The 72,089-nt window shown below is 35.3% G+C and overlaps 1 protein-coding gene across 2 annotated transcripts; it reads right to left on the bottom strand.

The window, feature by feature from the left end:
* Positions 1-29,790: 29,790 nt before the first annotated feature.
* Positions 29,791-61,238, bottom strand: LOC129256879 (cytoplasmic aconitate hydratase-like). 2 transcript variants are annotated; one of them, XM_064097498.1, is made up of 19 exons: positions 61,135-61,238; positions 53,955-54,050; positions 53,446-53,614; positions 52,905-53,042; positions 50,612-50,776; positions 46,599-46,668; positions 46,045-46,228; positions 45,155-45,294; positions 44,692-44,863; positions 44,240-44,340; positions 43,101-43,377; positions 41,871-42,006; positions 40,372-40,456; positions 38,882-39,038; positions 36,879-37,003; positions 36,114-36,218; positions 35,413-35,826; positions 34,703-34,888; positions 29,791-32,014 (listed from the first exon to the last, which is right to left on the bottom strand). In XM_064097498.1, exons 1-19 carry the CDS (start codon positions 61,211-61,213, stop codon positions 31,898-31,900), a joined length of 2,916 nt encoding a protein of 971 aa, XP_063953568.1. In that variant the 5' UTR covers positions 61,214-61,238; the 3' UTR covers positions 29,791-31,897. The 2 variants fall into 2 exon arrangements, with proteins under 2 accessions (XP_063953568.1, XP_063953569.1); XM_064097499.1 differs by lacking the exon at positions 50,612-50,776 and having other exon boundaries at positions 61,135-61,222.
* Between the last annotated feature and the right edge of the window lie 10,851 nt (positions 61,239-72,089).

The raw sequence follows: 72,089 nt of genomic DNA, 5'->3' as shown, positions 1-72,089 counted from the left end.
TATTTTGTCTCCACCCAAATTGTACATGTATATTACACAATAAGTGCATATGGTGGCCATTTTCAATTTAAAAATGCGGCATTTATCACCTTAATTACACATTATTATGATATATCTCGTTAGAAACCATTATTTTACAATAATTCACCCTTACATCACAATTCACAATTATTTGCAATATTAAGAGTCAGGCAAAGCCGAATTCTGTCAAAATTATATGTCCCATGTTACAATGTACATAATACTTTTAGGACCTATGGCAGCCATTTTGGATTTCAAAGTACAGCATTTATTACCTCCACCATGTCCACACCCAAAATATGTGATGCATGTAGATAGAAATAATGTTTAAGACAATATTTTTACCCGTATATCACAGTTATATGCATTTTATGAGTCTCACTCTTGTGAAAATTAGTTTCCCTGTTTGCATGTTACATAACTTAGTTAGGGCTTGTAGAGGTTATTTTGAATGTCAAAATACATTATTTATCACCAATATGGAAGAAGGAATGCGATAATTTAGAAAAAAAAACGTTTTCAAATAACGATTTACTCATACAACAGGATTATAATTATGGATGTCATAGTCAAGCAAATCAAAATTCTTACAAAATATGTCCCAATTTACATTGTAAATAATACTGTTAGGGCCTTTAGGGGCCATTTTGAATTTCATAATACAGTATTTATCTCATGCATGACAAAAAAATGATATGTCTTGCTATAAAACATGTTGTCAGACAACATTTTACTCGTAGATCACGATTACATGCATTTTATGTTTCTTACTCGTGTGAAAATTAGTTTCTCCATTTGCATTGTACATGATGGCGGCCATTTTGAATTTCAAAATACAGCATTTATCACATCAATGTCATATTAACAATTATGTTTTTAGTCAGTATTCGACTCGTTTATCTTAATGATATGCATTTTAGTGCTAAATTTTGTCATTTTTGGTCCCGGCCACTGCCATTGTACGTAATACTCTTTGGGCCAGTGGCGGCTATTTTAAGATATAAAAATACAGCAATGTTGCCATATATGATATAATAAATGATATTATCTCGATTTGCATGCATTACTTCGTTCATACCTCGCGATTTTTGCAGTTTAGTGCTCATTTTTTTGAAAATTAGTTTTCCCTATTCATATTGTACACAACAGTGTATACAATGGCCTATGGCGGCCATTTTGAATATCAGGAAAATAAATATTTTGTCAAAAATTATTTTTTAAGATTGTATTTCACTCCTGCCACACAATTTTATGCATTTCACAGCCAATGTGCGGACAATTTTATGATTTTCATGGGTAATTTGCATATTTGGGCGGCCATATTGGATTTTGCCAATTTGCGGAAAATGCTCAAGGTTACACGAGTGGCATCATCCAGATTCGTGATCAGCACCCTCGAATTGACAAGAAACCATTAAAAAATATTGTATATATAAAAAAACAAGGTTTGGTCAATTTTCTATGGGGCCTATCCTGGACTATAACGCCCACAAATGTAATAACACTTTACCCACAAATGTAATAACACTTTACCCACAAATGTAATAACACTTTACCCACAAATGTAATAATTTCACCCACAAATGTAATAATGCACTTTACCCACAAATGTAATAAATTTGAAGGGATTTTTGGCGAATCCGTTCTAAGCTAAAATCCTATAGTAATACGTTCATATAGCGCAAAAGTGCAAAGTCTTTTTCCAGACCCGGTTAATTCAAAAATTATAACATAAGTCCAAAGTCTTTTTTCCAGACCCGGTTGTTTCAAAAATTATAATACAAGTCCAAAGTTTTTTCTCCAGACCCAGTTAATTAAAACTGGTGGAATTAATGTCTTTGTTGTTGTTTTAACTTATACGGCGCGTTTTGTGAATATATGCGCTAAGAGTAAATTGAGAATCAAGCATAGTCTTTTCTCCAGATGCGGTAACTAAAAACTAAAACCCTATAGTAATGCATTCATATAGCACAAAAGTGCAAAGTCTTTTTCCAGACCCGGTTATTTCAAAAATTATAATATAAGTCCAAACAAAGATATGATAATGATATTCGAGTGGAATAAAAATAAGAATCGAGCTTAGTCTTTTCTCCAGACCCAGTTAATTAAAACTGGTGGAATAAATGTCTTTGTTGTTGTTTTAACTTATACGACGCGCATTGTGAATATATGCGCTAAGAGTCAATTGAGAATCAAACATAGTCTTTTCTCCAGACCCGGTAACTAAAATTAAAAAACACTATAGTAATCCGTTCATATAGCACAAAAGTGCAAAGTCTTTTTTCCTGACCCGGTTAATTAAAAAATTATGATATAAATCCAAAGTCTTTTTTCCAGACCCGGTTATATCAAAAATTATAAATATAAGTCCAAACTAAGATACGATAATGATATTCCAGTGGAAAAAAAATAAGAATCAAGCTTAGTCTTATATCCAGACCCAGTTAATTAAAACTGGTGGAATAAATGTCTTTGTTGTTGTTTTAACCTATACGGCGCGTATTGTGAATATATGCACTAAGAGTAAATTGAGAATCAAACAGTCTTTTCTCCAGACCCGGTAACTAAAAACTAAAACACTATAGTAATCCCTTCATATAGCACAAAAGTGCAAAGTCTTTTTTCCAGACCCGGTTGTTTCAAAAATTATAATATAATCCAGTCTTTTTTCCAGACCCAGTTATCAAAAAAATTATAATGTACACTGTAAGTCCAAACTATGATACGATCATGATATTCCAGTGGAATAAAAATAAGAATCGAGCTAAGTCTTTTCTCCAGACACAGTTAATTAAAACTGGTGGAATAAATGTCTTTGTTGTTGTTTTAACGTATACGGCGCGTATTGTGAATATATGCGCTAAGAGTAAATTGAGATTCAAGCGTAGTCTTTTCTCCAGACCCGGTTGCTTAAAACTAAAAACTGAAACCCTTTACCCACAAATGTAATAATTGCACCCAAAAATGTAATAATGCACTTTACCCACAAATGTAATAATTTTTTATTGCCCACAAATGTAATAATGACTTTACCCACAAATGTTATTAATTTGAAGGGATTTTTGGCGAATCTGTTCTGAACTAAAACAATTAATTCTTCTTAATGTTGAATAACATAACATAGAAGTTTAGCGTAGTCTTTCCTCCAGACCTAAATATTTCAAATAGCAAATAAAAAATAATGAATAATAATTATAAAAAAACAAAGACCCCACGATCTTATTAATGTTGAACAAAATGTAAATATAGCATAGTCTTTCCTCCAGACCCAGTTATAAAAAAAATCATTCAAAAACAAAACAACAACAACAACCAAAAACAGACCCCGCATGCAATATTTTCAACATTGAATAGCTGTTGTTGTTGTTGTTTTAGCTTATACGGCGCGTATCATTCAGTAGTGTATTAGCGGTGTGTGTGTGTGTGTATTTGAGTTTGTCAGACGTGTATCAATCAGATATGATTAATTACGTCTGGGACCGCCCTTTAACGTCACCATCCGAAAGACGTGACCAGGGCTCGAACCTCGAACCTCTGCATCAATTTGTAACTTCCCCACAGCTTGGATTACAGGCGCACGCCACAGCGCCCAGCCACAGCGCCCAGCATCAAAATATGGTGTAGTCTTTGCTCCAGACCCAGTTATTTTAAAATAGGAAATTATAAGAAACAATAAAAACAAACAAACAATATTAACAAAGACCCCACAATATCATTGATGTAGAATAACGTTGTTGTTGTTATCTTGGGTTTTAAGGCGCGTATCATTCAGATATGAATATTTACGCCTATGATTAATTTGTCGTTTTTGTGGTATGCGTTATCACAGGGTTTTTATAGTTTGGAAGATGCTGGGGTCTAAGTTTTAAGATTAATGTTTCGCTTAATTTCTATTTTTAAGAGAACTGAGTGTGGGGTAAAGACAACACTCTAAAACCAAGCATTTTAACTGGGTTTAATTTTGAAGATTAGTCTTAGCTTTAACTTTTTTCAATATTTGTTTATCTTTTAAATAACCGGGTCTAGTCGAAAGACAAAGCATAATACTCGTGTTATTCCACAGGAATAAGAATATGACAAAGTCTTATGTTTTTAAGATTGTTTAAATTATTTTTTAAATGACTGGGTCTGGAATGAAGACAACGCTCTAAACATGTGCTTTTCTACATGGTCTTAATTTGGAGGATTGTTGGTTCTTAGATTCGTTGTTGGGGGTTGGGTTTTATTGCTTTTTTATTTTTGAAATAACTGTGTCTGGATGAAAGTCTACAATCGATCTTCATGTTATTCCACAGTAATTAGATTATTGGGTATTCGTTTTAGAAATATTTGTAAAAACTATTTAATTTTTTTCAAATAATAACCAAGTCTGGAGAAATGATGTTTGCTTTACCCAGTCATTATTACAATGTTTTGTAAGGGTCTTAGTATTATTAAAGCTCCTGGGTGTGGCGTAAAGACATATTTTTTTATTGGGTGTAACTTTTGAAGATTGGTCTTAGATTTGAAGTTTTTTTAATTCATTTCTTAAATAGCCGGGTCTGGAGGAAAGAGTACGTTTTAAAACTCGTGTTATTCCACAAGAATAAGAATATGATAGGGTCTTACGTCAGAAGATTTTTTTTCGGAATCGTTTTAATGATTAGGTCTGGAATAAAGACAACGCTCTAAACCTCTTTTTAAAACAGGTACTAGGTTGGAGGATTGTTTGGTCTTAGATTTTGAGGTTTTTTTATTATTACTAGTAGCGTTATTTTGAAGAAAAAAATAACTGGGTCTGGCTCAAAGACTACGCTATTTGTCCATGTTATCCTGCATTAATAAGATTATGGGGTCTTTATACTGTTTTTGTTGTTGTTGTATTGTTACTTATAATTTTGGAATAACAGGGTTTGGAGAAAAGATTAAGCTCGATTTTCATTTTCATTCCACTGAAATATCATTATGGTATCCTAGTTTGGACTTATATTATAATTTTTGTAATAACTGGGTCTGGAAAAAAGACTTTGCATTTGTGTGCTATATGAACGCATTACTATAGGGTTTTAGTTTTTAGTTTTATGTAACCGGGTCTGGAGAAAAGACTACGCTTGATTCTCAATTTACTCTTAGTGCATATATTCACAATACGCGCCGTATAAGTTAAAACAACAACAAAGACATTAATTCCACCAGTTTTAAATTACTGGGTCTGGAGAAAAAACTAAGCTCGATTCTCATTTTTATTCCACTGGAATACCATTATCGTATCTTAGTTTGGACTTATATTATAATTTTTGAAATAATCGGGTCTGGAAAAAAGACTTTGGACTTATATTATAATTTTTTAATTAACCAGGTCTGGAAAAAAGACTTTGGACTTATATTATAATTTTTGAATTAACCGGGTCTGAAAAAAAGCTATATGAACGCATTACTATAGGATTTTAGTTTAGAACAGATTCGCGAAAAATCCCTTCAAATTTATTACATTTGTGGGTAAAGTCATTATTACATTTATGGGTGATCAAAAATTATTACATTTGTGGGTAAAGTGCATTATTACATTTGTGGGTGAAATTATTACATTTGTGGGTAAAGTGTTATTACATTTGTGGGCGTTATTACATTTGTGGGTAAAGTGTTATTACATTTGTGGGCGTTATTACATTTGTGGGTGCAACAGGGGGGCACAGGGAAAAAAGGGCACTATCTTAAACATGGATGTATGCAGAAATTTTTCGCTGGGGGGCACCACGCGTAAACTTTTTGAAGAAAAAAAATCGAAAGTGAGGGAGCGAAGCAACCGAGCTTATCATTGAAGCGCTTTTGCATTTTGTTAAGTGAAAATGATGGATTTTGAGCATACTTTTGGTGAATTTTGTGAGGAGGGGGTATGCCCCTCGCTGCATACGGCCATGACCTTTAAACAAAGAAAAATGACTTATCTACCCCACTCACATAACTCATGAAAACTAAGGCACATAGGGTTATTTTCAGATGGAAGCAGAACCGTACTGAATAAAGAAACCGGGCGCTCCTTGGGCACAAAGAAAGTGGTTTTTCAGGACAACTTATCTGATATGAAGAACATGCACCTACGAGAAGGCAAGGGAGCACTCGTTAACACATAAAACAGGTCCTTCTCCGGTGAAAGGGGCACGAACCCGTTCGTGGGGGCACTTTTCTTTGGTAAAAAGGGGCACTGATACGAGAAAGGGTACCTATAAGAAGGCAAGGGAGCACTTGTTCAGACATAAAACGGGTCCTTCTCAGGTAAAAGGGGCACATAACACGTTCGTGAGAGGCACTTTTCTTGGGTAAAAAGGGGCACTGATACGAGAAAGGGCACCTAAAAGATGACAAAAGGGCACTTGCCAACGGCATAAAACGGATCCTTCTCAGGTGAAAGGGGCACATGCAGTGGCGTAACAGGCGGGGGGCAGGGGGGGGGGGGGGGCAAGCTGCCCCCCTGGCAGATTTCACCGGGAAAATAAAAAAAACGGGAAAAAGAGAAAAGGGAGGGAGAAAGAAGGGGAAAAAGGAAGGAAAGGGGAAAAGGAAAGGAGAAAAAGGAAAGGGAAAAGTGAAAAGAAAACGAAGAAAATATATTTTCTTTTAATGAAAAAGGAAGGAATTGAGCGGGGAAAAGGAACAAAATAAGAACATTTGAGTAAGAACAAATCATTCCGAAATAGGCCTATGTAATGCAATAGCATAATGGGAAATAAATCAAAAGATGACAAAGTGGCAAACAATAGCGGGAAACGAATGTAGAATGGAATTAGTCAACAGATAAATTGGAAAACAAAGAAATGGGACAAAAAAAAAATAGGCACTTTTTTGCAGCTCGCTTTGCTCGCTGACGACTTGTTACAAATTTTCCCACATCGCTTTGTTTTGCCCCCCCCCCAAATATTTGGTTGATTACGCAACTGGGTTGAATAAATGTGTTGTGTAAAAGCTATATTCTGTACATACCCGCGATTTGATTAAATATAGCGGCAATCTGTGAGGTTTAAATGGCTTTGATATCAAGACCCCAACCGCATTGCACTCCCGTATATGAGTATGAAAGGGTTGGGCCATGGCCCCAAAAAATTTTACAACCAAGAGCAAAAAAAAAAGGAGGAAAGAAAAGTAAAGGAAAAGTGAAGGATATGATTTTATTTACTGAATATAATGTCAAAAAATATCTCAAAGTTAGATTCTCATGAAATGGTGATTTTTCTCGGTCGCTTCGCTCACTCGGGACTTATATTAAGCAGCTTTTTAGCACATGCGCCATACTGTGCACCTTGTTTTTTTAACTCTTCACGCTACTGCCGCAAAGAATCCTGTTCACAGTGGGGGTACAGACCAAAAAAAAAGGAATGGAAAGAGAGAAGAATTAAATATATTATTCTCTGGATATCATGTCAAAATCTATCACAAAATTGGATTTTTGTATTAAAAATGTCGAAAATTTTTGCTCGCTCGCTTCGCTCGCTCGCAACTTTTTTGCATCACCGACCCCTGTTACGCCGCTGGGCACATGACATGTTCATAAGGGACACTTTTCTCGGATAAAAGGGGGCACGGATTCGAGAAAGGGCACTTATAAGAAGGCAAGGGAGCACTTGCTCAGACATAAAACAGGTCCTTTTCAGGTGAAAGGGGCACAGAACACGTTCGTGGGGGTGATTTTCTTGTTAAAACTTGGCACTTATACGAGATATGGCACTTGCTAACACATAAAACGGATCCTTCTCAGGTGAAAAGGACACAGAACACGTCCGTGAGGGGCATTTTTGGGGAAAAAATTGGCACTTATTAGGCGTATACGAGAAAGGGCACTTGGTAACACCTAAAACGGGTCCTCTTCCGATGAAAGTGGCACAGTACACTTTCGTGAGGGGCATTTTCTTGCTTAAAAAGGGTACCTTTTCAGGGGTGGTATTCTGAGATCCATTTTATCTCAGATAAAATAAAATATTTTATCTCCGTTAAAATCAGTGAGATAAAATACCCTTAAAATCTCTCCGAATTGGTATTCTGAGAACAGTTTTATCTTCATTTTATCTCTGTAAGACACACCTATTTTTTAATCAATATCCAATTAGAAATGCGCTTTTATAGCTCTCTCATATCACTCAACCAATGAAAATCCATTCCGCCAGGAGGTGTGGCAAAGGAGTGAGATTGCGTCAATCTATTGACTTCAAATACGCTTGCAATATACGCTTGCGCGTCTTTACAGAGATTTCTTTTTAAAAAAATGACAATACTCTCATCTTTTTTCGAAGTCTATATTTCCTCTTTTCAAGCATCATTTCAAAGACAATATTAGTCAAGAAAAGTCTCATGAAATACTTCCTGATTGTACAGGAATAACGTTAAGGTATTATTCTCAATAAATATATAATTTTTCTTCATTTTCATGTCAACATTTGTAGTTAATTCACCAAGAAATAATGAAGAAATCAACGTCGCGGAGATAAAATAGCCCCTACCCTCTTTTAAGTTTATTTTATTTTTCTTCAAAGTAACATGAGCGCAAGCACATCATCCGCGTTGCAATGGCCAGATACGCGAAGGGTATGTCTACGCAGGCACTCCCCTGTTGCGTATTATCTGTAGATACGCAAGATAAAATTTCTACGCAAGATAAAATTTAAAATTTTATCTGAAAGATAAAATGTCATCTCAGAATACCAATTTCATTTTAAGAGATAAAATAAAATATTTTAAAGATAAAATGACCTCAGAATACCGCCCCTGTACTTTAAAAAGTGGGCGGGGGGCACTGTTCCCCCCCCCCCAACCAGGATCGCCGCCGTTGAAACATTGTATTATCATCCTTTGATATGCGTTTCCATTGGACTTCTTTTCGAAACGAACTGTCATAACCCCCGAGACGTCGATAATAATGCAAGCTTCTTTCAGAATTTACCATGTCATTTCTGATTTGTCTATGTCATATCATTTTAAATCATCCACGCTGTCTTAAACTCGCGGCTTAAAATTAATTTTAATTTTCCTTTCAGTTCATGATCTTATTCATTATGAAGTAATTTTCTGATATTAATACGTTATTTCGTTATTAAAAATAGGGTTCTCTCTCTACCCTCGAATATATTTCACGATTTCGCAAAGGTGGGAAATGATTGTTTAATGAATAAGAATGTAAACATCTCACATACACATCTATATTTGTCTTGAATACTGGAAATTAAATTGAACTAATATAATTTATATATTATAATTTCATTCTTTTTTTATATAATGCACAGCGTATTTTGGGGCAATAAACAACTTTAATGACCTTATTCCTATAAAAGACAATACAAATATGAATGAGAATGATGAACTCTCAAAAATAAATCCAACTTTGCTTTTCCATCATTTTAATTGGGAATGTGAACAGAACTAAAATGCATGTTTTCTGAACTTTTCAACACCTGCCCCTATATGAGCGGCTTCATAAAAGGCTGATGGTCAGGGCAAAGTCCCGTGTCTAGCCTAGTAACGGGATGATAAGAGGGGCATTTTAAGCCTTTGGTATGATAATCGTCTAATTCGACCAGTGGCTCTTCTAAAACTAATAACTTAAAGGGAAATATGTCATCTTAAAAAGATAACACGACTTTCAAGCTATTGTTTCGATTTAAAATTGGTTATTATATATTCGGAAATACGATGTGCGTAAATACTGAGTAAATAAAAGAGGCGACAAAATATACACCCACCCACACAAGCTTCTATACATCGTGATTTTCTTAACGAAATTCTCTTTGTCCTATTTTTAATAATAATAAGGAACTTTGCCATTATTAATGTTCTTGTTGCAATTATGTGAGGGTGTTTATGCGTAAGGGGATGCATGGGACTGTGGGTGTGGAGGTGCAATGACTGAGTGGATGTTGGGTGTTACAACGGTAGGTTAATGTGTGTGGCCAGGGGGTGCATGTTAAGGGTGTTAGTCTTTGAGAAAAATGATAGTAAGAAAGTGTGTAGAATTGAAATTGGAATATATATTACGTTACCTTGGTGAAAATTATCTCCGTAATTTTGTTTTCTCTACAATGCCGGAGAGTGAATAGAAAGAAATATCAATGCTGAAAATTTTCTTTTTTTTTGATAAACTAATTATTCAAAAGAAAATTGATTTCTATTGTCCAAATTTATAAGAAAAAATAAGTTTAATGAAAGTAAAATTTCCTCAGAATAAGCCAATATCTTCGTCTGTCAGATATGACAAGTCACCCCGACTTTGTAAGGCATTTGGCATTTGACACAGTGATCATAGTATCTACGTTTGACATTCATACATTGAAATCGAATTAAATTGATTAGAGATCTATAGAAATTTGAATGTGAATGCTACAGGATTATTGATCAGTAGCTTCTAGGTCTTGTATTATTACTACATTAACCTAGTAGGGATGTGGTATGAAAAGCTCAAGAGAGGGAGAGAGAGGGGGATAAAAATGTATTCTAGGACACATAACAAGAAGTTCGCCGCCGGCTAATAACAACTTTCCTATTACAGACAACATAATTTCTTATGTCAACCGTCGGGTACAGTTTCTTGCATGTTTGATACCCTTTTCCCCGAGTTCAGTGCCCCGATGTCTACCAGATTGACTTATTTTCAACCTTATAGCTTGATTATTTTTCATATATTCACTTATTTTCACCCCTCCTGTTTCTTTCTGTCTCCAATATTTTATGTTTCTCTTCTTAGAATTGTCCTCTGATTGATTTATGCAAATTATTTCGGTCAATCAGGGATGTTATGATGAAAGTCAATGCCACGTCTGTCCATATGTACTCTAGACACAAACAAGTAAGATTTATCTAGCTTGGGTAGACAGTATGCCCAATAAATGCCACTTCAATATTGGAAAGGAAAAATATTTGAAGAAATGTCGAGCGCAGATCGTTATGAAATATGTTTGCTGTAGCTATCTCTAAATCTTATGTCATATTGGCCGTCAAAGCAAGATCAATTAAACAATTTGATTAACAGTCAGTCACCGATAGGCAAGGTGACGATAGCATGGTCCTATTTCAATGTTTTAATAGCAGGCAATGTAACATAGGATATGCAAACACTAGATAATTTTATGTTATAAAGTTATATTCGTTTACATTAATTCAATTTGTGTGAACCTCCCTTATCACGACATCAACTTGAATTAGTTTATAAAGTTTATTGTCTCTCATATCATATAACGCTTTTCTTATTTCCGAATAATTTAGCTGCGACTAACTATTCACGCAATTTATCAATATTTGTTTGAGATGATATTTTATGTACATGTTTGTTTTCGGTATTCATGGAAAAACTATGGCAGCAAAATAAATAATGACCTTCATAGCACTAACAAATAACAACATAGATAATTCTACACATAATTATGGAAATGCAGAAAATAACGATAGAAATAGTTAATGTAGATGAGATTTTAGGAATTTCTTAGGTTCATATGTGATTCTTTTTCCTTGATCAAGAAAGAGTTCTTCAATTCAATCGAAATGAGTAAAATATCAAAACGTTCTCAAAATGACTCTCTCAGTATTACTATGTTTCTTTAACGCTTGGTGGCGTTATCAAATATATTCCTCCTGAACAATGACATGTTTAACAAAAAAACACCTCACCTATAGCTATGCACAATAGAAACAAAAACAAAGAATATCACTTCAGTGTTAGATAGCAAGTAACTTTCATCTTATCAAGACCCTGTTATGTTCGTTCTACCTACTGAAGATATTGAGTAATGTTATAATAGTCTTGTGCATTTCATCTTGGGCAGAAAACCTGATGTTCAATTATGATAAAATGAACTTTCATAAAGATTCTTGCGATGACTCTCATCCATGTACTGTTGGTAAAATATAAAGATTTCCATTGACGGAGCTATCTGTGGTGGGGAAAAACTCTACAAGCATTTTACTGAAATTAATAATATCATTAGCATTCGACCTCCATTGGTTCACTTTTATCATGTAGTCATAGAAGTAGAAATTTTGGCTTTGGTCGTTGATCAGACACGAGGTGGATGTTGATGATTGAGACCACTTGGGTTGGTCGGTCATTTTCATCAAGGCAACACGGTGTACATGTGAAACCTGAATCCTATGGATTAAGGTCTGTAAGTGGTTTACTGGGTTCTGATTCATCTAGATACATTGGTATATCATGATCAATCCTAATCAATTAGAATAACACGAGGCAATCACAAATGCCATTAACCTCACTCAGTTTGTCTTATTCACCGTTTCTGTGCACATTTTTTGATGCTACGCCAGTTGCGGTTGTCGCACAAATGTAATCTTATCAATATAAAATACAAATCTTCAGATTTACATTAAAACTGTAATTGGAATCGGATCTGTACATATTGTAATTATGTTTTAACATGTTTGGAATTATTAATGTTCATCTTGTGTATAAAATACTAACTAAAATCCTGTATCAAATTTTGTTGTGTAATTTAATGATGATCTAAGACACTTTTTAAATAGTTTCTACCGCGAATGTAATGTCCAATCAGTAAATATATTCGATTCTCATCATTATATGATACCCTTTTTATCTACCTTCCTTTCTCTGTCTATCAATTATTATCTCTATCACTTCCTTATTCAATCGTTACTTTCTTTCACCTCTTATCTCGATAACTTATCATGTCTGTCTTTCTTCCATTTCCTTTCTTTCTATCCGTTTAACCATCTGTCTATTCTGTTCATCAGCAGTACGTTAGTCTTTCTTTTAACATGCACATTTATACCTAATCTCTCTTTCTCTCTCTCTTCCCCCTTCTATATCTCTCTTGCCTCTCTATCTTTATATTCATACCTATGTGTGTATGTGCGTGTGTGTTTGTATATATATATATATATATATATATATATATATATATATATATATATAGTTCAAATTGAACGAGAAAAAAGTGCTCTTTAAGAGCTAAATTAGCTCTTCATTTTTTAGAGTGTATATATATATATATATATAAACTCTTGTTCTATCTCTCTCTCCATCCCTTCCTCTCTCTGCCTCTATATTGCGCTATATCTTTGATTTAAACACCATTTTCTCTTTAACTAATTTCCTGATTCCACAAACTCTTTCTATCTTACGCCTCTCTCCCTCTCTCTTCTTTCTCCCTCTCTGTCTCCCCGTATCATCATCTTGGTGACAGGTATGGCCCAGTCTGGAGTAAATGAGTTCTTCTTGATCGAGATGCATGTTTGTTTGAGCGGTGTCTCGAATGAAGTACAGTCACCGGGAATATTCCAAGGTTATCAACCCTTGCATAATACTTCCTTACTCACTAACAATTTTCTTAAACACTATTTAAGGAAAGTAATCCCGAATGAAAACTGAATAAACAGACCTCATTGAAAATAACAGAAAAAATGTTTGATTTCAGAAAAAAAAGTCGATTACATTTCCTTTGTATTCATTCTTATGCCACCTCGTCCATTTTGGAAATCTAAAAAGAGAGTGAAACGACTACGTGGCCTACTCACTTTTAACTATAATAAATTAATTTATTAAATAATTTTCAGAGCTTACAGAAGCATTGCGGGTGGTGAGCCGTTAAGTTTCTCAAAGTACTTGTCATTGTTAACATGGATAACCATCGTGAGAATCTGAATGAAATACAATTGTAAAATTTCTACCACGTCCGAATACAAGACCATCAGTTTGTAATTTTGTAAATTTATATGCTTCCATGTAGTCGTGATGTAGGCTATTATTGCTCTCTCAATATGAGAAATTGTTTTTATTTATTGTACACTGACACAATAAATAAATCCTTATATATCTTAATGGCATTTAAACACATTAGTGAAATTAAAAATCAAGGCCCTATCTTTCTGAATAGTATGAATCCCTGATGAGACTGCTTAAAGAAGTCAATGAAATATTATATATTTATATAGTTATTATCGAATCATATATTTTCATTGTCCAGGTATGTTCACTCTTTTGCGCTGTGAATCAGTGGATCTTAACTAAGTCACCTGAGTATTGTTTCTTCCATGTACATAGAGTTAGTTGAATACTCACAATAAACTACTCATGCATGTGTTATGAGCATAATAGTGGCACGCACCGACGACGAAACGAATCCACGTGGTATACGTGCGACCAAGTGTATACGTATTAAGGTGGCGCCACGCGGCTGATCCAAGGTTTTCTCTATATTTACGCTACGTCATTCTACACATTAATCGAAGGCTCAAACTTTCCCTTTACAACTGTATATATAAGCTTACTTTCATCTATAAAACTATCTGTATAATAGTGTAACACAAGTTGATTTCAATGAGACAAATTTTGTATGGATAATATTATGAATTTTATATTGACCAAACACACACACACACACACACACAAACACACCAACACAAATTAAAAAATAAATTTTGAAGTAGAAATATCATCGAGAAAGCAGAAGGCAAAATAAGAATGTGGAACAAGGGAAGACATGGGACACATAACATCCCCCTCTTTTTTATATTCTCAGATTTACATTCTTCAGAGCGAATATACTTCAAAGAAATAAGGTCAAGAGCAACTAGGGAAATGGATTTTATAAAAAGCTTCAGGCAATAACCGAAAGAGGACAAGTTGAACTATTGACGTTAGATGTTCGATGAAAAATGATTGAAATTACAATGTAATAACATTTGTAGATAAACAACCCTGGCAAATATCCGGTCATCAGAACCAACTACAGATCTGGGTCGCGAGCTAGACAAAATGGATCCCGATAGCATCGTTCGCATGGACAGAGCAGCTTGAGCTCACCGACAATACCTGACATTAAATCTTGATGTAACCAAAATATCGACGATATTCATATTGTCTTTAAACGAATTCAAGCTATTTCAACACTAAAATATCCATTGATCAGAATGTAGTTTCGTAGAGCTTATAAACAAAATTAACAAGCTCTTAGTAACATAACATAAATTTTATCAACAAAAAAGTAAGAATGTAAGGAACCAGCAACTATTCAAAATACAAATGAGAATAAAATAAAGGATGTTAGTAACAAGACAAGAGACAGCTAGATTAAATGAAATTCTAAAAAATATTTCATAGATTATTAGTTGTAAATGAGGCAAAGAGGTTGGTTTGATAATGGTAAGCTATGTCACTTTCATGTTGCTAGTTCTACATCTACGAGAGATTTCTTTTTAATAATGGTACTATATTATTACTATTTACAGAAAGAGAATTATAAGCCGAAAGGATGGACTTTAAAAATGACGATGTAATATGAGGTTAAACGTTACTTAAATGATTATTAAGCTTGTTTTTTTTATTGAATCAAATCGAAATGAAACCTAAAATATGGCAAACTTTGAGAGAAATATAAGCATAAAGCTTCGGAAATAAGTATTCCAGTGGAAACAGAACCCATCGTTTGACGGAAGTGTTTGCTTTAGATTAGGCATTGGAGGATAGTATCTACAACGCCTTAAGGTAAAGAAACTTATGTGGCGTAAAAATATAATAAAGATATGATATAATTTGTTAAAATTGGTGGGTATGGACATTTTCTGGGTCGCCTCTATGATATCAACTATAAATCGATATTACAGTGATAGAATTCAATCTATTTATCAGTCAATAATAATTTCCCATATAAAATAACTAAAACAATGGAATGTTTCATAATATTGTCCTCAAAAATAAATTACGTGTGTCTTAATGTATCTTAAGATGGGCCTTATAACTCACTTTCCCCTCCCGTATAAAAAAGGCAGTATTTTGTCCCATATTTTAATTATAAGATCTCTTTGATAGACAAAAAGACACAATTTTTTTCAAACTATGCAACATGATAATAATGATGATATAGGCATTTATATATTGCCATCTGTCTAGAAATAATCTATTCCGAGACGCCCTTGATTTGGAAGATCATTTAAGGTTAAGAAACGCAGTATTTTATTATCTAATGAATAGTTGTTGTTCTTTCTCCCTTTGCAAAAAAATAAATATTCATTTGAGAAATTTTCAAATTCAACAATGCTATTATATTGAATTGTGCGATGCAGGCCAAACTTTTAGAAAAATTCCACTTGTTTAGTTTACAACTTTCACCTGCAGAATCTTTCAGATGAAATAGCTGAAATTACAGGAAAAAGAAATGGATTGTAATATCACTATCATACAGCCCAACCACACATGCCTTGTTATGAAAGAAGTCAATTCGACAAGGTGTGATGGAATAAGAAGTAATAATAATCTCGCAGATGAGACTTATAGACTTACATGGCCCGAGGCTGATGTACGTAGGTATCACAAGTTTGTGATGAAGATTTTATTTTCATTCATGGCGTTCATGTGTAGGAGGGACGTATCCTGAGTGTGGGAGGAGGACATCGCTAATAGACTTAAACAATCTCCTTAATACCATTTCCCCTGAGGGAATCAACCAATGAATTGTCCTCCACTTGACGCAATGATGACTGCCTGCTAAGAGTTGCCATTAATGTAAGAATATGGAATGATACAAGTAAATTCATTACCATGAAGAATTGAAGGAGAAAGAACAAGTGGAGGGAGCAGGCAAAAGGAAATAAGATTAGATTTTCTTCCATTTTCCCCTTCATCCGTCGATCCAGTTACCTTCTTTCATTGATAATTCAAGAAAAGTGTTGAAGTTCATGTTTATTTAAGCAGGTATTGGATGACTGTGAGATGAGAAGGGTCGTAAAGGAGGCCGGTGAAATCAAACTCAGCTCCAATGTAAAGATAAGAAATATATAGTAACATTGATACAATGTATCGCCTCTACCCACTTAGAAGTTAGTGGTTATTCAAGGAAATATATGGAAGACGGAAAAGAATAAACGTGTTCGCAAGCCTGACAAGTCTTCTCAAGACATATATAGTTGTGACACTCCAACCAGGTTATGTTACTGAACGCCAGTAGGGTCCAAATCATTCGATTATTTCATGAGCGCCTTAACAACATAGGATTTAAGATTTTTATGACACTATCTATTTTTTTTTCATCGAGGCGATTCCATTTTAATGGAACTATCCTCGGGATGCAAATTCAAATCAGAAAAAAAAAATCCCTTTTGATATTACAGAAAACTAGCGACTGGCTCGCAAAAAGGTGATGACATAATAATGCACATAAATTATAAACTGTAAATTGATTTATTTTGATGATTCTCGAAGAAATAATGGAAAAAAAAAACATCATTTAACTTAGGCATAATTTTTTTTTTTTTTTTTTTTTTTGGGGGGGGTGATTATGGAGATTGAATTAATTTGCAATTGAAACAATGATTTAGCATATTAATTTTCTTTTTGGCCACGGAATATGTAAGTGCATCTTCTCTGTTTTGCTAGAAATATATTGAATTCGCTTTTTTTTCATGTATTTTACAATATGTCTAAATACTCATCAGGTTATTTCATTGCTCGAGTGAACTGAAATTAATCATTTGGGGGATATTTATGAACTGTGGAGACATCACAGGTCAGACACCTTCTGTCCGATGTGTATTGGGTTGAGTGTGAATATAAAAGTCAATATTTTTCATCATGGTGTATGGGCGAAGAACTTAGACCACGGCATTCATCAAGTTGTTCTCCCTCATTGACACTGTGGTATATGAAAAGAATTCCCAATGAGAATGAAAGAATTTTGTAAGAAAACAAAACCAAGAAAGATAAAATCCCTTGGTGCTTCTTAGCCCTGTTTTGCTGTCATTCATGCCTAAATTGTGGGTTTTACTTTTCATTTTTAATTGGGTATATTCTGGGTTAAGAACCGGATGCAAATTATAGATTTGAAAGGCCAGCAAACTATTTATGTTTGAAATATTAAAGCATTAACTTAGCAGAAAATATTTGACTATTATGTAAAGATTGATTGACAGTTGAGTGTATTATCATTTCAAAAAAACTCTGACGGATAAAATGACCACTTTTTTATATTATAATTCAAGTACAGCGACTGGAAGAAAATAAAGATTGATAGACGCACTCAGTAATAATGTTTTCTAACTTCGTCGGGAACTCATTCTAATGATATTGACAGGTTTTGACAGGTAGTCAGAATATTACCCAATCAGTTAATGATGTCATATATGGAATTCTTTCTGTATCCTGTTCACACTCTTTCTGTTACATAATAAGAAAATATTAAGTTTTGTTTGAGATTTCTTGGCTCCTCGATCTAAGTTCTTTGGCCTGATTTTCCCTGATATTTTCTATTTTAAACGCTTTTTTCTGTTCCTTGAATCACCTTAGAATTGTCCTAATTGTGTATTGGTTCACACGCCTACTGTTTACCAAGGTTTGAGTCTTGTTTGATCGTGACTAGACCAGGGCGACACTCTGTCTCCACCTAGATCATCTATTTAGCGACTTATTACCACATTAAATTTTCAAAGCAATGGACACCAAATCTAATGTGTCAATACTTAATTCCTAAAGAATCAAGTCGGTTGGTATATATACAGGTCAAAAAGGATATGGTTTTTTTATCAGATGCTCAAGAATACTGCCTTTCTTTTACTCGTCTTTCAGACTCTTGTTTGTAAGACAGAGTGCTCCCACCGAGTACTTTGTTCGAGAAATGGGATAATGGTTGATCATTGAAGGGCTCCCATTTTGATATCGTATTTAGAGATGAATCAAAATATAATTGATAATACTAATTACAGTAAAACCCCTTATTTAAATTGTATCAACCGAGGTAAGGCGATTTATGTTTTTTTCTTCTAAACAATACATTGAAAAGCATTAAAATAGAAAATTGAGCATGGTATCATTTATTCTTAATGCTTAATGTTTGGGAATTTTTTTGTCAAATATTCACTTGAATATACAAATCTAATTTGTACAGCTATTTGTCATTATTTTTATTACCATCTATTGGTTTATTTTTATTTTTAACTGTTGGGTTTGTTTAAATAGGTTTTACATTTCTTTGGGTTACTGTGTGTTCACTGTTTTATTTACGCCCTAGTGAGCATTAAGTTTGAAGATTTACTTAGTTATCAATGTTGATATTTTCGCTGATGCGGTATAGTCGTTAATTAGGATAATTTCTATTTGATATCAAATAGAAGATCATAAGGTCATCACTTTGCCGTCACTCTATCTGTATCCCAGCCTCCTTGCTGATTTATTGCAGATTAAATGTGATCACAGGTCGTTGAGTAGATTCAACATTATCATAACCAGTATTATCGATACAATGTCGCCACATGTATATATGAGTTTACTCTGTTAACCCCCTTTTAAATTGAAGTATCATGATTGTAGCATAAATGCATAAATTCATGCATGATAATCTTATATATCATGTATTTTGGGACAATAATGTTTGTTTATGCGTGATCTTCATATCATGAATGTACATTGATATTGTTATGTTATATTTTAGGTGGCATACAGGTAAGGAATTCCATATTCCGTAAAAAGTTATTTGTTTATCTTGATTCCATTTCCAATGTGAAAATCTTCAAACATACATGTACAAAGTTTACTGCAAAATTTTATTTACATACCTTACGTCTTCATCATCAAAAATTAAGATGAAGATTTTAAATTTAATAGACAAGTACCACCTGATTTCATTCATTTAGTTCATATACAAACAAAATGAAAACAGTATGCAAGCAAACGGTTTGGAGCTTAAAATGATTTCAAGTTAGTTTTCATGGTTTTAAAGAGTTTCTGAAGGAGCCCATTTCCTTCCATTCCTACATTTGATTTACAATTTAATAAGGCCTATTTAACATCTATTTTTTTACATTTCAATTGAAATGAAATGACAATCATTTCAAAAAATTTATATCTCTGTATATAGTGATATAATTTTTTTTGCATTTATGATTTCCAATTAGTGGCACGATTTGTGATGAATATTATTTCCAATGTTCCCATGAAGTCTTTTCTCTTGCTTGATTATTAATTTTCATCGTTTAAAAAGGAAATTTATCTGCAAAGATCAGAACTTAAGTATTAAAAACTGGGCTTTATAACCTATCTGGTCAATTTCTATGACTAGGAGTTACTATGAGACAGTCATTTTCCTGATTTTCATAAATGATAATACTGTCAGAGAGAGTACTCAGTCACCAAAGTGTGAAACACAGTTTGACAACACTGTATTTAACGCTGTGTTCACATAGTCATTCTACTGTGACAAATTGGAACACGTTTTCACACCAAGGTACACAGTGTGTCGATACTGTGAATGATTACACACAGTGACTCAACCACAGAGTGATAAATAATTTTTCAGCACACTGTGCATGTTCATGTTCATTCCTGTGATAAAGTGGGGGCACACTGCAAAAACTCAGGTGTTGATTTAACACCAGCCCGGAATCTATTTGTGTCCACACCAGAGAAGTATTGAAACAACACCAGTTTGGAATCAAACCGATGCTGTTTTAATACTAATTGGTGTTGTATAAACACCTATCTGGTGTTAGATCAAAACCAAACTGGTGTTGTTTAATACTTCTCTGGTGTGGACATATATAGATTCCGGGCTGGTGTTAAATCAACACCGGTGTTTTTGCAGTGCACTGTTTAGCCCTGTGGTTAAGTCGTTATTCGTAAAGTATTCACAGTGTTGACACACATGTATCACAGTGTAAAAATTTGTTCCAATTCATCTCAGTAGAACACAGTGTGAAACACAGTGTTGTCACACTGTGTGTTAACTGTGTTTTTTTCTGGAATGGATGGCTTATATGGACGACTTCTATATCCACCTATATTGATTGTTGTTTAGAGTTATGGTGAAATAACATATTTATCATTAGGCCCTACCATAAACTTCGGATGTGATAATATTTGTAAGAAATTGTATTTCTTAAATTAATCATAATATGAAAAACAACAAAGGTCACTGGCCTTTTCCTATAAAAAGTTACCTTTTATGCATACATTGTTAAAGTATGCAAATAGATTACCATACTGTAATTACACAGTGCACACTGCAAAAACTCTGGTGTTGATTTGACACCAGCCTGGAATCTATATATGTCCACACCACACTGTGTTCTACTGAGATGAATTGGAACAAATTTTCACACTGTGATACATGTGTGTCAACACTGTGAATACTTTACGAATAACGACTTAACCACAGGGCTAAACAGTGCACTGCAAAAACACCGGTGTTGATTTAACACCAGCCCGGAATCTATATATGTCCACACCAAAGAAGTATTAAACAACACCAGTTTGGTTTTGATCTAACACCAGATAGGTGTTATACAACACCAATTAGTATTAAAACAGCATCGGTTTGATTCCAAACTGGTGTTGTTTCAATACTTCTCTGGTATGGACATATATAGATTCCGGGCTGGTGTTAAATCAACACCGGAGTCTTTGCAGTGCAGATCATGTTTGTTCAAAATGTGTTCATTGTGTAGTACTATGTAAACACACTGTGCTTAACGAATGCCACAAATTGGCTTTCTTTTTCACAGTGGTTTATCTTCACTGCTTGGCTACTGCACTGCAAAAACTCCGGTGTTGATTTAACACCAACCCGGAATCTATATATGTCCACACCAGAGAAGTGTTAAACAACACCAGTTTCGTTTTTGTCTAACACCAGATAGGTGTTTATGCAACACCAATTAGTATTAAAACAGCATCGGTTTGATTCCAAACTGGTGTTGTTTCAATACTTCTCTGGTGTGGACATATATAGATTCCAGTCTGGTGTTAAATAAACACCGGAGTTTTTGCAGTGTGTGTGAACATAGCGTTACATAGTTTCACATAGTTGTAATGTTTCTTAGTATGAGTAGAGTATGTGAAAATAATGTGTTGTCGTTATCACATTGTGAAGAAGTTAAAACACACAGTACAAATCGTTTTACTATGTGACAACAGTGTGTCATACTATATGTGATGCACCTATCAGACCATGTCGACATTGTGTTCACACTGTGAACGCATATGTGTTGAACAAATTTCATAAACACACTGTGTAAACTATGTGTTCTTCCGGCAGGGATCTCTTGAAATAATTGGAGATGTACATTTGAAGATTCTATTTACTAAATTTGCCCATTGATAAAAGAAATATTACAGGAAGCAAGGGTGGAATGATTTAGAAACACGTGCATGTGGTCTTAAAATAACTGACTTTATTCCATTTTAGTCACTCTTCATCTACGGATAAGAGGAAGGTTTAGATAACCCCTCCAATAATAGTGTCGGGTATGGACAAGAAACGATTAAGATCTGTCTTTGTGACGTCATGCCCGGCACTACCAATCATCAAGCCTCTCCTTGCGGTTATTAGTTAGACAAGCACCCATTTAGCAGTTAGCATTTAGAGTCTATCCTTTATCCGAGCAGAGAAAGGCGCGCTGCACTAGTGGGCGAAATCCGTCGCGGCGCCATCTCATTTTGTGTAATTACAAAAAAGGTTCTTTTTCAGAGTTCATGTTTTTAAAATGCTTACTCACTATGAATTCTAAAAATACAATTTTCATATTTTAAGCGATACAGCCGTACGTTTGGGAAATAAAAAATGAATAAATTTCTTCTCAGCTTGCTCTATGACCCATCACATACAATTTTTAATGTAAACATTGTAGTTGTTCTTTTTTCTAGCTCTGGGAGCGTTTCATCAACATTTTTGTCCGACAAGTTGTAGGATCTGACAACTTTCCTTGATTTTGATTGGCCGAAAAACACTGTTACTATGGTAACTGTCGGATAAAATGCCCGTTATAAGGCCTTTCATGAAATGGTCCCCTGATTTGTATGTTGGGAATTTGTAAATAAATCCATAATATCAGTGCAGAGATGCCCTCTCATATATCTAGCTTGATACAACAATAATAAGTAATAATAATGGTTAAAATTTACAGGTTAAACAATAGATTGTAAAATTTAAATGTAGATCTACTGCATGAATATATCCCAGATATATCCCTACAGCCGCGTACTACCTGCATGCCGATTTTCACACACACATACATATATATGTACATATATATATGTACATAGGCCTATATATGTACATATATATGTGTGTACATATAAGGGTGTATATATGTGTGTGTACATATATGTGTGTGTATATAATATATATGTATATGTGTGTACATAAGGGTGTGTGTGTGTGTGTGTGGTGTGTGTGTGTGAAAGAAATGAATGAAGAGAACAATGGTAGGCGTAGCTTAAATCGAGGTTCCCCAGAGCTATCTGCCCTTTGGAAAAATTGGTAATGCCGAAAAATATGTCTCTGCCGAGGATCGAACCCGGGCCCCCAGCTTGGAACGCCGGTGCCTTAATCACTAGACCACAGAGACGGATTAGTGGTTAGGGCGATCCCGATCCGACTGACCGTCAGATTTTCGACACTATACCAATTTCAATTTCCTTTGTCGGGTGTAGGTGGGTTTTGAGCAATCTGTGGTCTAGTGGTTAAGGCACCGGCATTCCAATCTTGGGGCCCGGGTTCGATTCCCGGCAGAGACATTTTTTCGGCATTACCAATTTTTCCAAAGGGCAGATAGCTCTGGGGAACCTCGATTTAAGCTATGCCTACCACTGTTACCTCCATTCATTTCTTTCACATATTTAGATACAAGAGTTGCCAAAGCTGTTGTACATGTGTGATTATAATTTATCATATATATATATCTATATATATATATATATATATATATATATATATATATATATATATATATATACATATGATAAATTATAGATATATAGATAGATATAGATATATGGGCTGTGCCAGGATAATTTGACAGTTAATTACGTCGTCATGTCTTGCATAGGGGTGGGGGTTTGCAGTCGCCCCATATGTCCTCCATGTGGCACCGCACCTGAATAAACGTAAATTCAAAATAAGACAACAAAAGAGCAACAAATAATAAGATATAATCAGAAAACAAAAAGGAGAAAACCCCTTCTGAAAAGTTATTTTTGGTATGTGATTATCGCCATCATATGATCATATTTACTCTCTTTGTGGGTGTGTGGTTCATTTGCACAAACCCTTGATTAGACTCATTCATAATCAAATCAATCAACCCTATTTTCTGGACTCAAGAAGAGAGAGAAAATCAATACAAATTAAATATGAACATGGCAACAATGAGTGAAGAACAGATAGAGATGACGTCATGCATGTCGACTTTACCTTCATATTTCAAGGATGTTTATGCATGTCTTGGTGTGTGTAAAAAGGAATTTTATTTTCAAATACATAATATGTAAATAATTCGAACCATTAGACTCGATCATAAATGCCTTCTCATCTTAACAATCGTGAAGAATTCACCCAAGTATTCTGTCCATTCCTTGGTATTTTCTATTACCCCTTTTCTTATTTTATTTATTCTTTCAAAAGTTTTGACAACTTACAATTCAGTGAATGTTTTTAGGGGGAGAAGAGAAACGGCACCTGAGACGATCAGAAATGACGTACCATTTCGAGCATGGTGCAGGAAGTCAGCTCCCAGATAGCAATTCTTCAATCTCTCGCGGCGCTTCCTAAACCACCCATTCCCTCTCTCGCCTCCTTAATTTTGCCTTTTTTTGCGGCCCATGACTCCCAATCACCCCCCCCCCCACAAAAAAATCTTAACTTTGATATTCTTCGATCGATTTTGATTAAATTTCCAGTGTTTTGTTTGTCTGATTTTACTGATATGTTCAAACCACATAATTTTAAGTATGGAATACCCCCTTAACTGTAACCATTACCCATTATCACTTGCTGCATCGTAAAGTAGACCTACATGAGAGGGCTATCATGAGTGTATATACAGTACAGGCCAAAATTTTGGGGCCACCCTCAGATAAAAAGAATATCATACACTGCATTCTGCATTGATACTGCATCAAATGTATTGATGCTGAATGGGCTATGAGAATTCCATTACATCACACAAGCATGTTCCAACCGATTTTGACTGCATTTCTGTCAAACCCAATTCGGTTTTCGTAATAAATACCTATCAACTTTAAAGTTATGCACAAAATTTGAATATATTTAAAGCAAGAGTTATTTTTTGACAACCTGAAAGCTTGTCAGACATAGCAACAAATAATATATGTAAACTGGATTCTAGCTTGATGTTTGAAGGTTTGCATGGTGGCATAAACGATCGCCGAAGTGGTTTAAACGGTGTGTAAAGTCCGGGGGCCGTTTGCACGAAAGGGTCTTTCCAAGGACCGTCTTTCGTGTTGCCCATCTTTTATGATGCGCTAAAAGAGGGGTGTTTCTGAAATTTATGATACAAAAATAAGATTCATTCGCTTGCTTTTAAATCAAATTTTAGACAATTTCATGATATATCACATACTTTTTTAAACAAATATTTTGTTTATTTTAACGGACGAATAAAATATGTTTGCAGATAATTTATTTAAAATGCGTTTCACATGGCGCATCATAAAAAAATGGGCGACACGAAAGACGGTCCTTGCAAAGACCCTTTCGTGCAATCGGCCCCTGGAAAGGACTAAGATAAAAGTGGTTAGAGGTAGAAGAGAAATGGAGAGACGAGAATGTGGAGGTTAGAAAGTAGAGTATCTTTCGGAAATGAGTGTAGTGTGAAGAGGACTGTAAACCAGAAAGATTGGAAAGCTTGAGCAGTAGGCAGGATGAGAGGCTAGAGTAGAAGGCTGGTTGACTAGGAGGGGTGAGAGAAGATTGAATAGATTAGAGAAGGCTGGCTTGAGTTGGCTAGTGCAATTGTAGAGCAGGAGTGGGAGAGAAGACTCAACGTTTCAGGCAGGTTGACTGTCCGCAGATTGACTTATAATATTTGATGCTATGTCAGACAAGCTCTCAGGTTGTCAAAAAACCTTTCCTTTATTTTCAAATTTTATGCATACCTTTAAACTTTAAAGGTATGATTAAATTTTGAATATATTATGAAAACCGACTGGGGTTTCATAGAAGTGCAGTCAAAACCGGTTGGAAACATGCTTGTGTGATGTGATTGAACCTCCATGGCCCATTCAGTAACAATACATTTGAATGAATGCAGAATGCAGTATTTTGTATGATATTCTTTTAAATCTGAGGGTGATCCCAAACTTTTGGCCTGTACTGTATATATATATAATGTGATGACAAGTTTACTTGTACCAAACGCTCTTGAGGTGTGTGAAACATATCGTGATGAGGACAACTCAAAATATGACGCAGGACACCATTTTAGCTTTGGCTTTCGTCTTTAATAAGACTTCGTCAGAAGCGTCTGTAATTACAGACTATTATGGTCAGGATGCCATAATTTTTTAATTTTTTTTTTGTAATTTGTGACACTTCCTTTATAGAATACGGTAGGCATCCTGACCATAATAGTCTGTAATTACAGACGCTGCGTCATCTTTTGAGTTGTCCTCATCACAATATATATATATGTATATATATATATATATATATTAGTTATTTATGACGTAACTTGGTGAGAATATTCGTGTCCAGAGAAACGGTCCGCGGTCAAGTCATACAAATGAGACATTCCGTCTTCTACCTAGGCGCTCAGCAGTCAGCAATGAGATTGAAGAAGGTATCATACTATATTACAGACGGCACACTGGAAGAAAAGCTTTATGGCAGAAATTACGGCTACCCTGAGTAAATAAAACGATTATTTTCATATCATTTCGTTTATTTCCATTTTCAACAATTACAGTTTGTTTTGTACATTTTGACATACAAATAAAAGATATTTCAAGTATCCCTGTAGAAATATTATATTCAAGATTATTACATAACAGGCCCTACAGGTTGGAAATGGAGGAGGCTGCTAAAAAGCCGAGCTTGTCCTTTGCAAGGACGGTCCAGCGTAGTGGTAAATGGAATTCATCTGATTGACGTGTGGGATATTTGTGAAGATTTTTGTTTTTGTTAAATGAAGAATTAACTATGGGTGGTAACAATTAACTGATACATTCTTATAATCTTACCCAAGTGGCAACACTTCTCACGTTGGAGTACAACTACAAGATAATTTCAATATTTTCTTGCACATCACTCAAATAGACCTACTTCATTTTGCATATGTCAATACTGAGAGTTTTAAGAATATTACCCCAGTCTGAATTTCTGTAATATATAGTGTAGTTCAGATTATATTGTGCTTCAATCTATTTATATTTGTATTTCACTCACGGCTACGGGTGCATTCCTTTATTTGTAAATGTGCTTTTATACATCATCTACTTCGTTCATTTTTATTCATGATTGGAGTATGACATAAATTGGTTTAAAACTCGTCATTAAGGTAGAAAGTAGATATGCCAGCAAATATGACCGATGTAAAGAACAATAGCGATAGCACGGTGTCACGAGGCTGCAGAAGTGTGTAATTTCGTTACTTATTTTATTCTAAAATTGCTTGTTGGTTATACTTCATAGTGATTTTTTTCAATCTAAGATTCTGTGATGATATGTTCATATAAAAAGTAGCACCATTGCTAATTAGCTTACGCGTCATGGTGTATCTTCCGGCTATTCATGACGTCAACCTATGTTGACTTAACATTTGGTTCAGCGATAAAACAAGATGTCTGAAGCTGTATAGATCTGTCTCATACATCGATCCTCGGCTTATTGAACATGACCGAGTTTCGGGTGGATGTCCGACTATATCAAGAGGTATGTGACCGGCATATTAAGTTCCACCTCTACATGTCTTTTCTTTTTCTCTCTCTCTCCACCCAAGTTTGTAGGAGTTTTTAGTTATGTGCGATTGTGGGCAGGGTGAAATGTGTGTGGGCGTGTGGTGGCAGTAGGTGCGGGTGTGCGCGCAGGCGCACGATTGAGTGGGTCAAGCCCAGGTTGGTTAGTAATTGGTTGATGTTTTTGGCAAATCCGTCAATTTTGACAATTATTGCCTTCTTCTTTATAACAACCAGAAATAATTTTCGATGTTTTCTTTTAAACATCCGTCCACTCACAAATAAAATAATTTATGTGTGGATTTTTTTTTCCTAACTCAGAAAAGAGCCGAGGTCAGCGTTTCCACTCTTCCCGAAATTCGGGAAATCCGAAAATTACAATTAAACATAGCAACTATTAATATTCAGGTTATATTTAAATAATGTTTTTACCTCCATACGTAGCTCAAAATTTCCGCTCGCGCTCCGCGCTCGCATTTTGTATTTTTTTCCTAATTTTAAAGCGGACGTGAACATAAAAATGATAAATTCCTTGATTTTGGCCACCTGGACCAAATTTAGGCTCGCTGTATTATTGCCCGATTTTGGTTTAAAATCAAGCTTGAAAATTTCAGGAAATATCTATGAATTTCAGGAAATTTGGGGTTCAGTTTCGGGAAATTTATTTTGGAGCTGTGGAAACACTAGCCGAGGTAATGATACCAGTATGTTAGATTGCTCACCAAGTCCTGGTAGATGAGATATCCTGATAAACCAGCTTGTGTTTAGGAGGGCTTCTCAGGGATAAAATCCCTTGTCTTTTCAAGCACGGATTATTCGTCTAAGGTGAGTCTGTGTATATGTGTGTGAGTGTGTGTCTGAGGGTGTGTATTTATGTTTGCAAGAGAAATGATTTTCGTACAACTTTCTTACCTATCTCTCAGACGTTATTCTCATTTAGGAGCAAGAACATCACCGTCCAAAGAACATCACTCAAGATTCGACCTGGTCCAATTGACTGACCCTTTTTGGAGTCACTGCAATCCAGCAATGTAAGCTTTTTTTTATAGGCCTACCCCCAAATCCAATTGGTTCTTCATAGTCCTTTTTGGGCCGTTTCATAAGGCTAAGTTACACGTGACTTTATGGATGATTGATGACCATTTCTTGTGCTAAAGGATATATCCTATAGAACTCACTTAGCATCCCAAAATCACTTCAAATTTAATGAAGTTCTCCACATTAAAGGGGAATCCAACCCAAATAAAAAAAAAAAAGTTTTTACAACAAAAAGTAGATCTGAAATCTGATAGACAATAAGACAGTTATAAATTTTTAAGTTTAAAAAAATTGGTAATCACTATATACCTATAGACTTCAAATTTGCCTTTTTTGGTGATGTCATAGTGATGTAATAATTTAGTACTTTAACACACATTCATTCAATACACAAAATGGCAAAAATGTCATTTTGCTTCTTTTTCTTTTAAACTTCAAATTATATTTTTCTTTCATGAGGACATTAAACAATATGCTACCTGTGTTATACATGTATTTTGATTACTGCCGTAAGGGAATTGGTACTTGGGAGAAAACCACAAATCCCTGATAAGTACACGGCCCATAGGAAAGTTGTCCCTACCACTTGTCATAATTCACTGACCCAATTGCCAATTTGAAATTTACATAGTATATAGGGATCTCAAATTTAAAGCAGCAATAATGTTTGTATTGCTTGTCAGATTTCTTTCAAACTTTAATGTTACAATCGTTTTTATTTTTCTCCTCTCTCACACAACATTTTATGACCAAGGTTGGATTTCTCTTTAATTAGTATTTCACATGACATATAAAGACAAACGGGGGTAGAATAAATGGTTACTGTTCTTTTTAAAGATGTTTGCTCAACAAGAGTTAAAGTATTATCAAGATATCTATAAAATAATATCATGAATACACCTTATCGATTGGTATACACCAATATATATATACCTTATATGGCAGAAGAATTATTAACCCATTATAAATCTGGAACAGGGGGGAAAATCCTATTGCTATTATGCTAATTAATATATTTGACAACAAAATATATCATTTGGAGGAATATATCATCATCACATCAACAATTCGTGTTTTTAAATTAATCTAACAATTTTATTCGTCTTTCAAGAAGCTGTCAAAAAATTATAAATTTCTTTGATAGTGAATTACATAATGACACAATGATATCCAATGAATAAACAAGAATGAATTTACAGTAGTCATAAATACACATATTGCTTCACATAAATTCACTCAAGCCAATTGAAACTACATAATCATCACTATGCATCAAATTTGCAAAATAGATACTCACTTTAAACAGCCATATAAAAATTATAATTCAAATCATAAAATTAGAAGAAAATAATATTAAAACATGTATTTTGTCCTCTGTTAATAAGGCATTAGTCAATAATACATACAACATTGCCTTGTAACAAAATGAATCTTCGCATGAATTTGTAGTTCATGTCAATATGGTAATTGGATTTGATCGAGATCAATAAAAATGATTTAAAATATAAACAAGTGATATCAAATCCTTTGCAATAATTTCCCTTCATGGAAATCTAGTACTTATTTTCTATTGAAAATAACCATTTACAACATTCATGCTGTTGTTTGGTCAAAGCAAGAATACTTTTGTGAGATGAGTAGGATATCTCAGTGAAGATTTTTTTATGATTATGAAGCATGTGTGAACTATGGGTGAGTTTATTCATTAAATTTATGCATCATCAATTATGAGAGCACCTTAATACATGATCTTCAACACTTTCAACTATGTACAGTATCAATTGATAATTACTTTCTCATTCATAGAAACTAATATCAAAGCCCAACTTTTCCTGCAGACACTTAAAAATATGCTGACTGAATGACATTCATCTCTTCCAATTATTCATATTACACACTTTAAATAAACCGCAAGTTTAAAACCTGCTCCAACAGAGGTTATTATTGGGAGAGATATGCTATTTCAAATCAATAATTCCACTGTGATTACTGATTGCAATTATTTGATAACAGAATGTTTCTCAAATGAATTCAAAACAAATCACTGTAACATTCAGCTTAATAAAAGCTCATCATGAGGTATATACTTGTATAGGCTAATCAACCTTCATGGCTTACTAAGTATTCACAAATAATAACACATTACTTCTGCAATTCTGAATAAATATACATATTCATACAAACTCACTTTCTTTGCTATTTCATTATCACATTGACCAAGAAATTCAAACAGTATAATGTGAAAATTGTACAAGTTCATTAAACAGCATGATCTGGCCCATAGGGAGGTTTGAAAATATTTGGCTATGGAGAGTGGGTGAAGATAAAGTGACAATTATTAAACCAAATTAGCTGTGTATGTATTGAGACAAGTGCTGTATAATTCTAAATGTATTACCTTCAAAGAAATGATGAAACCAACACATCTCTAGACCTTAAAATGAGTCCACGGGCCTGTTACAGAAAGAGTTGCGTTTAAACGCAAGTCAAAATATCAAGCACAAGTCCAGAATACGGGTGCTTCATTAGCTGACAATCAAGTTACGCAAGATTTTTTGAGTTGCGTTTGATCGCAACTCTTTCTGCAACGGGTCCCACCTCATATTTACATACCCATTAACAATTATAATGATTTAATTGAAATAAATGGTTTGGTTAAAATAAATGATAATAATAATAAAAGGACTAATAATAATTGTAAATACATACATGAATTTACCAAATTATTAGAGCAATGCATTCAAGAAATAAATGATTAAATGAAATATACCCTGCTAGGGCTACTATAACATAAAACTTTAATAATCAACAATCATGTTTCTGACTTTCAAGGAAAAATATCCTAACATAAATCATCTTCATGAGTTATTTCACACATCATTCCAGAAGGATCATTAACCATTAAAATTCCTATCTATATAAGGAAAGCAAGAGACATTTGAAATAAGAGAAAGTGGACTAATATTTGTTTGCAATGCCCATCATGTTGGAATATTCCAAAAGGAGTGAAGACAGTAAATAGTATGAGGAATTGCTAATCATGAATACTTTGTTAAAAAGGACATGTTTGTTATAACAGTACAACAAAAAATATGTAATGATGGCCGTATGAAATGGGTAACTACATTACTTGTAATTTGATTGTGACCTTGTAGATGAGTTGAATGTTTTTTTTTATTCCTCCAGTATCCTACGCACCATGTAGTTCAGAATGCCTCCGTTCCTGTAGAAGGTCAGTTCAACTTCAGTGTCAAATCGCACACATACTTCAAATGACACTCCATTGTCAAGCTGAGAAGAAAACATAAGTCATATGTAATCTAATTTATTTAAAGTAGAAATATATTGAAAATCATAAAAATAAAGAATTATATATCAAATTAAAGGGGAAAATAAGAACACGATGGTGTACATCATTTATCATGGAGACCGATGAAACTTACTTAATTGATAGTTTAAAGTTCTCTCTCTGAATGCTTCAAACACGCACAATTACGTCCGCGAAATTGTTTTTTTTTTATGGTGTGTATAAGTGTACGAGAGACGTGATTGGCTCCCATGTCAAGCTCCACTTGCATGCAAAACATGTTGCGAGGGTACGTTTTCTCCACACTGTCACTGAATACTTCGATCACGAAATGAAAGAAAACCCAGAAGTTTATCTAGATTTTGGATTTTCAAATTGATGATTTTGAAGATGAAGAGAAAATTGATGAGGTTTCTAGCTCTAGTGACATGGATGGAGGTAAATTAGGGGAATTACGCCTATGATGATGAGTCGGACAATTTAACTTGCTACCAACTCATGCAGCTGCTAGTGCTAGCTGCACGTACCGCGGGCCAAAATAAATCCATGAAAATGAATTCCAGCCTGACCATCCAGACAGAGTGTCTTCCCTCATTTACTTTAAAGAAGGAAAATAATGATATAACTGTACTTACAAACAAGTGAATATATCCGAATCTGAAGGCAAATCAACTCAACGAATAGCGGCAGACGATATGCACCGACGATAAACTTCACGTGGCTGGGATTAATTGTCATTCGTTCTGTTAGGTATAATTTCTATCTCATTATTTTGACAAAATTACGAAACTCTGGGAATTATTTATTTATATAAAAATATAGTAACACCTCGCACTATTTTTAAATTACGATAAAACCTTTTTTGAAGCAAAAAGTTGAGGTAAATTAAAATTAGATGTAAAAGATCATCCCCAACATGCGTAGCTCATACATGATTGTAAACAAACCATCCAATTTGCCGATTGAGAGCTGTGCAACACGTGCATCTACCGTACTCTCTCAGCCAAGACGAGCAAGCAATGTGTGTTTGTGATGGTTTGTTTACAATCACATTCGGATATATTCACTTGTTTGTAAGCACAGTTATATTATTATTTTCCTTCTTTAGAGTAAATGAGGGAAGAGACTCTGTCTGGATGGTCAGGCTGGAATTCATTTTCATGGATTTATTGTGGCCCGCGGTACGTAGTGCTAGCTGCATGAGTTGGTAGCGAATCGGCATGCATGTTGAATTGTCCGACTCATCATCATAGGCGTAATTCCCCTTATTTACCTTCATCCACTTCACTAGAGCTAGAAACTTCATCATCATTCTCTTCATCTTAAAAATCATCAATTTGAAAATCCAAAATCTAGATAAACTTCTGGGTTTTCCTTCATTTCGTGATCGAAGTATTCAGTGACAGTGTGGAGAAAACGTACCCTCGCAACATGTTTTGCATGCAATGGAACTTGACGTGGGAGAGCCAATCACGTCTCTCGTACACTCATACACGTCATCAAATTCGAGTCAATTCAGAGACCGATGGGAGGCGCATTCCGAGAGGCATTTTAGCGCTTTTTAATTGGCGATTTTCACCTCATGTATTACTTTCGTTATTTTTGAATGACCAAATGATAATCCCCACATTATGACCTTTCCACTGATATATAATAAGGCCATATTCATAATCAATATATTTCTCCTTTAAAGAACATCTCTATTCATTTTTAACAATTGGGCAATTTTGAATGGGCAACGCATTCTGTTACCAATGGTTTTAGAGTTTGTTTTTTCTAATTTGTATTTAAAAAAAATATTTTCAGTTTTTGTGCCTTTTATGGATCTGGATCTTGCCTTCTTTTTAGAGTTTAATATATCTGTTCTATCAGCTCAAATCTTTCATTAAGTAAATTTTTTATACTTACGTATGTATTCGTGATATACTGATATCTTACAATGGCGTGATTCCTGCTAGTATACAGCTTCTTTTAAACCAAGGAACAGGGTATTTAGGACTTTCAACAGGACTATTCTTATCATAAGTACAAAGTGAGGTAATCCTTTTTTTTTCTCATATGGAATAACCAACTTTCATAAAAGACAAGTTTTATTTAACAGGATGTTATGTAATATTTAAAAAATAATTAAGTGACACACAAAAAGAAAAGCATACAAAAATTGACACCTAAATATTTGTTCTATTATTATTCACCATGATACACTTTCAATTAAGACATAATTTGGGCATTGCAAGAAATCTACGTTTAATTGTAAATGAAACATAAGTCCTAAAATCAAGCATAATGTACCTTCACAAGAAAACTGAGTTGCAAATCAAATACAGATTTGCTTTTTTAACCAAAGGACATAACTTTGATTGTGAGACTTACGATCGATTCAGAATTGAACCTAACTTTTTTGCAATGCCCCAAATGTCTTTGGAGGGGAGATAAATGAATAAGCAAGAAATATGTTGTAACAGAGAGTCAACTGAAACCATTCTCAAAATACATACTTCAATCAAGTTTTATGACCAATGATCTACTTCTTTTAGAGGAAAAATATCAATCTGTACTTATATTTCTCTTTTGTATATCCACTCAAAAATCATTGCATCATTGAAAAAAAAACTAATAAATATAATGTAGTATACATGACGGATTCACAGATAAATGTATACTGAGCTTACCTTGACTGTAATCTGCTCTCTTGGTTTCAGGTTTTCAGGTAGAACAATAGTGTACTTCTCTTCACCAGTCAGATTCAAAGTCTGAGCATTCTGACCTTCCAAGAACTGAAGAGGTATGATACCCATACCAACAAGGTTGCTTCGATGTATCCTCTCATATGTCTCAGCTATAACTGCTTGAATACCCTACAATCATGATGAATAGAAGAAATAAAATCAAAATAAAACCTGCTGGAATGGATGATAAATGCAAACCATCCATAATAGTGACAGTGTGACTCACATCTTATGGTATAAATTACAGATAAAAGCAAAAATCAAGTGATTCCACAACATTAATTTGCAGCTGGCAGAATATTTACATATTTCAATTAAGAAGAGGGGAAAAATAGCCATTAATTCAAATAACTGAAGTGGGTTAAACAGGTTTCATTTACTAAGCACATCAAACAATAAATTTCTAAAACAGAAAAATGTGCATTCATTATTTTTTTCATCAGAGTTCCATGCATAGACGAGAGACCCGATCCCTAATTTGCTAGGAAAGGATTAATACTGCATAAAAATTCAGGGATATCTAAAATCATTTGAATAATTTAAATAACTCAAGAAATTTCCCTGACTTTTTCTCCTTCAGGAAAAAGCCTTTCTAAATTTCCTTGCCAACATGAAACATTTTCTTATTGAATGATATCATTGATGGTACTCACAAGCATCCATGGTCCCTTAGCAGCCCAGTCCCTGGATGATCCGGAGCCATAGTCTCTACCAGCAATTACCACCAGTGGTTGACCATCCTTACCATACCGATCAGCTGCATCAAACACATCCATTGTGTCTTTTGATGGAATGTGAATAGTCTTGGGTCCTGCCTTACCAATGAATTTGTTTAACAGACGTATATTTGCAAAGGTTCCTCTGGCCATGACAGCGTCATTACCACGACGACTGCCATATGAGTTAAATTCACGTGGTGTGAGTCCAAGACTTGCAAGGTAGCGTGCTGCAGGGCTGTTCCGTGCAATGCTACCTGCTGGAGATATGTGGTCAGTGGTTACTGAGTCACCAAGGAAGAGAAGGACTGAAGCATCTTTGATGGTCTTGGCTGGTGGAAGTTCTTTGGTCTACAAAAGAGCAATGAAGAAACACACTATTAATCAATCATATTTTTCAGCAGCTTTGAGTCCAATCTGTTACTTTAAAAAAAAGCCTTGTTTATTTTTACAGACATTTTATGAGTGAATTCAAGGACACATTGTTGTCAAAAATACTGAATTTTACCACCTTTTATTTTGCATATAACAAAGATATATTTACTGGTAATTTCCCTGAATTCTTTTCCTACCTCTATGTGCTGAATAAATTATGCATTTTTCACTACATCATTTCAGAAGCATGAATATCTACTTACCATGGTTTCAAAGAATGGAGGAGATTTGATGTAAGTTGATTTTGGGTCCCAAGGGTACAATGTGTCATCAGAAGTCTTAAGGTCATTCCAACTAGTATTCCCTTGCTGTAATTAGGAAGAAATAGAAAACAAAATAAATATTACATTCCTGATATTGGAACAGGTGAAGTGGAATGGCCAATTAAAACTGACAATAACAATATAATAACTGTCATATTACTTTAATTAAGGTAACTAACCATTCTAACCTATGTGTTGATTAAATCACTCATGTTCATAGAGGTGTCTAGGTCTAGTAGACTACATATCAATAGGTTACTGGCTTAAATCCTGTTGTGGTACTAATATCCTTGGCAAGACATTGATCTATATTTACCACACTCACCCTAGAAGAGGCTAATGGGTAATTGGAAGGAATTTAAATGTTTAAGTACAATATTGGCAGCTTTACTACTGTCGGGCTAATCATAAAATATATGAGACATGAGTGCTAAATAAGAACCCACTATTTAATACTAACTATCATTTTATCACAGATATTATACATATACCTAACCTTTTGTCTGTGTAACCTGTCAACAGCAGTATCAACATCCTTGTAGTCAGGTTCATGAGAATTCTTAATAATCATATACTGTATTATGTATGGACAAGTAACTTTGTCATAGTTTTGCAAACTGTTATTCAAATCTCCTTTTATATTGTACATCATTTAACACCAGAAGCCTAAACTTTGAAAATTGTTTGAGACGGTTTTCATAATACCTCAATTTTGCCATAGACATCTTCAAACATGGATGGAATGACATTCTTCTTCTCTACTTCTTGAAGCTCTGTTCTGCTTGGCCAGATATCTCTCAGGAAGATGTCTTGGCCATCTCCATTCTGACCTGTAATATTACATAAAATACTCTTTCTTTGAAACTTATCTTTACTTTTTCTTTCTTAAAATGTATTATTTTTAGTGCAACTTAGCTTAACTAAGAGGGCATTTGTCTTTAAAGTAGAAAAATCAATATTCTTCAGAAAACGAACTTCCTTGTTCGGTAATCAAACGTAGAGATTGCAAATCCTAAAAAAAAAACATACAAAGTCTTGAAAGTGCACTATTACCTTCTAAAATGTGTTGTTCATTTCTTTGTTATATTTCCAAAACTTCTCTTATCTAAGAGCTATATCAATGTAAAACTAGCACATCAATGATGTGGAGCTCATCCGGCATCTCGCAACGAAATTTAACACAATTTTAATTTCAGCCCAGTTGACACTGTAGTGAATTATATTGGTGACATAAATTGAGGATATAGAATTGAAATTGATGAAGAAATGACATAGAAGCATTTTTTGTGATCTATGAATAAATTTCATATATGAATAAATTTCATATAAATTAAGCATAAATAATTTTCTAGTCAAAATTTCATAAGTCTGTGTAGAACCTTGGTGAACCTCATGTAGCTCTCAGATGGAACAAAAATAATCAAAAATAAATCAACAAATAAATAAGTAATTTTTGTGAGTTTTGAAAATATATGAATAAATTAGCATATTTAATGAATTTCAAAATTCTGTGTTGAAATTTTGTATCACCACCTCGGGCTATCATATAAAGCAAACAAAATTGAAATTGATCAACAAATGAAGAAGAATAAACATTTTTTTGTGATTTATGAATAAATTTTGCATGAATTAGCACAAATAATTTTTCAGACAAAATTTCAAAATTTTGTGTACAAGTTTGGTGAACCTCATGCAGCTCTACCAGATGGAAGAAAAAATTCAAAATCTGTCAACAACTAAAGAAGAGGCATTTTTCTGTGATTTCTGAATAAATTTTGCATAAATTAGCATAAATAATTTTCTGAAATTGATCTACAAATGAAGAAGAATAAACATTTTTTTGTGATTTATGAATAAATTTTGCATAAATTAGCACAAATAATTTTTCAGACAAAATTTCAAAATTTTGTGTACAGGTTTGGTGAACCTCATGCAGCTCTACCAGATGGAAGAAAAAAATCAAAATCTGTCAACAAATAAAGAAGAGGCATTTTCTGTGATTTCTGAATAAATTTCGCATAAATTAGCATAAAAATTGTTCTAGTCAAAATTTCAAAATTCTGTGTAGAAGTTTGGTGGACCTCATGAAGCTCTACCAGATGGAAGAAAAAAAATCAAAATCTGTCAACAAATAAAGAAGAGGCATTTCCTGTGATTTCTGAATAAATTTTGCATAAATTAGCATAAATAATTTTCTACTGAAAATTTCAAAATTCTGTGTAGATGTTTGGTGAACCTCATGAAGTTCTACCAGATGGAAGAAAAAAAATCAAAATCGGTCAACAATTAAAGAAGAAAAAGCATTTTATCTTTATTCGGACTTGAAATGGCGAAGAAGAAGCATTTTGAAATTGTGGACGGACGACAGACGCCGGACGCCACGCCACGGCATAAGCTCATTTGGCCCTTTGGGCCGGATGAGCTAAAAATAGCTAAATACAATTGCATATGCAGTCATTTTTTTTATATCAATTTAATTGCAAATCTGCACATTAAAGGAATGCAAAAAAGCAACAAAAAATCTGCACATTAAAGGAACACACTATCCAATTATGATGTTCATTTTAGTAAAGCATATATTTAAAAAAAATAACATCTCTGTGATTTATATATTGAACAAAAAGTGTGCATTACATGCTTCACATGAACTATATGAATTCTGATCCCAAATCAACAAAAGTATAAAAAGACAAAAGATTATTGATTACCTAATGGCTCTGTCTCAAAGTCAATACAAACAGTTCCAGCTAAGGCATATGCAATGACTAGAGGTGGCGAAGCTAAGTAATTAGCTCTGGTCAATGGATGGATACGACCCTCAAAGTTACGATTACCAGACAATACACCACATGCTACCAGATCTCCCTGTTATATAACAAAAGAAGATTTATATAGGTTATAGTCATGTATTCTACATGTACCATATTCTCCCTTTTGAGTGAGATTTCTTGCACCATTCAACCTCATTTTCAGGTATTCAATGACGTCTATGAGCTTTGACAATGAAAAACTAATCAGATCAATAAAACCTACATGTAGATGGATAAAAGAGTACAGTCCGACCTCTCTTATCCGGACACGTTGGGACCAGCACCAATCCGGATAAGGGATTTATCCAGATCTGGGAGACCCAATATTAAATACATGCAGCTGCCTCCCCAACGGCGGTAGCTAGCTACACGAAATCTATCGTAGTGAGCGTACAGACAGTACTCACTGCAGTGTCAGTGCAAATTATAGGCGGTATTTTTACAGAAATGAAATCGATCGATGGCCAAAACTTTTGGATAATTTACCTGCTAAAATGATTGAGGTATACATCGAGCATACCTCGAAAGAAAGAGAATGACTCTATGAAACTAAGTTTTACAATTAGATCATCGCAGCTGGCATCGCACCTTTGCAATGTCAGCCATTGTTATACTGACTGTAGGCCTAAACATGATAGATGGCGCTGTCCGTATTGAGGCCTGGCGCAAGCTAGCGAGACATGTATTGTTTTTTCCCCCGAGGAAATAAAGAGAGAATGTGATGAAATGTTTGCGCTGCACCCTGATTTACTGGAAAATTATCCTTTTTAAGTTCTTTAGGTGGTTTGGGTGAGATATTTCCATAAAAAATAATGTTGTTGTAGGTAGACTATATTGGAAAACATATGTAATCAAAGTGAGTTTGCATATAGGATTGAGTTTAGCTTGAAATCTCATTCTCCACGTACTAGATTGAATTGGAAAAAAAAATCTCGGCAAGTGTGCGTCCAAATAATAGAGGGATCCGGATAAGGGGAGGCCGGATAAGAGAGGTTGGACTGTAGTGTTGAGTTGATCCATTAAGGAAATGTTTTTTTTTAGTAATTGTGACAACAAGCCATTTTCACATACATGACTTCGGCCCTTTGCACCTATGTTACCCTGCATCTGATCACACCATTGTCAATTACGAGTACAGTTTGAAATTGATCTGTCAAATTCTTTTTAGGTTACTGTAAGAAGGATACATAAAAAAATAGATCAAGAGATTTAATGCCTCCAGCAACCACTGATATAGTGGGCTGTGGCAGAAAACAATTAATTTTGATATCAAATGAGCATAAATATCCAATAAACATGTTATGAAATCAAAACGTGCATTTCATCTAAAAGGGACAAATAAATCAAAATGATAACTCACAAATTTTACTAGAAGTAGAATTTATTACCTTTTCAATGGCTGAACTAACAGGTTCAGATAGTGGTCCAGAATTTCCAATACATGTCATACAACCAAAACCAACAATGAAGAACCTAGGATATCAAGAGAAGAATAATATCGATATGTCACAATCAACATGATTTATCAATCAGTTTTAAAATTTTGAAAATAAGTGATACATAGCCAAGAAGAAAAATGAAAGTCAATGTACTTTTAATTTGTTCAATCTGATTTCAGAAATATTACACTAGCAATTACGGTACACAGTAGAATATTTACAGTATCCTATTTATGTTAGAAAATTATGTCACATAGTAGCACCATTAGAGGCAACACCAACAAATGTTCAGTCTGAGATGGAAGCTTTGCTCCAATCTATTTTCCAAAGAATTTTGTGTTTTGTATCTTTTTATAATTTCCGCCCTTTCACACGGTAAAAAAATTGTTATTTGAATGATGATTCCAGTGAAAAGGGTAATGACAAATTTTAGCACGTGTGAAACCATACTAGAATCATGAACGCTAATCACAATGTCAAATTCAAATTCTACTCTGGAGGTGAATTCCAGTTAAGTTTCACTCAAATCAGGGTACGAATTTTCAGTGTGAAAGGTCCAAAGATTCTAAAGACGAATTGCCATCATCATTACAATGATGATTCAAGATTCATGTGTGAAAAGGCCATCTGTTAGTTCATCTTCTAAGTTCATCTTTTAAAGGTCAAGTCCACCCCAGAAAAAAGTTGATTTAAATAAATAAAGAAAAATCAAACATGAATAACACTGAAAACTTCATCAAAATCAGATTTAAAATAAGAAAGTTATGACATTTTAACGTTTCGCTTATTTTTCACAAAACAGTGATATGCACAACTCAGTGACATGTAAATGAGTGAGTCGAGATGTCACTCACTCACTATTTCTTTTGTTTTTTATTGTTTGAAATATACAATATTTCGATTCTTACGAATTTGACAATTGGGACCCCCTTCCTTGAACCCCAAAATGTTAAAATAATAGAATTTCACGTGTTCAGGGAGGAATGAAACTTTGTTTCACATGGCAATGACAGAAAAAACAAAATATTTCATATAATAAAATACAAAAGAAATAGTGAGTGGGTGATGTCATCGGTCCCCTCATTTGCATACCGAACAGGATGTGCATATAACTGTTTTGAGAAATTAAGCGAAATTTTAAAATGTTATAACTTTCTTATTTTACATCCGATTTTGATGAAATTTCCAGTGTTATGCTTGTTTGATTTTTCTCTTTCTATTCAAATCAGGCTTTTGTTGGGGTGGACTTGTCCTTTAAGGATTTCCATTCCTTGTTTAATTTTAGATTTATTGACATGAAGTTTGCTCAGAGCACTAGAATTCTGTCAGTGCCACAGGCATGCAGCCAAACATCAAATCTCTTAAATATATTATGCAATAGCAGTTCATGTGGAGGTTTAATAACAGCAAAAAAGGAAATTCAAATTAACAAATAAAATAAATCATACCCAAGTTTTTCAAGATAAGGAATAACACCACTCTCCCTTAGGTAGTATGTCACAACCCCACTGCCTGGGCTTAGACTAGTCTTGATGTATGGCTTCACTGATAAACCAGCTTCTACTGCTTTCTTTGCAAGAAGACCTATAATAATATCAAGGTATAATTCATTATTACTATTCCAAGGTTATTGCAAATGAATTTCATTAAAAATATATTCAAAGATAGAAAAGTTAAAGGAGAATGAAACCTTTGGAACGAGATAGCTTGTTTGAAAACAGAAAAATCAAAGAAAGAGATCAATGAAAGTTTGAGAAAAATCAGACAAATATTGAGAAAGATATGAGCATTTGAATATTGCGATCACTAACGCTATGGAGATCCTCACATTGGCAATGCGACAAATATGTGTGATGTCACTTGTGAACAACTCTCCCCATTACTTTAATATATTTTATACTTAAACTGCCTCTTTTATGACATCTGTCAGTAGATCATGTTTTCTTTTTATAGGAGGGCATGTAATACAGATTTTTAAAGAATACATCATGGATAAAGAGTTTGTATCACCATGAGAAAAAGCAAAAAGAGACAGTTTGGGGGGATTTTATAGTCCATAAAAGGGAAAGTTCTTCACATGTGACATCACACATCCTTGTTGCATTGCCAATGGGAGGATCTCCATAGCATTAGTGATTGCAATATTCAAATGCTCATAACTTTCTCATTATTTGTCCGATTTTTCTCAAACTTTCTTTGTTCTTATTCTTTGATTTTTCTGTTTCGACAGAAGCCTACTTGTTCCAAAGGTTTCATTCCCCTTTAATTTATATTACTCACATCTGCAAACGAAAGAAAAACATATTGCTTCATTATTCATGTAATTGACAATTGTCTGGTACACAGGCTGAACTGTTCATTGGAAGGAGAAATGAATTTGACATTGGCATGGAAGAGAGACGTCTTTGTTATGGAAATTAAGATAAAGAATATCTCATTTTGGGTTGTTGACATTTTACATTAGTCCAAGAAATCATGTTTGAGAAAAGAATGATTTAAAACATGACTGGACATTGAAAATTTGGATACTAAATTGCATGTATACAGAATGTTGTATTTACAGTCGTTGACATTTGAATTAATTCAAGAAATAGTTAATACGATTCCTAAGTTGTATGTATGATAAATCTGGCACTGTCAGGATTGACCTTAAAACAAAGTGAAAATCAATGGTTTACCTGCTCCCAGCATGACCGATGGATTGCTTGTATTTGTACAGCTAGTGATAGCAGCAATCACCACTGAACCATGGTTTAGTACATATTCTTGGTTCTCATAGAGGAACGGCACTGATGTAGCATGCTTATCAGCAGGGATATCAAAACCTTTGAAGCCAACCTTGTTACTCAGACATTGGGAGAAGTCTTGCTTCATATCGCTCACCATCACCTTGTCATGAGGACGCTTTGGTCCGCTCACACATGACCTTACTGTCCCTAAGTCAAGCTCAATTATCTGCAATGAATTTATGAAAAGGCATCATTATGCACATGGTTTTTGTGACAAAACATTTAGATTAATCAAAACAACTTGACAATGGCACTCTCATGACCGAGAATGTTTTAAGAAATATTTGAAAGTTATAGAAAAACATCACTACAAATTCCCAAATCGTAATCTGGTACTCGTGCAGTTTTGCAGCATAAGTTATCTTTAAGAGTCTGACAGAAGGGTACTTTCTGACTGAAAATATTGAAATTTTATACCATTATCTTATTTTCAGTTCTGATACTGAACGATCATTAATTTTCTAAAATAGTTGGCTTACACATGAAAATTATTCATATTGAAGATTTTTAGTGAGAATATTGATAATAATAAATATGATTCATAATGCAAAATTCACTTTGCCAAGTGCCCAAGGCGCAATGAACCCAATATTTTTGCGGAGTTGGTATCTTACATATCTGCAGATATTAAATGCACCATTACTCCTAAGTTTCAACATGACTGGGACAAATTTATCCTACATCCAGAGAAAGATGGATAGATTTCAAATTGACATTGCTAAGATGAGTCTCTGAACAAGCAAAAGGAACTCAGTTTTGGAGAGATTCAATTTCAACAAATGACAGTAGAGACAGGAGTGGATGTTATACAGACAATGCTCAAGGCAGGTGATTGCATTTTTTACATTAGCCTTGGTTCGTTTGAAGGAGGGATAAATTTAGATGCTGTTGGCATAGAAAAGATAGTAGATATGTGGCGTTCCCATATGAATAGAGTGACCTAATACTGCATAAAATTTCATTTAGCAATTTTCATCAAACTTCATTCTATTATTAACAGCATTTGTTGAATAGCATGAAAAATATACCTCTGAGAAAACAGGGTCTTCATTAGCATCATTGAAGTCTCTGAACATCCTTGTTGCTTTAAGATATGCCTCAATACACTGGATCTTATGATCATCACGACCTGTGGAATTTTAATGAAATTCAAAGTACATGTATCATATTTATTCAAATCAAATTAATTTTGGCAACAGAGGATCATTTACTATCAACTGAAATCAATGCCAAAAGCTTTAGAACAATAGAATTGAGCTGCAAGACACTGCTGGAACACAAAAGGTCACCAGGACACTACCTGTCCAAGGACTTCAGTAGTTCAATTGAAAGAACTGGAAAGATGAAAGAAAGGTAATTTTGCATTACTGATGAGACACTTATATTCAAGAGCCTTAAATAATCATAACATCACAACAAGACTTAAAACAAACAATAGTATTATTTTGATAGGTTAATATAGTTTTGTAGAATGACTCACCTGTTTGTCTGAGGTATGCAATGCTTGCACCATCTACTGGGAAGAATCCAACAGTGGCACCATATTCAGGACACATATTGGCAATGGTTGCCCTGTCTGCAATGGAAAGCTGAGCAACACCAGGACCAAAGAACTCTACAAACTTCCCAACCACTCCAACCTGTCTTAGGTGCTAAAATCATATACACAAGAAAATGAAAGAAATAAAAATATATCAGATTGATCGTAATGACACTGATAATATAGGCCTATCTTGTTTATTGCCGAGTCAAAATGCAAGAAATTACATCTGAGTTTTGAAACAATACTGAGAAAATAAAACATAGAACATTTATCAGCATAAGAAAATTCCTTAGCAAAGACTTGAAAGAAGCATCAGAGTCTGATAATAAAACAACATATGAAAACAACTCACATTGCCCAATGAAGAAAGTTTTCTTGAACATGTACATGCAACTCTTACCTTAGTAATGGTAAGGACAACATCTGTTGATGTCGCTAGAGGGTCCATTGAACCGGTCAATTTGTAACCAACCACTTTAGGTAGTACCATACTGATAGCCTGACCAAGCATGACTGCTTCAGCCTCAATGCCTCCAACACCTGAGAGCATTCAATGAAAGAGGATGATTACATAAGTAACATAACATGATGGGGTCCATTTATCAAAATAAGAAATAACATACCTTTACAAGTATACTTTGCTATGTTTTCCAATAAGCTTTTCAGTTCTTAGAAATAATCCCTTGGATAAATATTTCAAAACTATGAATAATATGTATGAGACATCATCTCACTTTTTCATGCATCATATCCAAACTGTTTTTACTGTAGTTTAGCAAATGTCACAGTTCAATATTTTATAATTTCGAAATGGAACAAAATAAAACTTCACTTCAGAACACATCATAAAAGTGTAATGAGTTGGTGCCTATAGGAAAATGTGTAATAGCATAGCAGATATAGAAAATACAGCATTAACTAGCTCATCCTATATTCTCTTTATGTTATGTGTATGTGAATATAAATAAATCAATGCACATGCATACATTGCATGAAAGTTAAAAATGAAACCGTTTGGATATGAAGCTTCTCATTTACATACAGTTCCCAGTAACTATCTATAGTTTAGACTTCATGCATTGATGTCATTGTGCCACTATCTTGGAGCCTGAAGCCATTGCCTTGCATGCATTGGTGATCTGCAGTTGGCACATTTCAGACAACTCTGTTTTCAAGTATTCCTATATCCTCTAAGGGATGGTGTGAAATAATGACACCATATGTGCAAGGTCTATTTTCAGGTAGCATTATCCCTTGCAAAAGAATGTTACCATTGCTGAATGTACTTACCCCATCCTACAATACCAAGTCCATTGATCATGGTGGTGTGTGAGTCAGTTCCAACTAAACTGTCAGGATACAAGACACCATCTGTGTTGAAGACAACTCTGGCTAAGTATTCAAGGTTTATCTGATGAACAATGCCTGATCCAGGAGGAACTATCAACATGTTCTTCAAGGCTTTAGATCCCCACTATATACATAGAAAAAAGAAAAGTGTTTCTTCAAAGAAATCAACAACTACTAATATCAATTCAGTTAAATTTCATTTACAATACTGCATGTTCTTAATAAATTATTTAAAAAAAAATATTTCAACCGTATAAACATGGACATCATCACATTCTTCTTCTCCATCTATTTCAATGCTGATATTTTGTTGTTGTATTCATCATGATTTTTTAAATGAAATACCAATTAAATTTTTAAAAGGAATGATTTTTGTATTTTCATGTGATTGAAATAATTCTGTTATAAAAATCCTTTAATAACATTGACAACACTGCAAGAAAATTGAAAAATATCAAATAATTTCCCTGTGCATATAGAAAGTGAAATATTACCTTCAGGAAAACAAATCTTTCTTTGTTACGTTGGAATTCAATATCCTGGTTCTTCTTCAATGAATCAGCACTGAAAGCAAAAGGGAAAGAGAAAAAAAAGCAGGGGAAGGGGGAGAAAGAAAGAAGAGAGAGATATGTATAGCAGGGAAGAGAGTGAGGGCAGGGGGCAGTGAGATAAAAGTTAAATACTTAAAATTAATCCTTAGGAAAAACATACAACTAAACAAAAGGGCACATACAAGCTGTAACAATGGTTCCATGACATTTGCTCTGCTGGCAATTGCTCCACTGTTAATTCTATACAATAAAGGAATAATAAAACTTTAACCCTGGATTTAAAAATAATAATAATATGGACCATTTCTATCCTGCAGAAACTATATTAATTATTACCTCGACTGTAGACCAGCAGCCATATAGGTGCTCAAGCATTCAAGGAATTTCTTCCTACTGGGTACCCATTCACCTCACCTGGATTGAGTGCAGCACAATGTGGGTAAATTTGCTGAAGGAAAACACGCCATGGTTGGGAATCGAACCCCCGTCCGTCAGATTGAAAGACGAGAGTCGCAGCCATTAGACCACGGCGCCCCATTCAACAATATGCCCTATCCTAAACCTAACATAAAACCATATTGCAACCCTAACACTATGCCTTAGACAAAATAAAACCCGGAGCAGATGTCGTGTCACTGCAACATCCTCTTTTTTGGATGGGGGAAGGGATCAATAAATTTGCACAAGCTTAACTGAGTTTAAGAGAGAAAAAAAGTATGCATGAATGAGTTTGCAATGACTTGGACCGTGGAGGTAGAAAATTCTTTCTACATGTATGTAGATGTATGTATCTCCATGCTTGAAGTAAACATGTTTACGGTTTACATATATTCTTGACGCTTTCTACAGGGACCACAATGAATAATACTAATAAATACATTATGGTTTCATTTCTGATCGTTACAATTAAGCACATATCTATAACTTAAAAACTGGAAACCATGCTTTACTTTGAAAAAAAAAAAGACTTTGGATTTGGACTGAAAATAAACACAATAAATATGTTACAGTAAGAGTTCACTCCCCTTCTATTTACCCCCCCCCCCTTCTCCCTCTCCCTCTCCCCCTCAACCATGCAAATTTAGAAGGGAAAAAATGCCATTCTAAACACCTGCTTTTAAAAACTGAAATCAATAAATTCACAACCATAAAGAACACTGGTTTGCATTTCACGTGTCAAAATAGTATGCTAAATCAATCAAAACACCTTTCAGTCCTATAGCTTCAGCATTCTTTTTATCATATGAAGAATCAATAGAAAAACATTAAGAACAAAGATGGTGATAAACAGTGTAAAATGAAATATGAATGAAATTAAAATTGTCGTTCAATGTTGCATATTTTTAAGATAGGAAGGTGGATCAGGATTTGAAAAATACTATTCTTTTGTAATGAACTAGACACGTGCAGGGTGAAACACGGATGATGGGAAAGTGAATTGTCTTTGGAAATACTGCAAAATGAGAACAAGAAAACAGATGGAAGGCAGACTTTCAGCATAAGATGGAACAGAATGAGAAAAAAAAGAAACACAAAAAGAGAAATATACATAGGGTGTTTGTTGGTTGTTTTTCTTGAAGGGAGATAACTATTAATAAATTTTGCTTCTGGAGTCTGTTTCATAAAGATTTATAGCTATGGTAACTTTGCCATTATGTCAACTACCATGGTTGGTAATGGCCCAGCAGTCAATCCCAGTCAAGGTTTCTATGGTTGTTACAATTATGGCAAAGTTACAATAGTTGAAGGTCTTAATGAAAGAGGTCCCAGTGGTGACAAAACCTTATATCTCAAGAAAGTAAATACTAAAAAGGAGAGAAGACAAAACATGACTGCCATAACACTTTATCAAACGGATAATCTTCCTTTTGATGTTATGTAGTGCCATCAATTTTCAAGATAGAATGCTGGGATTTGAACATAACATCATTTGATAGATAATGATGAAAGCAAGTAAGTAATTTTGCCCTCCCCCCCAAAAAAAAATATATAAAAAAGAAATGTCTAGTCATCCGCTGGTGGTCTTTTTTATAACCCCAAAGAAAATTTCAGTGAACAAAACTATTGTCCTTCACTGAGTTACATGTATACATATGTTTGCAAGTACCATCACAATGCGCTTATGAATTGAATTAAAAATTCATAAGTAAAATTTCTTTTCATCTTGTCTGGAAACCAAACCCATGTTCATTCATTCATGCAAAAATGATTTTTGTTATGCAATCATATTAATATACAAAAGGATTACTTCTGCATTTAATAAGAATTTTACTGGTATGTGAAGTGGTAAATGTAGAAAAGCATCAACGCCTCTGTACCGAGAAGCAAAAGGATTACTTCTGCATTTAATAAGAATTTTACTGGTATGTGAAGTGGTAAATGTAGAAAAGCATCAACGCCTCTGTACCGAGAAGCTCTGTACTGAAGTTTCTAATTGTATAGTAAGCAATAAAACACACACCTGGCAATTGCTTCTGCTAATAAATCTATTACATTTCATTTCAATTAAAAGAAAGCATTTGTTTGTTATCTAGATTCAAACGTGAAATTTAATTTAGAAAATCATATATTTTTTTCCCCATTATTTTACTGAAGTACAGAACATAATTATTCAGTTTTTTAATAATCAAAACTAATATTGATGAAGACAGTGCATTCTACAATAGACAAACAATACAAGGAATGTATTGCAAAAAAATAACAAGGCAAGAGGTAATGTGACGGGCAAATAAATTCAGGGGTGCACATATGACTAAACGTTGACCTTAACAAAAACAAAAACAAATCGTGATTTAAATTGCAATGATAGTAGTTTAAGGAATGAGCCGACATATGATGGATGTGGATTTGTTTTGAAAGCAAACTAAAGACAGCCCCAGCTTCCCCAAACGATAATGAAATCAATGTAAGCAATTCATTAATGGTACCGCGGGTATGTATTTTTTTTACATTAATTCATCCCAAGGGATAATCAGGTTATTGCTAATAATTCTCACTGACCTCGTGCTCATCTCACTTTACTGTCAGTGAAAATCTAAATATATATCAAATAACCCTTCCCGTAATAAAAAAAAATGTTGCCCTTCCCCTTTGAATTTTGCAGTATTCTTATCTATTCTTTCTTCATATTTTGGGCTGCAAAGCCTCCATTCACTGTTTACTTTAAGGGTGGGCTCCTTAATGAAACTAAAAAAAAAAAAAAAAAAACACTGTTAGTTAAGTCACCTCACCTAACCAAAATTTTAACAGCTCTGAAAGCACAGAACGTTTGTACAGGCTGTATTTGTATACTATCTGACAATTGCAAAATGGTCACTTTTATACCCAATAAACGTCATTGTTTTTACAATAATATTCAACAGTGGTGATATTTATAGGCCTATGACGATTTAAATATCCCAGAGTGCAGGTGGGCTTGAATAGTAATTGTGTGTAGAAAATAGAATTGATGTCATTATGAGAGTATAACAAACATGCTTACAAATGTTGCAGGCATGTATTAATAAAGCAGCTGTTTTCTATTTAGGGAGCATGTACAGAGGGGTATTTAATCTCAGTACTTTAAATCTTTGAAGAGGGCTAATTGTTTCATGCTGGTATGAAGCACTATTGGGTCAACTCTAATGGATACTAATGATGCACAGAAGCAACAATACAACAAACAAGACTGTTCATGAGAGAACTGACACAACCATTCAAAACTTTCCATTTCTTTTTGCTCTTAAATCAAATCTTAAATAATCATCACAGGATATTCAGTGTACAAGATCTATGAACTTGACTTGACCAGAAGTTTAGTAAGTTTAATCAAATTTTTGAATAACTTTCAAATGAAATTAAAATAAATTTTAATATGGTTAAAAGGTATACAATCTCTAATCTCTTGAAACTGAAGAAGCAGTGTTTTATGGGTTTGGTTTCTAAATGACTTTGAACAAAAGCTTGCATTGCATTACCAATCTGAGGGCAAGTGATGGTACGGGCAGATTTCATCTACAATAGGTAACCGGTAGCCCTGTCCTATGCATGCTAAACAGCTGTCGGCATCTCCGCCACAGGACAACCGGGCGGTGCTGCCCCCTCCAGGATTCGGCGCATTGCGCGTTATCCGTGGACGGAAACTGGAAGAGATGAGATATACTAAGATACTCACAACATGGATCATAGCACATAACAATAATGAATGTATATCATCTTTGAAATCCAAATATCAGTGTATATGTATTTCATCCACACATATTTCTAAAACATTAAATTCTTATGGTATAAATTCATAATGAAACAAAGTTTTAATGCATTTTATAATGTGTGAAATGTATGAGGTAGTATTCAGAGAGGAAATAAAGGAGAATGGATGAATAAGAATTATCATCACATTAATATTTGATACACAGAATAAAAGGGTGAAGGTACAATAGGTACTTGTATCAAATTGAATATACATGTACACATGCATTCTATATAAATACAAGAAAAATTATGTTAACGAACAAATCATCAGAAAGGGGGTCATCAATTCATATTCCAACACTTGAGTAGAGTCAAAGCAATACAATCTCAAATCAAAATCTATTATATTAGTTTTCTGTTTGGCTTGCGTGTGTGTGCCTTTATCCAAGCCACAATGGCAAACAAGGACTTACAAAGAAAGAAAAATAAGAAACAAAAAAGAATGGGTGAAAATTTCAAAGAAATCCCAACCAAGAATAAGAAAGCAATGGCTGTCTGAAAGTTGGATAACCAGTGTAAATGTAAATTTCAAATTAGCAACTTGATGAATACATGTAGATTGTGACAAGCTATAACCTTTCCATTTGACATGTACGGTACTTAATTTTCAGCTGTTTGTGGTTTTCTTCTTGGCACATCTTCCTATAGAAATGATTACAATAAACATAATTAAAAAACTCAAATCTCATGTCCTCACTAAAGAAAAATTTCATTCTGAGTAAATCCAAAATCATATCATTTTGTGTATTGGAGCAAATAAGTTGTCCTTACCCTACATCATTACAATATCACTTTGTGGTTAATTGGAAATCCCCATAGGTTAAGTGATTACAATTTTTTTCGACCAAAAAAACCCCTATTACTTCCTTTCTTTCTTTGCCTTCACTGATTTTTCTCATTGCTTTAAAAAACAAGTGGAATGCCTCTGGCGGTCTCACCTGCATCACGCGATTCTAAATATAGCAGCAGTGCTGACTTTGAAAACTACTATAAAATTATTCACAAAAAACACCATTCATATAATGATACAATACTACGTTCATTGATATTTGGCCTTGATCATGTGACCTTAAACTTGTCAGTGATACTTGATTACCCCTATATCCACATTTTATACACTATACCTATAAACTTTGAAAGTTATGACAGCAATCTAATAATTACCTCTAAAATGGCCAAAGTTCAATGACCTTAAATGACCTTTGACTTTGGTCATGTGACCTGAAACTCGCATGAGATGTTCAGTGATACTTGACGACTCTTATGTCCAAGTTTCATGAGTCAGATCCATAAACTTTCAAAGTTATGATGGTAATTCAACAGATACCCCCATTATGGCCAAAGTTCTTTGACCTTGGTCATGTAACCTGAAATGCGCACAGGATGTTCAGTGATACTTGATTACTCTTATGTCCAAGTTTTATGAACTAGACCAATAAACTTTTAAATTTATGATGGTAATTCAACAGTTACCCCCAATTTGGCCAAAGTTCATTGACCCTAAATGACCTTTGACCTTGGTCGTGTGACGTGAAACTCATGCAGGATGTTCAGTAATACTTGATTAACCTTATGTCCAAATTTCATGAACTAGGTCCATATATTTTGTAAGTTATGACATTTCAAAAACTTAACCTTAGGTTAAGATTTTGATGTTGATTCCCCCAACATGGTCTAAGTTCATTGACCCTAAATGACCTTTGACCTTGGTCATGTGACATGAAACTCAGAGAGGATATTCAGTAATACTTGTTTAACCTTATGGGCAAGTTTCATGAACTAGGTCCATATACTTTATAAGTTATGCTGTCATTTCAAAACTTAACCTTCGGTCAAGATTTGGTGTTGACGCCGCCACCGTCGGAAAAGCGGCGCCTATAGTCTCACTCTGCTATGCAGGCGAGACAAAAATTGATATGGATTTGTGTTTTCTGGTTAATGAGAAGAAAAGCAGAGAGTGTAAACTTGAAAAAGTGGGTGAATGTGAGGGGGGTGGAGGTGAACAAGCAAATTTCATACCTTCCTGTGAAATCTACTTGAACAGAATGGTCAATGACAAGGTCTGCAGGACAAACAGGATTGATCTTTTCTGGATTGCCTCCTAGTCTCTTTACAGCATCCCTCATAGCTGCAAAGTCTACCACAGCTGGTACACCCCTGATGGGAAGAGAAAAATACAAGCAGCAGGAATCAACAGAAAAGGTGGGATTGAACATTGACAAAGACAGATGCAGAGAGCAAGGGATAGCAAGGAACAGAAATAGAATATTAATATTCAAAGGAACAAAAAAGAGAGAAGAATAAGTCAATCAATAACAGAAACATAAAACAAAAAATATATTTGATTTAATTCAATTAGATACATAACTTTAAAATCATACTTTACAAATGTTTATACACTGCATATATGTTTTATTGCAATTTAATTGAATGCAGAAAACAAAAAGCCAGTAAAATGCCACCTTTAATAAAAAAAAACACCATCAAAGAAATATCAGGAATAATCAGGAAATATCAGGAATAATTTTTCATCTTGGCTCATAATTTCATAAAAACTTACGTAAAATCTTGCATGATAACCCTGGCAGGTTTAAAGGGGACTTCCACTGAATTGTTCTGGTTTTGTTCCCAATTGAGGATATTCTCAACATCTTTCTTGTTGACAAAGAATCCATCACAGTTCCTGATAGCTGACTCCAGTAGCACTCGTATGGAATATGGTAAGCGATCTATATGAATTAAAAACACAATCTTGAATTCAAACCCTGATATGAAAGATCTCAAAAAATCCACATGAAGCTTAAAAGGAAACTGCCACTTCCACTAAAACACCTTAAGCAGTTTTAATCATTCAACCAAAACTATATTTTGTTTTAAATTGTTATTTCTTTTCCTTTCATCTCTGAGATATCACAGTACTGAGGTTTACTTTATAAAGACTGTGGGTAAAGATCAAGCTACTTGAAAAATCCTGATTGCAATCTGAATTAACAGTGTATAAAATCATCTAATCACATCAATACTACTTCATTCAAGCGGTAATAGTCTTTTGAATAAATATTAACTTACCATATTTTTCATCATGAAGAGCTGTAGGATTAAAGTACTGGTATTTTTCCTCTCCGACTTGAAGATCTTGCTTCAAGCTAGCAAATGTATCAGTTCCTGCAGTGGAAAGTAATTGTAAATAATTTTAATTCTAGGTTCTATCATCTCCAAAATTGAATACACCTTTAAATACCAGGGAAGATGGTGCCATGGAATACTTTAACAAGTGTTTTATTTTGTTCTTCCCTTAAGAATAAAATGTACACAAAAAATATTCTCAGAGATTTGTGAGATGTTGGCCTTTTTGTTGAAGATAGGATGGGTTGCTAATTTTTCATTATTTGTTTTCATTGTCTTGTTCCGTTTTTAATATTCCTTGTTTGGAACTTTCAACCTTTGATAGGCCATCGGCCACTAAATTCTCCATTAATTCTGTGTATTTTGTGCTACCTTTGGATTATCAGGTATCTCTATTCAAACGTGAAATAAATATTTGAAATGAAAGTATAAAACTAGGACAACATGCCCAATGTCTTTCACATACACATGTACAATCAAATCTACTTCTTTAAAATCCATGCAACTTAGGGCTATTAATTATACTATACAATTTTCATTCATTGCATTCATCTACATGTTACCAAGCAGGAAACCTTATTTTATAAATAATGTGTCAATGCAATTCATTATGTTATCTTTGAATGACTGACCCAAAAAGTTGTACATTTATCTCTTGACTTTCGTTTTCAAAAGCAAATTCAATTTTCATAAGTATGCTTTCATTGGCCAAAATAAAATTTCCATACATGTTTTTTTTTAGAATTATGACAAAATCAAATATAATTGAAAAGAAGCAATAAAAACATATGTAATACTAATTGACATGAGATCAGCTACATTGTGATGTAACTTCACACAATTTTCAATAAAAAGTCTTGAAGTACTAGGTGTGTCATTGAGATGAATGAAAAGCATATTATCTATGTGACCAGACCCCCTCCACTAGCATCCATTGTCTCTGAAAGCAATTATTTGCCATACTGTAGAAGCACAAAACATAATGTATACTACATCATACACAAGTATAGACCAGATTTAAAGTCCAAATTCTATCTCTAAACCAATTGTTGAAAGGGTTATTGATAGAACACCAAGTGAGCTAAGAAAGAGCACAAGAAGGACATTGGAATCAAGGACAAACATGTAAGATGAATACACAATATTACACCTGCATTAATATGACTGTGATTGGAAATTAAATACATGTAGTACTGCGAACAAAAATCATTATAGTGTAAATATGTTAGAGAATGAAATAATCAATGAAAATTCTTTTCACTGCATTTTAAAATTTGATTAAAAAAACATATTAGGAATATTCTCTCAAGGGTTTGGTCACATACGTATATGATATAAAGTCACAAAAACACGACAGAAATGGTATTAGACAGCATGATGTTACAGTAACTATTTCCTTCGTTTTTCTTATCAAATACCATATTGAAAAGTAAGATCTTTATACATTTATCCACCCCACCAAAAGTTGATTTGAATAAGAAGGGGAAAATATGACCAACTGAATGCTGATAATTTCATAATCAGATTAATAAGCAAATCATAACATTTTAAAGTTTTGCTTCATTTCAGACAAAAGGAACGCCCTCTTGCAGTCTTGACTGCATTATGCAATTCACATAGCAGCAGTGGAAACTAACAACAACTAAGATGAATAACTATTCACAAAACACCATTCATACCAAGTTCATTGACCCTCAAATGATCAGTGATACTGATACTTGAATGCCCTTATGTTCAAGTTCCATGCAATAGATCCATTTACTTTCAAAGTTATGATATCTTTCAAAACTTAACCATGGTTAAGATTTTGTTGATACCACAACAGCATCAAAGTTCATTGACTCTACATGACCTTTGACCTTGATCATATGACCTGAAATTCATGCAAAACGATCAATTATACGTGATTACCCTTATGTCCAAGTTTCATGAACTAGATCCATAAATTTTCAAAGTTAAGACATTTCAGAAAATAACCCCCACCATGATCAAAGTTCATTGACCCTAAATTACCTTTGACCTTGACCATGTGACCTTTAACTCATGCAAAATGATCAGTGATACTTGATAAACCCTATGTCCCTGTTTCATTAATTAGATCCATAAGCATGTACTTTCGAAGTTATATTTCAAAAACTTAACCTTGGTTAAGATTTTAATGTTGATACCTAAAACATGGTTCATTAACCACGACATTGGTCATGGGACCTGAAACTCATTCAAGATGATCAGTTACACTTGATTGCCCTTAGGCTTATGTACATATTCATAAACTAGGTCCATATACGCGTAAGTTATGAGGACCTTTCAAAAGATTTTAATGTTGACGACGCCTGTCACGCCACCCTTGCCGTTGGAAAAGCAGTGCCTTTAGTCTCGCTCTGCTATGCAGGTGAGAAAGAAACAGTTATATGCTCATCCTGGTCAGGTATGTATGCCAGGGAATTGTTGATGTCACTCACTTCCAATTTTCATATTTTATGCTATGAACTATGAAATATTGTAAGTCTGATTTTTCCTAAACATGTGGAACTGCCATTGTTGCAACCTATTGCACCTCAATGAAAAACCCGCGCAGTGAATAGCTTTAGGTCCCACCAAAAAAAAGAGTGTTTTGCGATATTTAATTTAAATGCTGTCATTTCTTCAATAACCATCAGATCACAGTGGTAAATTGTCCATAGACTGTGTACAACGGATAGACCGTCTCCGCTCAGCGAATCAGAGACCGCTGATTGGTCAACCGCGCAGATCACGTCATGACTATGTGGTCGCAAAAATAATTCCTTCGGACTGCGTGCGAAAGTATCGATAGCGATATCCGGACACATTGTCTCCGCGGGAAATGGTCTTGGTTCGTGATCAGATCGTTCCAGTATCGATCGAAAACAATTGAGACTCGGCAATTTCATGCATATTCACGCGACGCTCCGAAACCCGGAAATCAATTGACTTTGTGCACGCTGTGATAGACTCCACAAACTCCAACACGATGCCATATCGACGCTAATTCGCAAGATTTTGACGGAAAAGCAAGAAGGAATCGAAATTCGCTTACCTGTGCGGTATTGGTGAGAAAATAGATCCTCCGAGAATACCTTTCATAATTCATATAAAATATAGGAAAGTGAAATTCTAGGTCAATTTTGGTACGAGGTGATAGAGAATTGCACACTTGTTTTGGTGGAATACTGTGTGGGGCAATGCCAATGGAAGGCGTGCACTGCGCATGCTTACTATATTTTCATTCATAAATTGGATCTCGGCATTGGCCACTCACACAACATGCGAGGTTAGTATACTAACCTCGCACAACGCATGTCATTTCATAATGAATTTTGACGTTTTCATTCATCACACGAATGTGAGAATATGAAATACGCCTAAATCTTCACAAAATACTAAATTTTGTTATCTTAATCTTCTAATGTAATCTAATTTAAAAATCATTACGAACGTATCTATAAAAATGGATTTTAAACGCTTACCTCCACATCTCAGCCAGTTACTCCGTCCGATCCTTAATACTGCGGTGGAAATTACGCAAACAACAATCGAAATGCGAATTTTTCCTATCGAACAGTCTAGATTCAAGTCGCCGGCGCAATAATAGGAAATCGTACCAAAAAAATCAACAGGATGCATGTCACGTATAATCGCTGATGGCGCTACATCATAAAATAACGGTGAACAGCGAAAAAAATGCGGAGCGCCTAGAACGCAACCAGCAGTACAGCTGATCTGACGTCAACAACGCAAACAAGCAAGTTTATTAAATAATATCGCGCGCCCTCTCTGTGCGTATAGAGAGAACCAGCGAATCGGCCCAATGCCTGCTTCGACATAAAAAAAAAATCATCGATATAAAGTACCAGAAAGACAGAGAGGAATTGAAATTGGCTTCATATCGTTTGGTAAGTTTCATATCCAAAGCTTATCTCACATTAAATAGGTATCTATTTTTAATTTTTGAAATAGACGAATAAACGTATTGCAAGTGCCGTGCCAGTGGTTATCCCGTGCACGGCGGCGGTAATGTACCCGTAGGTGTCTGGCAATAGGATACACTGCCATATAGTGTGAAGATTTTGGCGTGTGTCCCCAGGGGGGGGGGGGCACTCAGTATATAATGCATAGTGGGTATGTGCCGCGGAGGGGACCCCCATTTTTACACTCAAATTTCCGTTCCAAGGCATAGCATTTTTGTCTTATTGAGAAAAAGAACAAAGAAAGCCGCTCCAAGGCATAGCATTTCCTTCTTATCGAGAAAAAAGAAGAAAGAAATCCGCTCCAAAGCTTCGCATATTTTTCGTTACGCCGTTCCGGTCGCATTGATCTGCTACAATTTTGGTGAAAAGCGGCCGTAGAGCGCTTTTCGACCATCGCCTAAGCGCGAGCGCACCCGGCGGAGGCCGCGCTAGCTGCGTTATGCACGATTGCCCGTTCCATAGGGATGCATACACACTCACAGAGATACGGAGATCCGTTCCGAGGACCCCCGTTTTCACAAACATTTGTAGTTCTGAAGCCCGTTCCGAGGACCCTCCTTTTTAAAATAAGCCCGCTCCAAGGCCCCCGTTTTTTGCCTCGCCCGCGGCACACCCCTACCACTTTTTTGGTCGAGTGCCCCCCCCCCCAGGCGTGTGTCATTCTCTCACATTCGTGTGATGAATGAAAACGTCAAAATTCATTATGAAATGACATGCGTTGTGTGAGGTTAGTAGTACAACTAACCTCGCATGCTTGTGTGAGTGTTGCCATACTAAAGTCTTTGGGCCTACTCTTAATATTTTTAAGAGTAGGCCTAAAGCCTATTCACAACTAACGTTAAACTTCTTAGGCTAAAATTTAGAGGGGTACGATCGGAAGCACATGAAATGTGGGTTTTACTTTTTTTAGGGAAGCCGAGGCCGATCGCCGATAAAAAGAAAAATGATCTCGGCAAAAACTTCATATCTTTAATTATTTCAGGTATTGGTGTATTCATTGTGGACGGTTGGTGAATTTTAAGAAAATATTGCGTTTGATGATTGAATTTATTATCTACTGAGTATGGCAAACTTCGCGCGTGTCCATACTTCGCGGACGGTCATTATCTAAAAAACTAGCCAATATCCTTAAAATCTGACATCATCAACGTGAAAAGCGACCTAAAATTACCCTTTGGTGTAAGTTTCTTTAGGATGAGTTCAGTATTCATGAAAATATTGGCAAAAGATCGGCAAATTTGTCACCGTTAGCGCCCGTTTTGAAGAAATCTGATATTCTCAACAAGCATCACGATATCACCATTTTGCAAGCAGAAATCATCAAAAATGTGAGTTAAATGTGGTACTAACCGATTCTATAGCATTTTGCCATCAATCTGATATAAATATTTCACTTTTTGAGCTTGAGTTTTGTTTAAATGTCCACAAAAACTTTGGTCCGCGAAGTTAGGTCACACTTTTTTTGAACAGTATTCCAGCACAGCGCGCATTCGCCGATCGGAATAGAATTTTGAGATCGCGATACCGGTAAATCCCCTTGACCTACTTTACATTTTCGTTCATGATTTTATAGTTTACGATCTTGCCGTCAATACCGTCAATGTGGTAACTATTTATTACATTGGTTTTGTATAAATTATGAATATTTTGTGAAAAAATTGAAGCCTGATGAATATTTTTGAAAAGTGCGCGAAGTTTGGACACCCCATCATACTGTATATGTACTGAACCTATATTTTTTTATAATTATTATTATAATAGTAAAGTGAGTGATTGTATTACCGACCGGCCTTGACCTTGTATTACCGAACGCGCGCATCATACTCATCAGAAAATAATTTTACGCTCAAAATTTTGCAACATCCTTCCAAAGAGAACTTGAATAGAAAGATGATGAAAAATTGTAAAAAACCCATTTTCAAAGTCTTAATATTCTTAAAATAATAAAACATGGTCAAAATAGCTCATCAGTGATTTTGTTGTTTTCTCAACTTTTCCCCATAGCTCATAGATAACACACGTTCGGTAATACGATACCACTTTCAAGTGACCCAAATATTTCACATGCGAAGAGGGGTCCAATTGGAAGCTAATATCGTAAAAAGGAAAAACGATTTTGGCAAAATTTTTACATATTGATATTTTGTAGGTAATTGTGTATTTATGGTGAAAGTTTGGTGAATTTCATGAAAATAATGTGTTTGATATGATTGAATTCATGAAAAGTGTTCGGTAATACGATCCAACTACCATACCGTACCGGTATATCATATGGTATACTAACCCAGAGAGCTCCAGCCCGCGTAGCGGGCTGGAGCCCAGACGCGCAGTGTACAAACGGGCATTGAGGTGAGAGTACCGTGAAGTTTGGTCAATATCATTTACATAATACATAATTAAAACAGAAATTAAGCACTTACCACGATTGTATGGATGATAGTCTAACGAGTGGCAGTTTCCTGACATCGAGGCACAGACTGGAACCTCAAAAAACGATCAGTTCTGTCGCGGTGGCTCTCCTTCTTTCAAAATTCATAGCAAAATGGCCGTTCGAGAGGGTGTAGGGCGCATGCGCGAATTTGACAAAGTCTATATGCGCTAGTGCTATACTAGCCTCGGTCTCGATCGGCCATTTTGTGTTGAATTCTGAAAGAGGAGAGCTACCGCGACAGAACTGATCGTTTTTTGAGGTTCCAGTCTGTGCCTCGATGTCAGGAAACTGCCACTCGTTAGACTATCATCCATACAATCGTGGTAAGTGCTTAATTTCTGTTTAAATTATGTATTATGTAAATGATATTGACCAAACTTCACGGTACTCTCACCTCAATGCCCGTTTGTACACTGCGCGTCTGGGCTCCAGCCCGCTACGCGGGCTGGAGCTCTCTGGGTTAATGGTATACCGACAGCCGGCGAGCAACTCAGCAAGTGCCAAGTTACGGGACACTTCAGGGAGAGAAGCCAGCGAAATTCTGCTGCGCCCAAACACAATTCTTTACCATTTTTTCAATCCGTTTCATGGGGAAATAACTTTACCGGTACTTCGGTTATAGAATGTGAAAAAGATGCGCATCGGTACATGATCAACGTCTCCTAACACTGAAAAAAAAAACCTGAAAATAGTATTTTCTTACCTTTGACGTCGGCCATACCTGTGCGGAATTGTCTCACGTACACGCTTAGTTGCCAATTTGAAGAACGGCTCGGATCCATAGACGGATCGATCGTACCCACTGAACTAGTTCAGTGATCGTACCCCCGGCTGCGAGAATATTTTTTCCGTACATGGAAACGCTATGGGACATGAATTATTCATAAGTTGAGCTAAGAAACTGAAGTGCGCAGGCGCATGGACTTTGCCATATTTCTATAGCTTCATCAATTTGTACATGAACGAATGGACGAGCACACTCTTGTACATCCCAATCTCCCCGCTTTCTGAAGTTTCGATTTCTCTCTTCCCTTCTCTCCATCCCGATATCCCCGCTTTCTCAAATTTCGATTTCTCTCTTCCCCTCTCTCTTGCAATCTCTCTCCCTTCCTCTCTCTATAATTTATAAGCACACTCTCTCTTTGTTCCTTTAAGAATTATAAATGAATTGACTCGCATAATGTCCTCGCATCCCCCACGTCCCACCCCCCTCTAAATCTCTGTTCCTTACTGAACATTTCAGCCACTAATTCTCTTTCTCTGTTGCTCCCTCTCTCTTCCCTCTCTGTCGGTTGCTTTATTGCCTTCCTCTTTAGTGTCTTTGGAATATGAATTTTTGTTTTTGAGCGTTCGTCCATCTCACACCGCTATTTTTACCATCACTTAATATTTTTAGATGACAATGTCGTCGGCGATCATCCGAACCGTCGCACAGGTACGACAGTGCAAACCCATTTCAGAGAAATCTGACTTCAAAGTTTATCAAAATTCCAACACTTTTGTCCCCAGCTTTAAAAGATTTTCATTTTTTTAAAAATTATTATTATGTCTTTGTGTTTTTATGTCACTGGGAGCTATCGTTACAAGCTTGCTTATTGAGCATCCTGAGCGTTACCTCCATTGATTAGGCCTATAACTTTTAGAAATGCATTGATGCCTATACCTTTGGAAATGAAGAATAATGTTGAATTTAAATGTTGATCAGGATTCATGAAGACTTGAAATCTCAAGAGCTTCAAGCTAATAATTTCAGTTTGAGTGATTTATGATTTAGTTATTCTTTCCCAAACCCCCACGTCACATTTCAATGTCGAATATTCTTTGCAGACACATATAAATCATTTTGTAGGGGCTGACCGAGGTCACTTAATAGTTAATACATTACAAAATTATAGTATATTGTATAACGAGTACAAGGGAATGATTGTCCGAGTGGCGCTGTATGCAGAAATAGGCCTACACTCTAAAAATAGTTGGGCAAAATTTCCAACTTTTAACCAACACTGGGCAACATACTGTCGACACAACTATTGGTTAAAATCTGTCTAAATTGGGTAATAATTTTGTTCAGTTAGATAACAATTGCCCAGAATATATATATATATATACCCATCCTGTTCATGGTTACAGTCAAGTATTAAATAAAATCAGGATGTGTTTTTTAGCTAGCGCTTTGCACTCGCATTATATATTAGAGAGGTATCATCTTTACAGTCAGTAGCGCCTATATTAGAAAGGTTACACTTCGTAATTCCGAAGGTTCGTTATTCCGAAGGTTCTTTAGACCGAAGGTTCGTAATTCCGAAACACGTAAATTGCCTATACCTCGATGTTCGTTAATCCGAAAACATAAAAGGGTTCGTTAATCCGAACATTTGTGGCGTTATTCAGAAGGTTCGTTGTTCCGAAGGTTCGTTAGTCCGAAAACGAAATCAGGTTTGTTAATCATTTCGTTTTCGGACTAACGAACCTTCGGAATTACGAACCTCATTTCGTTTTCTGATTAACGAACCTTCGGAATTACGAACCTCACTTTGTTTTCGGACTAACGAACCTTCGGAATTACGAACTTCATTTCGTTTTCGGACTAACGAACCTTCGGAATTACGAACCTTCGGAAATACGAACCTTCGGAATAACGAACCTTCGGAATATCCAAACCTTCGGAATTACGAATGTATGCGATTAGAAATGTTAGCTCGTGATTTGCGCTCGCGATTTTGTAAAACAGGCAAAAAAAAATCATATCCGCCTCCCCCCCCCCCCCCCCGTTTGAAAATCCTTGTGCCTCCACTGGGAACAATAGTTTCTTCAATTGGTCACCAGCAGATAGTCAGTAGGGGGCTTACATGTGAAACGACCCCCCCTCCCACATGCCCCCAAGAATTCCCTACATTACAATTAGTAACAATTTATTAGTAGTGCACTATTATTATTTTCTTGGGGGCTATCATCCATATTCTTCTTGTTATTATTATTAATATTGTTATCATTGTTATTAATAATATTATTAGTAGTAGTTGTAATAGTAGTAGTAGTAGTAGTAGTTGTATTATTATTATTATTATCATTATATCAAGTCCTGTTTATGCAGGGTATATAGCCTGCAGCCTGCAGACCAGTGGCGTAGCTATGGGGGGCACGTCCCCCCCCTGAGATTTGGTGTGCCCCCCCCCCCCCAGGTGCCCCCCTGAAAAGAATTGGCGGAGCAAAAAAAAAGGATAAAGAAGAAGAGAAAAAAGAGAAAGAAGGGGAAAGACAGAAGGAAAAAAAGAAGAGGAAAATAAGAGGAGGGAGACGAGTGAATAAAATAATGTTGGGTGGAAGACTTGCAAAAAAAAATTCATGTTACTAAATAAAATTTTCGCTCGCGCTTCGCGCTCGAATTGCCCGTTCGATGAGATTCATATCTTGCTCAATATGCTCAATAGGCTGATATGGAGCTTAAAATATCAAGTCTTGAAGTCAATATACAAACATATTTCAGCTCGGACATCGAGCTTTCATTTTTTTTTCCATTAACAAATTAAATGCACTCTGTAAACTGTCCGTTAATATGGTCTACATATCAACATTTTAAGCTCACGCTGCGTGGTCGCATTATTTGATTTGCCAAGTTCCTATTGTCTTCGTGTAATACATAGGTGCCTGAAAGTTCTCAAAATATCAATTTTCAGATGTGACTGTCAAAACGTATGCCTATAAGTTAGCGCTGCACGCTCGCATTTTGATTGGTGAGTACTCTTATCAATTCTATATAGAGGCAAACAAATACCCCAGGCCTTTTCATTACATTTTAATTTAAAAATTCAGCTCGCGATTTGCGCACGCATTAATTGTTAAAAACGTATTAACCATTGTAATGCGTATTCATAATTACAAAATGCTTAAAATTTCTAGTTTTCAAGCCTTAAAAACAACAACCTCCACGCTGTCATTACGCATATTAGATTAACAAATAAGACAATAACATTTTCATGAATTCCTAATAACTAAATTGGGTCTTTTCAGAATGGAATATCGACAAGCTTAGGAATAATAGGAAGATAGTCATCATTTTTATATGACAAAATGTCCTTAGAATGTCGCGGTCCTTTGTTAAAATAATAGGCAAAAAATATCAGCTCGCGCTTCGCGCTCGCATCATTCATTAAGTGTGATCCACTGATCATCCACTTCACAATTTTCCTACACAGTACTTGAAATAGTTTTTAAATTTACCTTTTTCTCATCGTAGTATCAATTTTTTCAGCTTGCTTGCATTATTGGTCTTCATGATTAAAAAAATGTATTCAGAATGCCCAAATTATTACGTCTAGATCTAAAACATGCGCACGCACGATTGTTGAGATAGCCTGTATGTTCTTTATTCAAAATATGCTTAAATTATCCAGTTTCAGATCAGAATATCAATAATTGTCTGCTCGCGCTTCACGCTCGCATTATTAATGACACCCATGCAATTAACCATATATTCATGATTTACAAAATATGAATAGAGTGTCCCGCTTTTAGGTCTAAAATCTCAATTTTCTTTCGCTCACGCTTCGCGCTGGCATCAGTTGCTTAGTTACATACCTATCCCATTTATGATTACAAAAAGTGCTTAGAATGTCATTTTTTTTTAGGTCGGAATGTCAAAAAGTAAAGTTTTAGCTCGCACTTCGCGCTCCCGTTATTGAAATATGTACCGTAGTCGTGGGTAGCTGTAAACAGTCCTTTACAGGTCCCTTTCCGATCATTTTAGAACATTTATTAAAAATTTCTGCTCGCGCTAGGCGTTCGCAGTAATTAGTAACATACGCATCTTGTTCAGGATCACAAACATTGCCCAGAATTTCAAACTTTCAAGACAAAATACATGAAAGAAAGAAAAAATCGCCCGCGTTTCGTGCTCGCACTTTTTATATAGGGCTTATGAGATTATTTCATATTTATGTTGTTTTATAAGAATAAAGCTAAGAAGTGACTGATCGGGGAAAATATAGGTGAAGATAATTTTAGGCCCCACCCCCAATTGGCGAAAGTCGGATCCACCCTTGTGACACATACACTGACACAGAAAAAAAATGTTGCCCCCCCCCCTGAAAAAGCAAGGACCCCCCAGTGCCCCCCCCCCCAGGAAAAAAATCGTAGCTACGCCACTGCTGCAGACTGTTCACTCAGAGGGCCCTGTTAAATGTCCATAAATACAAACAGCAAAGGACAACAAAAAATAGAACGATATACAACAAAAACAAAAATAGGCCTATAAAAACATATTGTTGTAAGTTTTCAAAAAGACAAAATAAAAATCACGAAGACAACTTATAATTTTCAATAAAAAGGAAAAATTTAATGGTAGCACTTGGAGCTAGGGTTGGCAATTAATCAATTACGTCTTGTAAAATCAAAATGAATGAAAAGGGCTTCATACCTGGAAGATTACATGACTTATACTGCATGCAAGTATAGCGTATAATATTATGTGAATTGTTTAGGTTTAGATTTGCACAAGAACCTTTTTATTATTATTTTTTTTTTAATATGAAAAAAAAATCGAACAACGTGATTGTGTAAACCAATATAGCGATGGAAAATTGATATTTAGAGTGCATGAGAAAGTTGCCTTTTAGACGCGTGGTTTTCTTGAACGTTGAGGAAAACTTCAGCTGTGCGAATATTTAGCTGTTCACAGGGACCTGGGAAGCGGGGGTGCTGGCCGGGGGTGCTGAAGCACCCCCAGAAATTATCCTAGGGGTGCTGCGTGTATTATTTTCCATAGGCAGCACCCCCACGAAATCAGGTTTCCCCTGTATTTTTTAAAATATGTTATATTAATGTACATAATTATCACATCCGACAATCGCAAATCATTTCCATAGTCTTTCACATATTCCAATAACATCCCTCCTATAACGCGACTCAATCAAACTCCAGCGGGGCAGCACTCCGATACAGACGTGGTCGCGCGCAATACGTGGTAACCATAAACACTCTTCGATAGCAGGGAGGGACATGGGTGTGGTTGGACTTAAACTTCCAGGTTTTATGTCGAATCAAGTGTGCGCGCGCCCTACCGCCCGTGTTTTGTACACAAAAATTACAAGTCAAACAATAGAAATCAAATTTCACAGTCTTTTTCGCCCTGCCCCATGCCCCTGGGGGCTAGGGCGGGGGTGCTGGGGGTGACGCACCCCCAAAATTTGGGGGTGCTGCGTGTGTTATTTTCCATAAGCAGCGCACCTCCTGGAAATCTAGTGGTAGGTATGATAAATGACAGAAATGTAATGAAAATGAACGACGTTTTGTAGAATATACCCCCCCTTTAGAATTTTCCGACACATTACTTGAAATAGTGTTTAAATTCACCCTCTATCAGATCGGAATATCAAATATTTTCTGCTCGCGCTTCGCGCTCGCATTATTGATTTTTATAATAAAAAATGTGTTTAGAATGCCCAGACTCTCGTCTTGTAAACAGAGGGTCGTGTGTTCGAATCCCACCGCGGTCTAGCGTCCTTTGGCAAGGCGTTAATCCACACTTTGCCACTCTCGACCCAGGTGCTAAATGGGTACCCGGTAGGATGTGAAAGTCACTGTAGCTTGTCCAGTACTGTGTGCGCCTCACAGGCGACTGACTGGAATACTCCCCAGGGAGTGGAGGATGTGCACACATTGTGTGCGGGAATGACTGATTGAATCCGACGACCGGGGTAATAATATATCTGTAAAGCGCTTAGACACGTCGTTCCGATGGATTAAGCGCTATATAAAAGCGGATTATTATATACAAATATTCAATGTTGATGAGTGCGATCGTTCCGAATATTGCATGAGTGTGCAAGTTGAAACAGTCTATTCAACGACGCGAAGCGGAGTTGAATAGACTGTTTCAACTTGCAACGAATGTAATATTCGGAACGTCGCACGAATACAACATTGAATATTTGTTTTATACAACACCGATAGCTTACACTTTAGACTAGATAGGCTAGATCCATAGGTCTAGTCTATGACTAACGCGTGTTAGGTCTTTAATTTTGCTTACAATGTTGTTTTTTGGGAGTCAGTAGATTTAAACCAGTAATCCCAGGAGAGTCAAGTACTTTCAACATAGATAGATCCATGAGGTCAAATTTGTGAACGAATTCCATAAAATCCAGAAGGTACGCAGTCGTACCCTGGGAATAATTTTCTTAGCAACGTACGTACGCGCACTGTGTTCAGCTTAGCAACGTTTATGCGCAGTGCTACGTACATCGGTCAGAGATACGAAAACGTGACGCGCGTATACCGCCAATTCACTTAACATGTACGGGGCATGTCCATGGGTTCAGTGTGCCCAGAGATCTTGCAGTGCTGGCTCATTTACTTCAGCGTGCTATAGTCTACTATATCACGAGCGTGCAATAGTCGACTATAGCACGGCTAGCATATCTTTGCGTGCTATAGCTGATTCCTCTGAATGTCACGTGACACGATTTCATCCAATCAGCTGTCAAGGATTTATCCATGTGTTGTATAATTATTATTATTATACTAGGTCTAACTCTTAACACGCGCACGCATGTTTATTCAGATACGCAGCTTGATTGGGGGGGGGGGGGGGGTACTCCGGGCTGAAAATATTTATATCAAATACATTTTATCAAAATAAATAAATTTTATCAAAATCTGATAACTATTAGTTAGATTATTTAATTCTAAATTTTAGCAATATTTTATGAGAATGGTGATATGCATGTCGTCATGAATATTTAATAGGTGGACTGATGCTGTCACATCCCCATTATCCTGTTTCTTGTATTACTACATGGAATCAAAATTGTTTCATTTTTTTCATACCAGAGTGAATGATATGTCTCCCTTATAATGAAATAAGTTGCAGCAAAGAATATCTAATGGACTAAATCAGTTGTCAATTCAACTGTTCTGGTTCTTGAAAGGAAAATATTGAATAAACCTAATTTTACATAATGAAATATAATAGAACAAGTGGGGATATGACATAATTTTGCTCATTGAATATTAATGAAGACATTAGGGGGAGGCGCGATAGCTCAGTCGGTAGAGCGGGGGTTTCGGATTCCGGTGACCCGGGTTCGATTCCCAAGTGGTGCGCTAGTGCCCTTTGGTAAGGCATTTATCCTCATTACCAGGTCCCTCGGAGAGGACCTTAAGCCGTTGGTCCCCTGGTTGCTTGCTCACAGGCATTCGTGCTTTCTTAGCAGTCAGGTAAAACAACCTCGGTATAACATAACATGTCTAAAACTGTTTCACTGGAATAATACTAATCTTTGAAATGCAATAACTGTGAGATTCCTTGTCTGATTTTGATCAAATCTTTATTCTTATGTTCGTCTGATGTTTCTTTATCTGTTCAAACCATTTTACATTCAGTGTGGAGTTTCAGATCAGAATATCAAATATTTTCTGCTCGCGCTTCGCTCTCACATTATTTTTTTTTTATTTAAGAATATATCCAATTACCCATCATTTTCTTGATTTACAAAACATGAATAGAATATGTCCCGTTTTCAGGTCTGAAATCTCAATTTTGTTTCCGCTCGCGCTTTGCGCTCGCATCAATTGTATAGTTATATACCTATCCTGTACATAATTACAAAACGTGCTTAGAATGTCCAGTATTTAGGTCGGAATGTCAAATTTTTCAGCTCGCGCTTCGCGCTCGCATTATTTGATTGTTGATATATGTATCGTCTTCATGGGTAACTGCAAACAGTCCTTATAACACGTCCCTTTCGATCAGACCAGAGCGTATATAAAAATATCTGCTCGCGCAGATCGCGCTCACAATTATTATTTGTTACATACACATCTTGGACCACAAACATTAATTGCTCAAATTTTCAGGACAAAATACATGAAATTTCCACAAAAAATAGCTCGCGCTTCGCGCTCGAATTATCTATTCATGTTTTTTTACAAGAAGAAAGCTAAGAAGTGACTGTAATATATATGTATATATATATGTGTGTGTGTGTGTGTGAGGGTGTATGTGTGTAATTATGGAAAACTCAATGGTGTCTGTCCCCCCACTTTTGAGGAGAGATTTCAGCACCCCCACTGAAAAAATCGTTCCCAGGTCCCTGGCTGTTCCATTAAAGGGATGGTCCGGGCTGAAAATAATTATATCTTAATACATAGAGTAGAATTCACTGAGCAAAATGCCGAAAATTTCATCAAAATCGGATAACAAATAATAAGGTTATTGAAGTTTAAAGTTTAGCAATATTTTGTGAAAACAGTCGTCATGAATATTTAAATACTTTCAGCCCGGACCATCCCTTTAATTGTTAGTAAAGAGTATATCGACAAATTTGAGCGGGGAGCGAGGGTGGATGGAGAAAAAATTAGGGCGAGATTGGACATGTCGGATAGAAGGGGAGAGACTGCAAGAGGGAGATTGAGAGAAACAGATAAGAGTGCAAGAGAAAGAGGCTGGAGGGGGTATGCGAGTCCATTCAGTCATGTTTCATAAAGAAAGAAGGGGGAGAGAGAGATATTTCATGCAAGGGGGAGCAGAAAGAGATCTTAGCTAGAGAAATAAGGAACAGAAGTTTTGATGGAGGGGTTGGCGAGGTGGCGAGAACATTTAGTGCGAGAGAGAGGAAGGGAGAGAGATTGCAAGAGAGAAGGGAAGAGAGAAATCGAAACTTCTGAAAGCGGGGAGATTAGGATGGAGTCCATTCATTATGTACAAGAGTGTGCTCGTCCATTCGTTCATGTACAAATTGATGAAGCTATAGAAATATGGCAAAGTCCATGCGCCTGCGCACTTCAGTTTCTTAGCTCAACTTATGAATAATTCATGTCCCATAGCGTTTCCATGTACGGAAAACATATTCGCCCCCCGGCCCCAAGCGCATCCAGCGACCATTGGCCGATTACACGAGAGGGTTTTGCAAGGACCGTCTTTCGTGTGGCCCATTTTTTATGATGCGCCATGTGAAACGCATCTCAGATAAATTATCGCCAAACATATTTTATTCGTCCGTTAGAATAAACAAAATATTTGTTTATAAAATGATGTGATATCTCATGAAATTGTACAAGATTTAATTTAAAAGCAAGCTTACGAATTTTGTTAGTTTATATCAAATTTCAGAAACACACCGCTTAAAGCGCATCATAAAAGATGGTTGACACGAAAGACGGTCCTTCAATTGGAAAGCCCTTTTCGTACAATCGGTCCTGAAATAGCAAGCTAGCTTCTATTTTGTTATATATATTTTATTTTGTATATGAATTGAAGTTGTCAATAAAAACTACTTAATACAAAAAAAAAAGCTAGCGCTCGTACTTATACGGCCGGAAAAAAAAAAGGGGGGGGGGGGAGAGACGTATGGGCGACATATGTATTTAACTTTTTTTTCTCCCGCTTTTCACTCTCAAGTAGAGGGTCCCTCATCCCGCCCTCATCAACTGCAATGAGACTTTTCGTGTCAATCGTATCTGAATAACACACTTCTATCTTTTATAAATAGTCAATTCTATGGAATACCGGAAATAACCAAAAATCTCAATTCAAGACAATTGAATAGTCCCACTAGGCAATATCTTTTTTATCTAATACATGTACAAATGAAGATTAATTTTCAAATGCTCGATATTCCCTTCTTTATATCTGTTATATAGAGTGTAGTGGTATTCTTTCATGGGCATATACATGGTGTACCGTGAAACCACTATGCTCTTCTTCACCATGGAAACCTTCAGAAGTTATATATTTTGTTCATAATTCTATTTCTATTGCAGTTTTTGATTTGAATGTTGTGAAGGTCATTTCCAACAAGCCATCTTTGTCACGATCCTCCCATCAAAGATACATGGATATCACTGTATTAAGTACGCAGATCCAGGGGGGGGGGGGAAAGGGGCCAACCCCCCCCCCCCCCCCCCCTATTGGCGGTGCAAAAAAAAGGGGGAAGAGAAAGAAAAAAAAAGTAAGGGTAAGGGGAGGAGGGAAAAAGAGAAGATAAAAAAATAAGAGGAAGGCGGGTGCATAAAATAGGTCAGGGGAAGACTTGGAAAATAAAAAATCTTTCATGTCACTTTATAAAATATTTGCTCGTGCTTGCATTGCCTGTTCGATGAGATACATATCTTGCTCAGTAGGCTGAAATGGAACTTAAAATATTCCCTTTTCAATATACAAAACATATTTCAGCTCAGATGAGCTTTCATTATTTTGTTCAATTTACAAATTTATTTTTAAATGTGCTCTGTAAAATGTTGTTTTATGGTCTGAACATTGAAAATTTTCAGCTAGCACTACGTGCTCACATTATTTGATTTGTGAAATACCTATTCTCTTTTTTGTACTCCATAAAGTTCTCAAAATATTCCTTTTCAGGTCTGATTGTCAAAATCTATCGCTCACATCTACATAAATGACAGTTTATTAAAAATTTTGTGCTCACATTAATTATTGAAAATCAATTAACCCATATAAAGTGCTTGTATATTTCATTTTTGACAACATAGAGACATCAAGTATGTATTACCGGTATGTCTAAATCAGCAAATGATTTTGTGTTCAGCAATTAAATTATGGAGGCCTCAAAACAACAAATGCACAACAGCAAAAATATCATCACACATGAATGCACACTGAAGGACACCTTTACTCAATGGCATAAACTCATATTGAAT

Source organism: Lytechinus pictus, chromosome 3 (assembly GCF_037042905.1).
Source record: "Lytechinus pictus isolate F3 Inbred chromosome 3, Lp3.0, whole genome shotgun sequence".
Classification (NCBI taxonomy): domain Eukaryota; kingdom Metazoa; phylum Echinodermata; class Echinoidea; order Temnopleuroida; family Toxopneustidae; genus Lytechinus; species Lytechinus pictus.
The sequence above is the reverse complement of the archived record's forward strand: the minus strand, read 5'-3'. Positions and strand labels throughout refer to the sequence as shown.

What these genes read in the sequence shown, in the direction of transcription:
- LOC129256879 (XM_064097498.1), bottom strand. Translation starts at nt 61,213, where the DNA reads ATGGATCCGAGCCGTTCTTCAAATTGGCAACTAAGCGTGTACGTGAGA. An exon ending in ACTTGGTATTGTAGGATGGG is followed by an intron (nt 45,295 to 46,044) that starts GTAAGTACATTC and finishes GAATGCTCTCAG; the next exon opens with GTGTTGGAGGCATTGAGGCT. An exon ending in CTCCATTCTTTGAAACCATG is followed by an intron (nt 35,827 to 36,113) that starts GTAAGTAGATAT and finishes GCTCTTTTGTAG; the next exon opens with ACCAAAGAACTTCCACCAGC.